The sequence below is a fragment of the Labrus bergylta genome, chromosome 14, assembly GCF_963930695.1.
Source record: "Labrus bergylta chromosome 14, fLabBer1.1, whole genome shotgun sequence".
Classification (NCBI taxonomy): domain Eukaryota; kingdom Metazoa; phylum Chordata; class Actinopteri; order Labriformes; family Labridae; genus Labrus; species Labrus bergylta.
Window position 1 is genome coordinate 17,243,096 of NC_089208.1, and position 70,965 is coordinate 17,314,060.

At 38.7% G+C, this 70,965-nt stretch overlaps 5 protein-coding genes and 1 non-coding gene across 10 annotated transcripts; 3 read left to right on the plus strand and 3 right to left on the minus strand.

Annotated features, from left to right (window-relative positions):
- Window positions 1–4,853: 4,853 nt before the first annotated feature.
- On the minus strand, window positions 4,854–8,896 carry hmgb1a (high mobility group box 1a). Its single transcript, XM_020644074.3, has 5 exons — window positions 8,748–8,896; window positions 6,370–6,530; window positions 6,009–6,157; window positions 5,686–5,860; window positions 4,854–5,541 (listed from the first exon to the last, which is right to left on the minus strand). The coding sequence occupies exons 2-5, from the start codon at window positions 6,514–6,516 to the stop codon at window positions 5,395–5,397; spliced, it is 618 nt and encodes a 205-aa protein (XP_020499730.1). The 5' UTR covers window positions 6,517–6,530; window positions 8,748–8,896; the 3' UTR covers window positions 4,854–5,394.
- Window positions 8,897–12,247: 3,351 nt separating this feature from the next.
- On the plus strand, window positions 12,248–27,697 carry uspl1 (ubiquitin specific peptidase like 1). 2 transcript variants are annotated; one of them, XM_029279390.2, is made up of 10 exons: window positions 12,250–12,405; window positions 12,757–12,900; window positions 13,768–13,930; window positions 14,477–14,599; window positions 14,695–15,526; window positions 19,217–19,327; window positions 20,833–20,962; window positions 23,297–23,422; window positions 24,485–24,645; window positions 25,558–27,697. In XM_029279390.2, exons 3-10 carry the CDS (start codon window positions 13,805–13,807, stop codon window positions 27,342–27,344), a joined length of 3,396 nt encoding a protein of 1,131 aa, XP_029135223.2. In that variant the 5' UTR covers window positions 12,250–12,405; window positions 12,757–12,900; window positions 13,768–13,804; the 3' UTR covers window positions 27,345–27,697. The 2 variants fall into 2 exon arrangements, with proteins under 2 accessions (XP_065819053.1, XP_029135223.2); XM_065962981.1 differs by lacking the exon at window positions 12,757–12,900 and having other exon boundaries at window positions 12,248–12,405.
- A 729-nt stretch (window positions 27,698–28,426) lies between these two features.
- trnae-uuc (transfer RNA glutamic acid (anticodon UUC)) lies at window positions 28,427–28,498 on the minus strand. Its single transcript has one exon. It is a non-coding gene; the product is annotated as a tRNA-Glu (tRNA).
- A 1,788-nt stretch (window positions 28,499–30,286) lies between these two features.
- On the plus strand, window positions 30,287–33,105 carry alox5ap (arachidonate 5-lipoxygenase-activating protein). Its single transcript, XM_020644075.3, has 5 exons — window positions 30,287–30,445; window positions 30,538–30,619; window positions 32,190–32,260; window positions 32,624–32,705; window positions 32,784–33,105. The coding sequence occupies exons 1-5, from the start codon at window positions 30,373–30,375 to the stop codon at window positions 32,944–32,946; spliced, it is 471 nt and encodes a 156-aa protein (XP_020499731.2). The 5' UTR covers window positions 30,287–30,372; the 3' UTR covers window positions 32,947–33,105.
- On the minus strand, window positions 33,033–34,850 carry LOC109991721 (mesenteric estrogen-dependent adipogenesis protein). Of its 2 annotated transcripts, XM_020644072.3 has the most exons (5): window positions 34,565–34,849; window positions 34,309–34,445; window positions 33,893–34,008; window positions 33,610–33,783; window positions 33,033–33,497 (listed from the first exon to the last, which is right to left on the minus strand). In XM_020644072.3, exons 1-5 carry the CDS (start codon window positions 34,765–34,767, stop codon window positions 33,483–33,485), a joined length of 645 nt encoding a protein of 214 aa, XP_020499728.1. In that variant the 5' UTR covers window positions 34,768–34,849; the 3' UTR covers window positions 33,033–33,482. The 2 variants fall into 2 exon arrangements, with proteins under 2 accessions (XP_020499728.1, XP_020499727.1); XM_020644071.3 differs by lacking the exon at window positions 33,033–33,497 and having other exon boundaries at window positions 33,504–33,783; window positions 34,565–34,850.
- A 1,265-nt stretch (window positions 34,851–36,115) lies between these two features.
- On the plus strand, window positions 36,116–59,753 carry b3glctb (beta 3-glucosyltransferase b). 3 transcript variants are annotated; one of them, XM_065962984.1, is made up of 15 exons: window positions 36,125–37,891; window positions 40,486–40,523; window positions 40,619–40,658; window positions 41,425–41,534; window positions 47,194–47,270; window positions 47,417–47,528; window positions 47,682–47,818; window positions 48,388–48,451; window positions 49,549–49,668; window positions 52,950–53,019; window positions 54,282–54,395; window positions 56,252–56,351; window positions 56,770–56,889; window positions 57,647–57,809; window positions 58,186–59,753. In XM_065962984.1, the coding sequence occupies exons 1-15, from the start codon at window positions 37,831–37,833 to the stop codon at window positions 58,318–58,320; spliced, it is 1,461 nt and encodes a 486-aa protein (XP_065819056.1). In that variant the 5' UTR covers window positions 36,125–37,830; the 3' UTR covers window positions 58,321–59,753. The 3 variants fall into 3 exon arrangements, with proteins under 3 accessions (XP_065819058.1, XP_065819056.1, XP_065819057.1); XM_065962985.1 differs by having other exon boundaries at window positions 36,132–37,891; window positions 57,665–57,809; XM_065962986.1 differs by lacking the exon at window positions 54,282–54,395 and having other exon boundaries at window positions 36,116–37,891.
- Window positions 59,754–70,965: the final 11,212 nt, after the last annotated feature.

A 70,965-nucleotide genomic window follows, 5' to 3' on the forward strand; every position in this document is an offset into this window, starting at 1 on the left:
GTCAAACAAAATAAATACAATGAACAAAGAATGAAGCTTTAGATGACTCATCATGAGACACAACTCTGTACGCAGGATGGCAAACGTGATTTCACAAGATCCCAACATTTGTTGATCCACCTACTCAGGCTTTTGCAACACTCAGAAACACATAGTGGCTTTCACATTAAGCAGGTGTGTAGGCACAAAATGTAACCTGGTGGTTCATGTTTTCTGAAAGTGGTTTTAGAAAAATAGTTTTTGTGTTTTATGTCTTTGAACTTGTGTATTTTTCTGTATATTCATTTATTAACCAGCAGCAATATTCTAGTTAATCTTTGTTTTGGATGGACTTGTTTCGTTACAGCTGTCAATGAGTGCTTGATTTCAGTTCGTTTCAACTGTTGTCAGATAAATGTGACACATTCACACAAGCTTAACTTACACGAATGAATTATTTCTGTTCGTTTCTGCTGGTTCTGTACGGAGAGAAAATGGGCATACAACTATGTGAACATTTCCCAAAGAGTTTGAGATAATCGTTCTTGTCTGATGAGTTTGTTTCAGACATCATGGAAGCTGTCGCTATGGCCGTTGAGGTGTGTTTTAGGAAGGGGGACTTGTTCTTTGCAACAGCACCATCCAGTGGAGAAAGAGAGGAATATCAGTGTACAGCAGGAGTGAAATGATGCTGCAAGAAACATCTTTTAAAAAAAAGATGAATCTTCCTTCAGATTAACTTGAGGTTTTTATCCAGCAAAATGACTTCTTAACGACTCTCTTCTTTACATAAAAACGGATCTTTGTCTGCACAGCCAGTCAGCTGATCGTCACGCTCCAGGTCTGATCAAAACTGCCCTCACATGATTGGTGCAGAGGTGGGCTGGGACTGAGAAGATGCATCTGATTGGTCGCTCACTTTGACTCACATTGACAATTAAGTGCATTAAGCTCTATTATTTTTTATAAGAGTTTTATTTTTTATTTATTTATTTTTTAATGAGAGATTCTGATGACACACTCAGACAAACACATAAAGGAGAAATACATTGAACACTGAAACAATGCAGTTTACATTTAGAGCATCTGCTGAGTCACAGCCTGAGCTCTGCAACATCATGAGCTCTCTATTTTTTTTTATTTGATATTGTACTAACACTTTTTTATGAAAGACTGCTCAGGATAAACTATCATCATCTTTTGGACATGGAAAACGGCATATCCTTGTGGCTGTGGCTCAATGGTAGAGTTTGTTAGTTCATAAATCAGAAGATTGGGGGTTTGGTGCTCAGCTCACGCTATCACATGTGTAAGCAGTGTAATAATGCCAGCAGTGTAATAATGCTTGTGACTGCAGTAGTACGGTTGGGCAGTTTGGCACCCTATGAAGCAGTCTCTAACACCAGGGTGTGAATGTGATAAGTTGCGTAAAAGTGCTTTGAGTAGTCAGAAGACTTGAAAAGCCTCTGAGCCTTTTTTGCAGTTAATATGGGAGATGGGCATTTCTGTTGCAGGGGGTCTTTACAGATGCATGCACATATAAAGAAACAGAACACACGTTTTATAACAACGACTGAAGGAACAAAAATCAAGAAACCAACTCACTGAATCACAATCCTGAAGGGTGTCTTTTGTCTTATTCAGAAAAAGCAATTAATCCTCCTATCCTGCCAGTCCTCTGCAGAGCCTTGATATGCTTACTTCAGTGAACACAAACCAGATAGTTACAGCTTCATGATGAGCTTCTCATGCTGCCTACAGCCTTGTGACTGTGCAAAAAAAAAAAAACCACGTAGAAATATCACTGTGGTTATCACATGCCCTCGAAAACAACAACTGACAATAAATCTGTTTTTGAAATGTATACAAGCACAATCTTTATTTATATAAAAAAAAAATGTTTACATTGAACAACAATTGAGAAAACATGCATATCCAAACCATATAGGGCAGGTGCTGAGTCATGCAAAAAAAAATATTTAAAAGAAATGTATTTCACCAGGGCACCATCTTTCTCTGGGCAATGTATAAAATGATGCAAAAGGGGCCCAGGTGGCTAAGTTGTTAGTGTGCGCGCCCCATGTACAGAGGCTGTAGTCCTTTCAGCGGGCGGACCAGGTTCAAATCCGACCTGTGGCTCCTTTCCCGCATGTCATTCCCCCCTCTCTCTGTCCCTGACTTGCGACACTATCCACGGTCCAGTCTCTAAATAAATGCATTTTAAATTATTGTTAAGAAAGGAAGTACTCAATCCTTAACATTATCCAAGAAAAGTTGTGCAAAAAATGACACCTAACTACACCTGAGAGAGATCTGTATGCTATCTGTAATGCTGTTCTGAGACAAAGAGGTACAACAGAAGGGTGAATAAAAATCAGTTGCCTTAGAATTCATTCTCAAATAATGTAAAATATATATAGTTGTCACATTATGGTTGAATACAAAGTGAGAGAACCCAGTTGCAGACAATGAGGTGAATGCAGTCAAAAATAAGACTAAAACAAAAGGCTTACTGTTTTGAGTCCACAGAGTTACATATTCACAGAAACAAAAACAAATGACAAGAGCAAAGAAAGGAACCGACACTGCGATCAGGGAGGAAATGAAACTTAAAACACTGGGGGTCATCACTTTCAGAGAGACAGGTGTCATTTAGGACAGACGACACAGAAAGGGCCTGCCACACAATCACACACAGGCATGCAGGAAAGCACAGCACGGTAGGAAGTCAACACACTATGCATTTGAGGGAATATTAAATGACGAAATAAATACAAAAAGATAACAGGAAGAGGTTTTTATACAGATAAACACAATGCAACACACAGAGGTGTAAGAATATAATGCTGAGAAAAGTGCATCAGTCAGTCTTCACAGTGGAGGAAATAATTCCACAAATGAATTACCAATCTCACAGTCCTTACCTTTAAAATAGTGGCGATGAAACATAAATTGCGATGCTGACCCGCAGTGTTTCAAGCATATTTGCTTAAAGTTTTTGTCTGTCAATCACTACGGCAAATGATGCATGTCATAAAGGTACAGCACGGACAGTGTTTATACATTGATGCATTATAGTTTTAATATAACATAGTAGAAGGAAAACAGTGTCAAAAAAGGGGACCTGATAGATGCTCAGCACCACCACAGCAGCTTCCCTTGAACTGTACATGTTTTGAATGGTGAGACTATTCACCTTGGAAGTACAGAAAGTTCAAATTCATGCTTTTATTCAATTTCGCCTCTTAATCAAGTATCTAAATGTTTTTTGGACACACCTCTGACGATGGATTTTCGTCACGTTTTTTGGATGCATTTGCCGTATTTGACCATTTGGTGTCGCACATGGACCACAGTTTGATAGCAGTGTGCCTAGTGGACACCAGGTGGCTGGGATTATCTGGTTTTGGAGCCGGCCGTAGAGCTCTGTAGCTAAACCTGCTATATACTGCATGCGCACAGTGGCCTACACAGGCCCATACACAGATCAACAGCTGAGAGACAGCCACGAGGCGCTACAACTGTTTCAGCACTGTTCAGCTCTTTACAGACTCCCTGCTGTGCAATAAGAATCTGTCGGCACATTCAGTGTGTGTGAGTGTAAACAGTCTCTAGTTTATCTGCCTGCCTAAATCTTCTGTAACTGTAAGCAGGCCATATAGCATGTTGTACACAGACGCAGGGTAGAAATAATAATGAGCAGTGACAGCAGCTTGCAGCTGTCACATGTTTGGTGAGAGCGCCTCAAGTCATGTTCCCAAACAGCTTTCCTATTGCACGGATGTAGACGACACATCCATGATATGACCCAAGGTTGGAGGGGGAATTTTCTAAACATGACTGTCACCCTTCACTAGATTCAAATAGAAAAGGAAGAGGAAGCATGATGTGTAAAAGGTGAGGAATGATCAGGGTTAGCAGGAGACTGCGTCACCTTCAGGGACTAGCTGGCTGGTGTTTCTCAGAGTATAGTGCGGAGGTCAGCTGCTGCTGCTGCCCTGTGTTTGACTGACTGTCCTCCATAGCGAGGCTCATCCAGTAGGCCAAGACTGCCTTAGATACAGGGGATAAAAGGCAGCACAGAAGACACATATTTGTTTATTTGCATTTCTGTGCTGCTCTGATCATTTCCACAAATACTTGTGCCTGACAGTCCGACCCCCCCCCCCCTCCCCCGCTGTCTCATGTGGGGGAAACTCTGCCATTCACACCGCATTGTACAGTTTGTGTGTCTTTTAGGATTTGATGGCAGTGGTTTGTACACACCAGCCATATTCTTATGTCACTGGGTCTGTCAAAGCACATAATCCTTCTTATATAATATATTTATTTTTTTTTACCCTGGATGGGACCTAGAGAGTACGTGCGAGATGAAGCAGCTGTATCTAAATAAAACAGGAACAGGCAGCGATGCATGTTTGCATCCAGAGCATACTATGATGCCACAACTTTCATTGCATCTACATCAAGGCAAGGACCTTCAGCTGGGCGAGCTTCTTTGCATTTAACCATGTTATGCTTTAGTAAACAATATACATCTACCAGTTTCGGTGATGAGTCATTCTTCATGCAAGCAGCTAATAAAAACCTGGCTAACCTTTTTTTTTTTTTTGTCTCCCAGCAGAATGAAGTCAGCTCCATTTGACTTGATGTAGTATATTCAAATGCAAGTTACTACACAAGATTACAGAGACATAAAAAATGTACCCATTTGTCTCTTTTCAACATATACCAGAGGATGGTTTGTCAAAGCTGCATCAGTTGTTTATTTAAATTCAAATTATAGAGCTGCCTTATATCCATTCTTCCAGACAGCTTTTTACACCATTAATTATGTACATTATATGTGCTCTCCCCGCAGACTCATAGACAAGTTATTAAAAAAAAATGTTTATTGACATCAGAAGCAATTTAAATTTCAACAATAAACCAGGCTTTTTTTCTTACTTTTGCTATTACAGTGGTACGTAAAGATCAGTAAAACAACCGTGATACGTCAAATTCGATAACATGTCATTTAAAATAATAACACACAGGAAAAGGTGGAAAAAAAAAAAAAGAAGAGAAACACTCAGATCAAACTCAGAACGTTTTTTATGCGCTGTGCACCTCTAACTAGGGTAATTACTGAAGGCCCACCCCTCTACACTGTACCAGGCCGGATAGTGGTCGAGGAACTATCACTGGAAATAATAAGACTGGCAGAAAGATACAGATACGACACTTTTGTAGTGTTAACTATACAAAAAAGGAGAAAAAAACTGTACAGCATAAAAACAACTGATATACACAGCCTTTTTTGATGTTTTTTTTTTACCCCTTGGATACTAACGTATTTTCTTTCAGTAAGTGAAGTGTGTACAAGGGGGTTAAATGCTTTATAAACAAGAAATTGACCACTATATATGTCACCATCTAATCATCATCATCATCGAAGTCGTCGTCGTCATCGTCTTCCTCATCATCATCGTCGTCGTCATCGTCTTTTTTTTCCACCTTGGCCGGGGCTTTTGCTGGTGCTGCACCGCCGGTTTTGGCCTTAGCACGATAGGCTGCAACATCCTGTAATGGAGTAACCAAAATGTGAATATACTATTGAGACTTGAGCTGTCATTGGGCTTTAAAGATTACAACAAAGCATGATTCATCATTCGTTTGATTTAAGTCCTCTGGTAGCATTGATGCAACAAATACCCATTTCCTTACCTTCTCATACTTCTCCTTCAGTTTAGCGGCCTTCTTCTCGTAGGGCTGCTTGTCCTCTGAAGAGGTGCCATTCCACATCTCGCCCAGCCTCTTGGCAACATCTCCAATGGTCAGACCAGGGCTCTCACCTTTCACCTTAGGGCGAAAATCTGCGCAGAAGATGAAGAAAGCGGATCTGGGGAGGAAAACCAGAAAAATATTCATTTTTTTATTTATTTATACATCATAAAAACATTGTTTTTTTAATTTGCCTTTGCATTATTGGTTTGTTTGACTCAAATTAAAGTCACTTTTAACATTAACACGAGGTGGGGATTACTTACGGGGGTCTCTTGGGGGCATTGGGGTCCTTGAACTTCTTCGTCTTGCCTGCTCCCCTGGCAGGCACGTAGTTCACCATCTCCCTCTCATAGCGGACTTTGTCCTGCCTTGCCAGGTCCTCAAACTTGCCCTTCTCCTTGGCAGACATTGTCTGTAACCAGAGGGAAAACTGGATTATTATACTATTCCTATCTTTTAATTTGACTGTTTTAAACAGATCCCTTATGTTAAGTTAGGGACTGAGTTACCACCAGCTAACTTAATCCAAATTATGTGAATGGGTTTTAAAGATGGGTTGGACCCCTGAACAATACTTTCAATTAAAAGTAAAAGAACCCGTTATAACAATCATCGGACTCTTACCTTCCAGCGCTCAGAACACTTCTTGGAGAACTCGGAAAAGTTCACAGAAGCCTCAGGGTGTTTCTTCTTGTGCTCCTCCCGACAGGTCTGGACAAAATACGCATAAGAGGACATCTTGCCCCTCGGCTTGGTCGGATCTTTCCCCATTATGACAGCAGTATCTACAAAGGAAATATATTAAAAAATAAAATAAAACCAGAGGGGGGGACAAAAATCTGAAATAAAAATATCTAAAACCCTAATGTATTTGTGGACGTGTTTAATTATCCATTTACACCGTATTATAAATTAACAATAATTAAGAAAGTATTATTCATGTAAAATCTGAATATTTCATTCCCACCTACCATGCATACCTGTACTCTACTAGAGACATCAATATGTCACACCCATAGTAAGTACTTATTGAGACCCGCCCTCTTTGCTGTCAAACTGCACTAAGTTAAGACTCATCAATTCAACCTGCCAACATGATGAGGCAAATGCTTATTAAAATAACTTAATTGATGACGACATCGTTACTGTGCCTCTTTAAATAAAGAGCAAGGGACTCCCAATTGTCGTGATTTTTAAACTGACCAGACCACATTACCACGGATTCATGATTTAAATCAAATAGACAGGTCTATTAATATATTTTCCTGCAGCGATTAACTCCCCAACCATCTTCCTATGATTCTGCAAAAGTTCCCCCCCCCCCCCCCCCCCCAAGTACAACTAACATAAGCTCAGCGCTGTGTGGGACCGCGAAAGCGTCAACACAATATGACTCGTTTTTTTTTTTTGTAAGAGGAAAAAAAAAAAAAACACTCTCAGACATGGTTTGCAATAAAAATAGACCTCCAGGAAACTCCCCCATTTCATTCGCGTTCATGTTTTAATCAAACAAATAACTTTGACACAAAAAGACACAAATAAGAGATAAAGTCGTTATTTATTGAAAAGGAAACACTTAAAACTGTGTTTAATGTGATTGAACACTTCAGCACTTTAAGTGTTAATTTTGTCTTATTCTGAAAATGATTCTTCATCTTCATCCAAAATCTTAAAAACTGATAAAAAAAAAAAAATGTGACGCCGTGTTTGCCTGTTAAACGCCACTGTAACTCCCTGTACAGCTCCGTCGACTGAAGTAGTAATGGCGCATAGGCTTTCGTTGAGGAAAAGGAGGTCAACAACGACGGCAATATTTCTTCTTCCATTTTGTGAGAATGCCTTCTTCATGAAAGAAAGTCCCTCTCAAATGTCTCCTCACGGCCCCCAGTTCGCTTTGCAACACGACAAATACGTCTGGAAATCCGGTGATCTTGGCAAAATATTTCCCCGATTGAAACCTATTGCACTAGCCGGTTTGTATGGTAATACATTGGGTCTGTGCTGTGTCTATGAGCGGGCTGTGCTACTGCCTTGGTTTCTATGAGCTCCTAATGGCCGCTCGTCTTCATCCACTAACATGGAGAATATGGCTCCTTCTCTTTGTGTCAGCGCACAGCCATTGCACTGCATGCAATAGAGGGCAGAGCGACCGCAGCGACCGCTTCATTTCAAGCCCCGAATTGAGACTGTTAACAACACGGGAAAAACCCAGAAAAGGCGTCGTTCGAAAGACGAAAGATTGAACTTTATTTTGTCGTCGTTACATTTAATAGTTACGCGGTAGTTTCTCGAGAAAACACCGTTAGAAAAAGTTGAGCTGAACTGCGCCTCTGTCGCTGGCTTCCCTTTGCCTTGCCTCCTATGCGAATACAGTCAGCCATTACAGTAAAGCGCAGATCGTGAGGTAATTTTTTCACCGTCTTGTTGGGTGAATTATTTGCAAACAAACACACGTATGTGTAGGTTTTCAGCCTGTCTTTCTTTTTCTTATGTTTTAACAATTTTTAATGTCTGTATGGAAAATCGCTATCTTCCGATGACAGGCATTCAGCTTCACTGCAATGCAATGCCTAGCTAACGGTGAGTCTCCTACCATTGTCGCTAACCGTGTTGTCCGCTAGACATTCCTGAATTTTAACGCGATAAATACCATTTGATTCGACTCCATTTTGCACAAATGACTCGACAGTAGTTTACAAAATTATTCCTATTTGACACAATCAAAAGTTTGCGTCGAATTTCGTCAAGGTTAATATTTTTTTCTTCCTTTTTTAAAGAGCGTCTGGTCCACACTCCCTGACAGGGCAATGTAACGCTGCCTGCCCAGAGCCGGCTATTTTTTGTTGTTTTTTTTTTTTCATGGTTCCTCGCAAGAAAAATCATTTCTATACAGTAAGATGTTCAACAATCAATCACAGCAATCACATAATTATAATGTTTAAAAATGTTATCGTCATTTTCATCATTATGAGCACTTATGAATTTGCGTGTGTGATACTTACCAAGGGACTATCGCTGGATCTCAATGCTCTGCAATGGCTGTATGTGAGGGAACAGTGGCGATACGCAGTGTCTTCAGTCTTCAGCTCTCTAACATTACTCTCGGCGGGGCTCAAACGCCATTGGCCAGCGCCCAGTCTGGCGCTCCTCTGGTTGGCCAGAGGCTTTTCATTGTCCTAATAGAAGACGAAGGCTCATTGGCTGCCTTTTGTGAAACGTCACTGAAGTTTTCTGAGGCGCGTGGATACAAAATATTTCTGTCAGAGCATGCTGTAGCTGGTAGTAGTGTAGTGTGTTTGCCATAGTATTGAATTCACTACGTTGAGCACAGTGTACAGTAGGCAAGTTAAATGAATGAGACAACGTGGAGCGCTTGTAGTCAGTGAACCGGGTGGCTGTAAACTGTTGTGCGACAGTGTTGGATGGGATTGTCCCCCTCTTCATCAACTAGCCCCATTGTCCATTCTCCTCAATACACGTGAGCTTATTTGCAAATTATGACTTTTAAAACGCATCAGAAGAACATCGCGTAATCGCATGTAAATGACAGAAGACGCACTTGCCCATCCCATACGGGATAATTAGGCACTGGATATGACATTTTAAAGAATTTGGCATGGAGTTTGAATGCAAGCACAATAGCATTTCAGTCTATGCAATGCCTTTTAATTGCCGTGTAAGTCTGAATTTACCGTTTTCGCCCTTTATGAGTAGGAGACTATCACTACATGGCATTATCACACCATTGTACTGCTAGTCTTCCCCACAAGCACACTTAATTATCACTATTAATGAGGAACTCATTTGATGCTTAGGCAATATTTACATAAAAGCCAGCATTTCTTCTGAAGACAGAGACGTCAAACGATAAGTGATATAGGTAGGTGTCATATAGGTAGAATATGCCTCATGATTGATGGTTTTACATTTTCTTGGCACAGTCAGTATTTTATGTCTCTGTTTTTTTGTTTCATATTCTAACTGAAATATGAAAATATTCTGTAACACAGTTTACATTCCGCTTTAGCTGAAGTTAGTAGATAAAGCATTCATACGACAGACGGATTTTGTAATATAGTGCCAAAAATAATTAATTTTTTATCAAGTAGAGAGAGGGAAGTATAGGCCTATTGATAGAAAGACTGCTTGTAGGCTACTTCACATACTGTATATCTGTACAGGTCTATATTGTAGCTTTTTTGTCAGCTGGCACACCTATAAATCTCAAAACGTTGTTTTGTGCACTAAAATAAAATAGAAAAAAAAAACACTAATGAGAAAACAATTAGTTTATTTTTAAGCTGTTCATTTTTTTTTTCCCAACCAAAATGTTGTATTGAGTTCTTTCGGTACTAACTCATATATTTCTCATCCGGACAATTATAACTAATTTGATTATTTCATAGAGATAACCAAATGTAATTTTGAATAAGTTTTATTGGCACATTTTCAGCATTTTTTTTTAATTCAAGATTCAATATTAACTTTATTGTTTCACAAAGGGATTTGTCTTGGGCTCTTCATCCATAGAAAGACAACAATCAACATCATTCACATTAAACATGAAACAATGAACATTATTTAATGTACAGAAAAAAATAAGAATAGCCTATAAATATAACATCAGATTGTTAAAATACCAAGGCATAAACGCAGAGACATATCATAGTCCAGGGCCTATCCTGTCTCATTGCCGCTATTTGTAAGCCTTATAGACACAGGGATAAATATTTTTTTCTTACCAGAGGGCAGAAGCTTGTATTCTGCATGTAGAACATGTTATGTGATGTGATTATTCACTACAGATCTCAATTATTATGGTTTGGCATAGCATTTCCTGTGCACAATGCTATTATACAGTCTATACTCCAATGAGTTTGATGACAGTCTGTAGTGATGTAACAACTGTATCGCTGTTAAACTGTGTCTATATGATCTCTTGAACTGTTAAACAGATACAGGTGCTCTGTAAGCTCACTTGTATGATTTAACACAGTATTGTTAAACCTGTAAAGATTACAGAAGTGCAGTTGCCTATTTTTTAACATACACAGTTTGAGAAGTTAAGAATGCTGACTTTTTTGACCCAGTGAATGTTAAGTTGTAAACAGAGGAATAAAGGCAAGACTTTTTCATTGCAAGGATTTCTTTTTTAAATCTGTGATAAGGCCTTCTTTGTCCAAATAAATTAAAGGTAATGTAATCTGAATTTAGAGCCTTGTATGTGTGTTTAAATATAGATGTGGGGGTTGGAGGACCAAATATGAGGGAAATGCAAATGTTTATTATGATTTTTCAAAATGTAGTACAGCCAACAGTCATATTCCCATTTAGGATACTCTTCTATACTCACGGAATGATCCATTATTTCAGCATACAGTTAATGATGAAATAGGTATCTAAGATGCTTCTGCTTAGCAGCTAATACAGAAACAAAGAAAAAATGGCTGACACATAGTTTATTCTTATCCATGAATTAAGGAAGGGAAGGGTGAACTGATTCCAAATGCCAATCACAACCCAGACTCAGGCCACATGTCTGCCTGTGATGCTGCCTGTCTGAGTCTCATTTTGCATCAGGAGATGCCACGGCAGAAAGCTATAGCCTGCTCATGAGGCTAGGAGGCGGCCGGTTTATGCATTCTAATGAGCACTCCCTGGGAAAAATATGCAAATTCATTTTGTCATCAAGAGGAAAATAGAGGACAGGAGAGCAGTAGATACAGGAGGGGCTTAATGGAGGAGGGCACATGCAAGAGGCGGGATTGGGTGGAGGGAGATCTGAGTGTGTGCGTCTGTTTATGTGTGTGTATGTGTGTGAGGGATGGGAGGCTAAAGGAGCAGAAGGTGTATTATGGAAGAAGAGTGAGGGACATGTGAAACCCCACCATCTAGTAAAATCCACTCTTTCTCTCAAAAAGACACACGTTTGGTTAAAAAAAAAATATATATATATATATCTAAAAAAAAGAAGCATAAAAACAGATTTGGTGAGGGGTAATGCCTTAATAAATGTGTGTTTTCATCATCTTTTATAAGTAGATGCTTCTACTCATACTATAACCACTACTACTTACAAGATAATTAATATTATTAACAATAATGACAATAATTATGATAATAAAATAATAATAATTATAAATATTTGTATTATTAGTAGTAGCCTATAAGTAAAGCTAACATTATTATCATGAATACATTGTTGAAAATAATAATCACTAATAGAACTATATATTCCATGATTCTTACTTGCTGCTAATCTGTATATTTCAAACTTCAGTAACAAGGCTGAAAAAATGTCATGTAGATATAAACAGGTTTAGGCCTATTCAAAAAATGAAGATTGCAATGACACTTATTTTCGGGTTTGAATGCAACTTAAAATGTATCAAGTTTGTGTGCTCTCGACTGGTGCTGATTCCATTGGTAGTGCAATATCAAACAAACGTCAGTAACGTTACAAGCGGAACCTATGTCCGCTAGAGGGGGACGACAAAAGGTGCTGCACCCCGGCCGGCACACAAACGTTTAAGACACGAACGGGCTGAAGGGTGCACATGGACTCTCCCCGCGCAGATATGATTTAAAGAATCTCGCACTGTTCCTATGGATTTAAGCTTCCAGCATCGCGCTGACAGATACACTTCTGGTTTTGTCACGGTATGTATAATTTTAATTAAAAAAAAAAACTTGAAATGAGTCTTTGAGAGCGACTGAAACGAATGCCCGGCTGTAGGCTAACTCGTTAGCATGCTAGCAGCCTGGTGTAATTAATGCATACACGCCTGTGAATGGAGTTTATATTAACAGTAACTTTAATTGTTTTCCAAACAAAGCAATATCATGACGAAATGTTGTCCATAAATAGTTTTTCTGTGTGTGTCAGGCGAACCTTTTTTATTCCAATGCTGGTTTGATAAAATCTATACACTGCTTTGTTTAAGCATAATGGTCAAAACATTTCATGATTAATGTGATGATCTGTTTTTTTGTCTATGTTTTCTCTTCCAGATCTGACACAAACGTAGAGCCTTACTGGATGTGTTTTTGGTCATGAGGCTAGTGGTGCATACAATGAAACAAACAATAATCCTTTCCTACTTTCATAATGATTATAAACATTTGGACCTTTAATTAGAGAAAGTTGGGCTTTTGGTAATTAATTCCATTACATGTATTATTACACATGAATTTATCACACCTGTTTTCAAATCTTTACACTGGCTGCCTGTTAGTTTTCCTGTTGATTTTAAAATTATTTTATTAGTTTAGTTTATTACATGGCCTTGCACCAGACTACCTATCAGATATGATTTTAGTTTATGAACCAGTAAGACCCCCTCAGATTCCTCCAGTTCCTCTCTCTTAGTTGTTCCACAGAGCAGGACAAAAACTTTTGGTGATGCTGCTTTCAGCTGTTACGCTCCGAGACTGTGGAACAACCTTCCTGAGGGTCTGAGAGGAGCCCAGAATATCGAGATTTTTAAACGCAGTCTTAAAACTTATTTATTCAGTCTGGCTTTTATATAGTATTGTATATCAATTCAAATCTTAACATTACTGTATTGTCTTTTTATCCTACGACAATTTTAAATATTTTCCTTCTATGTATTTATTTTAATATCTTGTTGCTTCTATGTGTCGTATTTTATTTTATTTTTATACATATTTTTGGTGTACATTAGTCTCTCAATGATTTTATAAACTACTTTTTGTCAACAACTTTTCTGCACTCTTGTTAAGCACTTTGAACTGCAATTTAATTTGTCTGGAAGGTGCTATATAGATAAAGTTTGATTGATATTACATCTTTTTAAATTCAAATGAGGAGCACTCATGCTGATTAATTGCAGATTTAGATGTGAAATGCAATAACACGTCTGTTAAAATTTCTATTCTCCTCCCTTTACATGTTGTTTATATCATCATATAGATCACCTTTAAAGAGGAATTCAGCTCTATCGCTGTAATAACATCATTAGTCGTAACATACCATGTGTTTTGCTATATTTTTCTCCTCAGCTTCTTCGGGAGGAGAGGTGAGCCAGGTTGCAGTGGCATGGTTGTGTATTCTGAATGGCACCGGACAGCAATGGACCCGAAGAGCAGCTGCAGTTTGCCAATGACTGATGAAGACACTGGTTTGGGGTCTTTGGCCTCACCACTGGTGGGGTATTTGGGAAAAGTCAGTAGAGCTCTTGTTTTCCTCTCGCAGTGTCACTTGCGCAAAGCTGAATTGAATTTGAAAACATACTGTGAATGGGCAGTACCAATCCAAATTAAACAAAAAATAAAAAAAAAACGGAAATCTTTGTTGGTAAAAGGCGAAAGTTTCTGGTAAAGTTGATGATGTGTGAACGAGAAGATCTTTTCTTGCATTGCTTTGAAAGTTGTGTACCACATGCAACATTTCTTATATTTTGAAGAAAGTGTTTCATTTTTAGTTTATTCTGAAGATGTGCCATTCAGCCTTTCCAAACTGTCACTTAAACTGACTGAGCAAAAATGTGAAGCCCAAAAAGTCTTCAAACCTGACGTCTCTGTCTGCAGAACCTGTGCATACTTTGACGTTAAATTTCAGCAGAATAATTTATTGTAACCAGCAAAATCTTGCATTTTTTACAAAACAGGAAATATCTTAGATTCAAAATTGAAATGGTGAATTACCTCATCTTTTTGTTTTTTTGAGGTCTGTGGTCTTTGCACTTACATTTCTACTATCTTTCTAAAGGTTCAGGAAAGAGCTGCTTCACTGGAGTGTTGTCCCTGGTGTACTTCGAAGGGCTTGAACTATGCTCTGCGCTCTTACCGCATCAACCTAAAGGAGTCCATAACACTCTGCACAAACCCACAGGTAAATCCCAGTACTGCTTTCACACAAACAAACACACTTCCAACAAAACAGCCTTCTCTTGCCATGTTAATCACTCTGTATCTATTCCCACACAGTGCCTTTTCCCTCTGGTCAGCCGGTCCTTGGAGGATGTCTTGGCCAACTTGGTTCCTGTGGAGCCCTCTGTTGGGAGCAAAAGAAAAAATGCCTTGGCACAGGAAGACGAAGAAGAGCCGATTAAACCCATGCAAAAACGCCGGCGATCAAGTCATCAGGACAGTCAAAGTCTAACAGACACACATGTCAGCCAAGCACAGCATGTTGCTCTAAACATTCTTAGTAATGGCCAACATGCAGAACCAAAGACAGACAGTGGGAAGTCAAATGGATGCCACTGGGATTCTCCAGTTGCAGAGGCAGGATGGGAATCACAACAAGAGAATGAACTAGACAAGAAGCCAGAGGATGTTACTTGTACGGATGGCATTGTTTCTACTTGCAAGACCGCAGTTGGACACCTGCCGAGCTTATTAGACAGCTTGTTGATCACTGATGAGGACAAGCGTGAGGCAGAGGAGAACAGACGCTGCAGTTTGGACTCCAATCCACCACTTTTCACAGATACGGATATTCATTCAACCCAAATCAATACTCTGAAGGTGCAGAAATCAGAGACTGCAGAAAACAACACTTGCAAGAACATAACAAGTGTTGAGTCTGAGACGGTGGCAGAGTCAGATGAGCTTGTAGCAGTTCCCAATCAGCTTTTCTGGAGGAACAGCAACAACCTGTGCTGGTTGGACTCACTGCTTGTTGCTTTGGTGAACTGTAAGAGCTTGAGAAAGTGTACCGCTAAAGATGAGCCTCAGCGTTCCTCTGTCCGCCAGCTGCTGCAAAGATATGAAGACATTTCCGCTGATATCCAAGTCCATCATCAGACCGGCAGAGGTGAGTCAAACAGATCATTTACACCATAGATAGGAGTGGTCCATTACATTTGGTTTTTTTTGTCCATTTGATGCCTTTTTGTTTTATAGAGGGGTCGACACAATAATAATTATTTTTTTACCCTTATCTTAGGGTATATTTTCTTTAACAACTTTAACCTGCTAATCATCATCATCCGCACACAGACCCAAACACCAGGGCCCATGTTCACAAACATTCTGAGAATCTTCTCAGAGAGCTCCTAACTTAGCTTAAAAATCCTTGCAAGGAGTCTTAACCCCAATTCACACATACTTTGTGCGCGCCGCGGTCCGTCAGCGCCGTGCACTTCGTTGTACTTAGCTTCCACTCTAGTCAATCACTGTGTTCACACAGGGCGCGCTGCGGTCCGTCTCTGGCGCGTGCCACCGACGGCACTACGCTCTGCTTCGTTTCAAATACGCAGCGAGTCTATTTTCGCTAGAGTATGCTGCAGGCACGCGTCAAGCTGGACAGAATATGACAGCCCGGACAGGAAGTCAGACAAGGAAACGCACAGAGCATCCGGTCAATTTCTAAATAAAACACACTATACGGACTCGCGATCGTATTTTTCATCACATTATCAACATTACGTCAAAACAGGAACCAAATTAACAACAATGCATCCTCAGAAAGACAAAGCAACATGTTGTTTGCATGTTTTTCTCTTTATTCCCGCGGGACCTTGTAGTCCTCCTGTGATGTGTCATGGATGCGCTCCGTTGCGCTGACGTCCCAGAAACGGATCCAGTGTGAATGGGCGCGAGCCGTCCGACGGAGCAAAACCGCGGCGCTGACGGACCGCGGCGCACACGGAGTATGTGTGAATCGTGGGTTAGCCTGGGAGTGATTTAGGAATATTCTTAGCCAGGGCAACTCTGAGCATCTTAGTGAGTTGTTGTTGCTAGGTATGACACATTTTTTCAGAAGCTGTGATTGGTTGATCCAACAAAATGGAGAGAAAAGAAGTAAATCATAGAAGCTAATCAGAAATTGTATAATGATGAACACTATGAAATTAGCACCTGTGTGATCATTTGTAAGATGTACTTACAAAGATTATGGCCTACACATAGTTTGAAACACACACAGACCCACTTGAGCAGCAGCAGCTCACTTCTTCACATGCCGAAAGTTGTATCACCATGGAAAGAGGCTTAATTATTGATTGGATACACCTGTGGAGGTAACCACATGTAGAGAAACTCAACGTGTCTGTCTCACTTTGGATTTAAATGTCTTCACCAATCATTTTTGTCTGTTGGGACGAACATTGAGTCAAAAATAATTATTCCTTATGTCCTGTTTGGAGAAAATTTCTCCATTTTCCCCTCACCCTAAGAAACACCTAAGCCTTAACAGTTTGACATCTTAGGAGCTCTCTTAAGGGTTAAGACAGTCCGCCCAGGTATTGTCCGTGTGCGAAACACTGAGCACAACAGACTGTCATAGAAAATCTGCATCATTTCAATAACAGCCCCAGCAAGATGAAAATTTCCACAAAAAAAATGTAAATCTGTGATAAGAGTACTGTACAAATTCAAAAATGAAAATATTCCTCTTATAAACTTTGACAAGTCAGACTGCTTGTGTTGCATGAGTCAAACAAAAAAACTAAGTGTGCATGTGTGTCTCAGGACTTAACTTTCAATTTTTGGACCAAACATAGCGCTCTGTAGTGGCTGTTTTCTGGCTAAGTTCACTGGTATAAAGTAGAACAGGTTTAATTGTTCCTAACGTTAAGTTTCTGATTGTTGTCACCCGTAACAACTTGCTGATACTGATAAATGCAGACACATTGAGATGAGACGGAGAAAAGTTGAAGCAGTGTTCAAAACAAAGGTGACTGTTCACTATGAAATATCAACGCAACGCAAAGTTCACGTTCAGGGTTACTAACTGTTGTGACCAATACAGTTTATTTTAAACCTCTGAGGTGGAAAAGATGGCATTCCCTAGATGAGAAGGTGTAAATTAGTATTCTTGTGTAAGTGTTATTTATGTATTAGTAATGTTATTTTCACACTAGAGATAAATAACATGATATAGTTCCCTTGAAACACATGGACCTTATCAAACCCTATCGTCCCTTTTGAATTGTTACATTATGTTTGACTTTTGTCATTTGCACCAACAAAAGGCTTAACACTTGTGGGAAAAAAAATAATGAAATGAATAATTTAAATGGGAAGAAATTCATATGTTACAGTTAAATCAATGAAGTACTTTCTTTGGACACTTTAAAAGCAGTGTGAAAAACAGAGGTGGCCTGCTTTGCTTAATTCCACAAGACAATGGGTGTGGCAAAAAGAAGCTTGTTATGTGATATAACAACATCTTGGTGCTATCTGACCGTAAATGTCGTGCTTACCAGTGGCCGGGCTCCCCCAAGCATATTACTTGACCACTTATCATAAAAAGCTGTGTGCACAAGAGAGAAAGAAAGACAGATGTCCCCTGTCCGTATGCCCTTCCCGTAAAGAGTACGGTCTTTAACCTGCTTTTTGTAAAGTGTCTCGAGATAACACTTAATATGAATACAAATATTGATTGACTGAAAGGCACCGATTGAGATGCAGTGCTCATGTCAAAATTGAATGCCTACGTTACAATGTTTTCTGCAGCTGCTTGTAGCCAAGCAGTCTTAAGCTGAGTACACACCTAACGCGAAAATAATATTCCTGTCGCGTGATTGCGCAAATGTCATCGAGTTGATCAAATTTGAAGCGAATTTTCGCCCGTCTGACCCTGAAGCGACAAGCCGAGGGGGAGAGGCTTGTCACCTAGATACCAATGTTTGTTTGCGCCTCCTTCTCCTATAATCAGCCACAGGGGTACTGTTATCACTGCCTTTTACCTGTTGACCGAAGTCAGACAAGTTGTAGATTCAAACACCGCCATCTCTGTGTTTACAACATACTTTGGAGCAGCTCTGTGAATATCACTGTTTTCTTCAGGAACTGCATTTACGGCCGCTCAGACTTGTGCAGGTCCAGTAGTTTCTCCTCCATTCCTGACGTCAGCCTTGTCGTCTTTTTCTGTCAATGATGATTGGCTGTCGCGTCAAGGCATCGAGCGAATGTGTCGCTGAAGTTGAATATTTTGAACTCGCGCGAAGCCGTGAATTTTGCGTCTATTTCGTTGCATGACGAGTCCATCGAACCCCACCGCGCGATTCACGTCTTTAAAAAAATTCATTTGCGTTTGGTGTGTACACAGCATGAGTTAAGGAAGATTGTTGTGAGTCGCGCCATCAACAATAAGCCTCCTCCTAGGCGGATCACCTGTGATGTCACATGTGATAACAGAATATCGAATAGAACATTTCAAGTCGTCCTATTTGTGTCTTTAGCGTACTGCTATTGGTATGTTTAAAAGAGCAGAAACACACAAACAACAAAGCTTCAAAATATGGCGGAGCTGGACAAGATGCTGAGTGTAAGAGAAATGCAGAATTAGGAGTAAAATGAGCAGTTTAAAGTTTTTTGTTACACATACTAAAATAAGTTGGAGAATATATAGCATCATACTGTGGGAAACACTGCTTACGTTATATAAAAAAAATTCAGATAAATGTATTTAACTTACCAACATGCATTTGTTCCATTGATTCAATTTAATGCATTGCCTCTACATGTACTTGATTTATCTGAATTTGATTCTGACTAGATGGCGTTGTGAGGGTTCCACATCACGTGCTGAAAGGAGCCAATGAAGAACTGCAGAGTCTGAGGACGTCGATCTTTAAACTTCTGCAGCCCAAGCTGCACGTCAAACTTGGTAATCTCAGTCTCTGAAGGCGTTCTCTGCACCTGTTTACTTAAATGAACTTAGTACCTGAAATGTGTCATTTTTGTGGACTATTCTTCTTCCTGTCCCTTGGACTCTTGACTTGAATATATGTTTTGAAACACTTCACAACTACTAGAAAATGTCACAATTCCTCAGAGGCAGTCGAAAAGTGTTTAGTTGTAGTATATGATACTGTTACGCCCTGCCATAAGGCGGCCCTATGGGGCTAACAACAAACCTCACATTGACCCATTAAAAGACACTAAACACCTTAACAAAAGTCAAAACAAAGGGATTTATTACAATTATTTAACCTTAATGATAACAAAGAGCAACTTGGAAACAAAACACAACAAACAATCCCCGACCGAGCAGCACAGTAGTCCCAACTCCAGATGCCTCCTCCAGAATGCCTCCTTTTCCTGCAGCCAGCACTGGGCTTTTAAACATTGAAGCCAGGTGTATCTCGTTCAATTAGTGGCTTCACCTGTGCTGGAGACAACAGGAAGTGGAGAAGGAACACACAGCATAGGGAAACATACAGCCGTAACAGATACTACCACCCAAAAACTCCTCATTTGACCCAATTTTTATGATATGTTATGAGAAAGGCAGCAGAGCAGTGCTTAATTGACAATGTGTGCTAAGTCATGGTTAACGTTCGGACTTGCTGCAGATCTATTTGTCCATGCACTTTCCCTTAGCGGCTTGGTAAGACGAAACCGTCCCACACGTCTGTGAAAAGCTAAAACTACAAACAAATGAACTCTTCTTTAAAACTGACCTATGAAGCCACTGCTGTGGCACTACTGATCACAAAAATGTGTTGGATCAGAAACTATGAGCAGATTGTGCTAAGCTGTGTGAGCAAGTTGTCTGGGCGAATGTTTTTCAAACTGCACAGCACAACGATCACAGGGCCCCTCAAGCCTTCTGTTCATTAATATTAGATTTCACATTTTTACATAGCCTAATGCCACTTTTCATTTCACACAGATTACTCCTACAAAACAAAGTCACAGAGGAGATTTGTTTTTGCAAATTGCAACTGCAAAAACAATCGCACTTTGATAAAACACAACATGACGGGCTCCATGTACAATTATCCAACAGCTAACGTGCATAATAAATGACTTTATATTATTTTTCTTCAACCACAGAGTTTGCTTCAGATATTGGTCTGACAAGGCTGATGTCTGACAAGGCTGATGCAAATGTGTGATATTTCAAAGTAAGAATTATCATCTGACAATAGCAGAAAGTGACATGTCTTGACATGCACTTGTTAAATAATCTTTACATTTTAATAAAGTGGGAAAACTTAGTTCTTAGTTCTTGTCACAATGTTTTTAAAAAAGAGAGGGAGGCAGGGAAAGATTAAAAAGAAAAGCAGAGGTGTTCATATTTTGGCTGTCTTTCATTCACAGATTTACCTCACAATAATGATGGGAGGATGACGTGGGCGGATTCTCTAACTAGTTGTTGTCCTTCAGGTCACAGGGAGAGCCCGGTTTTCGCCATGCCGCTTCTACTTACCATGGACACGTGGGCAGAGCCTCTCTTTCAGTCGACCTTTCTCTGGGAGTTCGAGTGCAGTGAATGCAAAGTTGCCATGAAAGAAAGGTAGGTGATGATCAATGCATGCCATTTTAGTGGACTCACCTGATTGTGTGGTCTTTTCGGAACTGGCTTAAGAAATTGAACGAGATTGTATAGTATGATATGAAAGGATGGTACCACAAGCCAATGTTGATACAACCTCAGAAACCTTCTGTTGTACCGCCCACATTGTTAAATGACTCTTGTATCCGTGCTCTTTAAAAAATGATGTGGCTGCCGACACACTCTGATTGCTGACCACGGCCCCTGATTGGCCAGTGTATGATCAAGTTTTACCACCAAGCCTGTCTAGAAGTTATGTGAGATCTTCTGTTTGTTAACAGTCATTGACCACACCACTTATTTAACACAGACCACTTTATACTGCTTGCTCTGTACAACTGTTTTGGTACTTGAAATACCTCGGCTAAGTCATGAGATGGTTCAACAGTTAACTAATCTTTGGTAATTTCACAGATACTACCCGTGATATTTAGTGTTGTAATAAGAACATCACCAAAGTACAGATAATCAACTGTTAATAATTGGAACAGCTAAAGATTTTAAATCAATATTAGCATTAACAACTTATTATAATGTTAAGATGGGAGGACTGATGATGTTAATTATAGCATTTTGAGACGAGGTTAACATTAACATGTATAGAGAGAGAGAGATAAAAGCCTTAAAAGTTTGGAAAAAAAATATTTATTTTACATTTTCACAGTGAAGAATCTGCTTGATTTAATCCACAGTCTTTTAAAATTTCAAACATAACTTGAGCATCACAATCCTGAATGTAAACTGAGAATTTGCACTATTAGAAATTAAACACAGCCATCTCGTGTTTGTTTTCTGCTGGCGTCTCACAGCAGGCACAGAGCAATAAACTAGACAATAGGTGGATTTAGTCCTTGCTTCAGCAACATGCCAGGTGTTGTTTAAATGCCAACTGTCTGGCTAACAAAAATATCAAAGATATCTGTCTGAGCACAGCCTTATAAAGGAAGGTATACAGCTGTAAGAAATCAAGAGACACTTAACATTTACGGCCGTGACGATTCTGCAAACCTTTATTTTTCTTTATTTAATTTATAGTGTAAAAAAATCAGGTGGCATTATGAAGTTTCCAAAGTCTGAACAGCTCTGGGTTAGGAAAGTGCTGGAATTTTACTCTTCCAAGCCTTATAACAACCAAAATGACATAAGTGTTTAGTGAGAAATCTGATCTGCCATGCTTATCAAGGCTGAGGCAGGCTATGCTACATTAGCTTTAGTATGACAAGGGGACACTGCAAGTTATTCAGGACCACTTAGCACCCGTCCACAAAACCTGCAGGGAAAAAGTTGCAGCCAAAGTGACGAAGACTCAGATTTAATGCAACATCTGTGTGATCAGATCACCACCCAGCACTACAAGCCAAGGTAGAGATGGGACAGATCCAATCTAAAATCGGTATCACATGTGGTCCGATAATGACATAATTTACATGTCAAATTTAATCGTGTCACTTACAATCATGGACGTAACAGTTTGGCTTCAGTCAACAAAGCAGTAACATCGCATGTCGTCTATGGAAGACAAAATAGTCCTCTGGAGGACTTCATTCAGTGACTGTTTAACATCTTATCCTCCCATCTGTGTGGAGTAAATATTATTGTTATGATGGGCGTCAAACAATATAACATCAGGAGCTTGAAGACTTTCAGCACTTCATAGATTAAAATATTTAGAATTAAGTTATTAATAACCCTGCATGAGAAAAGTTCTCAATTTTATTTTACTTCTACAACTGACTTAGCAGACGCTTTTATCCAAAGCGACGTACATCAGAGAGTAAGTACAACACTAATCCGTGCAATGCGGGGTTAAGTGTCTTGCCCAAGGACACAACGGTCATGTTGTTCAGCTGGGGATCGAACCCTTGACCTTCCGGTTGAGGCGACGACTCTACCAACTGAGCCACAGCCGCCGACTTCTGTCTTTTCTACTAAAATGTAAGATTAACAAAAGCCGTAAAGTACAGGGTTTTTCTCATGGTGCATTGTAAGAGAGGAGTGATATATTATTTGTAAATGACAAAAAAAAATAAGACATGTAGGGCAGTATATAACCTGATTTTTTTTTTTTTTTTTTTAAGAGCTTGGGTGGTGATTGAGTTAATGTGTTACATGTTTATTGGTGTTGGATCATTGGTTGGCATGTGATCTTGTAAATTTTGTCCACCATCTATAAAATAATTGTATTTAGTTATTTTTTAGCTCAGCATCTCTCTGTTGAGATTTCTTTGGCTAGTGGAAGGCATGGTTGTAGTTAAACTGTTTAAATCCTAAATGTCTGTCGTGTTATTTTTGCAGGGTTATGAAAACTCTCCCGACCTTCACTAACATATTACCTGACTGGCACCCTCTTCATGCAGTCCACGCCGCCCCATGTAATGTGTGCGGCAAGAAGGACCAGAGGAGGACGATGTTGCTGGAGAGGTGAGAACAAAAAAAACTTTTTTTATCTACCTTGAAAATAGGACAGAGGCTTATATGAAACCTAACATTTGTTCATTGGTGGAGATGCATTAACTTCAAGTAGGTGGAGTATATCGACCTGTTTACTTTCAAATTGTTATTGTTGATGAATTTTGGAGATGTGATTTTTAGAGTCTTTACTTACTCCTGATTGGACCAAAGCAAACTAATTGCACGTCCGCTTAAGACGGACAATACTTGAGTTGTTTAAGCACAGAAAGTAAATGAATGACTGTTTCAACATAGGACACATAAGTGCTACGTGTAGTTCAACTCAATCACAATTGAATGGAGGAGAACATACTGACGAACAGAAAACACAAAGAAGCTGTTAAATTATGTGCACGGAGATCGTAGCGGTCGCATGCATGCAGTCCATGCAACAACTGCGGAAAAAATACTAGGGGTCTGGCAGGAGAAACTCCGGGTGATTCAGAGGGGGAAAAAAAATGTGCCTGTTTGTGTTCACACATGCAGCTCTTTCTTGAAATATCAGGAGGTTTCTGCAGGTGTGAAAAGCCCTATCTGTCTCTGTAACTGATCGACAGGCTGAGTTAAATGACCAAATCTATACGACTTAAACCCTTTAAACACAATAATCTCACATTTCCACAAAAAAGTGAACATATTTCACAGTTTTAATGATGACTCGTTTGTAAGTTAACATCAGAGTCACAACAAAGGAAAAAAAAAATGTAGTTCGATGGTTGCCTCACATACTACGTTTCTTTTCTAAAACAGTTGAATTAGCTTTATATCCATTAAATTGTATATGATTTAGAGGAAACCATCAGAAATTAATCAGTAATTGTTTAGAATATCGTTTAAGCCAATTTCTTGGGAATGTCTCATTGAACTCATTGTTAATAGACCAAACAGTTAACCAATCAAACGAAGAATAACATGCTGATTATTTACTGATTAAAAATGGTCAACAGTTGATGAGATAAAGCAGACTGAAGAAGTCCTACACTTTCCCCTCTGCTTGTATCTAACAAGTCTTCTGCTTTGTGTTTTGTCTAGTTTGCCTCCGGTGTTCGCGCTGCACTTTGTAGAGGGGCTTCCTGACAATGACGTCAGAGTCTACACCTTCACCTTTAAGGATAAACGCTACTCAGTCTCAACTGTCATACAGTACAAGCAGACACTGAAGCACTTTGTCACCTGGATTCACAAGTCTAATGGTAAGTTATTGTTTTTTTTGTGGTGGGGGTTTGGGTTGTCAACATCTATCATTACCTCTTTTTTTTTTTTTTTTTTTTTTGATAAGTGTGGGAACACTTGCTTGAGTTTGCTTCTTAATATGAATCTGTGAGCTACTTTTGTACTTGGTGTGAAACCACAAATTCTGTAGCTCTTAGCTGAGTCACATGAAGAGAGATATCTGTACTGCTTTTCATTGAAGTTTGCCAACAGCACCTTCTGCTGGACAACTCCTGTAGTGTTAAACTGATGAGGACTGCAGACAGAGTTAGGGGCCATTTCATTATCATTGATTTGAAAGACTTCATTTTAAATTGAATATAATCTATATTGGATTATTCTTTTCTAATTTTAACCATTTAGCCATTTTTTAACCATTTTAACCTATTTGGCTTTGCAATGTTTTCAGGGCATCTTTTGGTTTAATTAGGTATTTTTATTATATGCTATATATATATATATATATATAATTATTGTTTGTCTATTAATATTGCAAACAGATAAAGCTTTACTGGCCAAGTATTAATTATCATACAATATGAACAAAGCAGTGCATCTTTATTTATGTCAACCAATGGAAAAACAACATGTACAAGTGTTTATATACAATAATATATACTCACTTTGTAAACATTAGTTTTTAAAGGAGCTATATAAATAAAGTTATTCATATTAAATAATTTGAACACATTTTGTACATGATTATGTTTCTTTACAGAATATATTGTGAGAACAGATCATTGTGATAAATACACATTAAGTAATAAGTAATTGGTAAAAGATGTTATATAAGCCTTGGTCTTGTAGTTGATCAGAATCTAATAACACATCTGTATGAAAATGAAAGCTGCTTTCTTGTAGTAACCGTGGATTGTATTGACTGTGTGCTGCAGGATCCTGGCTGGAGTACGACGACCTGAAACATCCAGACTGGGAATCTCATCTGACTCTCCCGGTCCCTGCTCACGAGATGCACATCGTCTTCTGGGAGGCGGAGGACGATAAGGAGCATCACGTCTGTTCTCCCTCCAGCACGTTTACTGAAACTCCCCTATCCAAACCCAAGATGAACTCCAGTCTGTGCGACAAAGACTTAATAGCAGATCAACTTTTGGCTCGCACTCCAGATCAGTCGATTTTTACATTGCACAATGACACGGACATCATGTGTGCGCTCTCAGCACCTGAAGACTCGACAATCACGGCTGGTCTGGATGCATCCATAGGTTCAACAACACTTCTTGACACCTTCCAAGGCCTCAGCCATAATGACATCATTACACTCACACTTGTGGAATTAAAACCTGACTCCGAAACACAGCCTCTAAATGACATCCAACAAAATCAGGATTTGGTTGTTTCCAGTAGGATTGAAAACCTTGACTCTACACCTGACAGCTCCTCAACTGTTACATGTAATAAAAACTCTCATGGCTCTGAAGCAGAGTTCCCCACCCTCTCCAGCTCTTCTGCATCTGAGGACAGCTCGTCGAGTGATCCCACATTTTTGCCACGTGGCAGGGGGGGACGGAGGAGAGGAAGAGGAGTTGGCAGAGGCCAAACTGTTGGCAGACAAAACACAAGAAAGTCAGCCTCATCCAAAGCTGCCCCACTTACTTCTGCATTTCCTGAGCCGCCCAAAGTGATCAGTCACAAACCTGTGGATGTTCCAGCTCAGGTTAACCCATCACCTGTGGAGGCTACACAGGAAGCTCCCCAAGTTGTTTCTTCTTCTGACACCTCACCCTTGTGCTCGAGTAAGGATAGTCCCGCAATGCCTCCAACGCTAGATCAGAATGCACGTTTGTCCTTCCTCCTCAGCAAAAACCCACTACACAAAGGTGTCAAGCCGATTTCTAAAGTCCCCCCCACCCCAGTTGTACAAGTAAAGAAACGCATTCCTCTTTCTCAATCTACACCAAACCCTGTAAGAAAACAGCAGATTTCTACAGCCGTCTACCCCAAACCACCGCTCAAGACAGAAAAAACTGATGGTCTCCCACTGAAAGCTGCAGAAATGTACGGAGCATTCGGTGCAAAGACCTCAAACACACAAAGTGTGCTTCCAACCCCTGCACTTATCAGTGCTAAATCAATCCCATTCAATCCCCCAAATTTACTGACGAACGCTACAAAGGTGTCTGGCACATCACTCGCTGTTCTTGGAGAAAAGGAAATCTACTCCTCAAAGAAACACAGCAGCTCCTCGAAGGTTCCTCCAGGTGTCAGCACGACTGAAGCCCTCCGGTACAAGCTAATCAAGAAACTGAAGGCGAAGAAGAAGAAGCTTGCTAAGCTAAATGAAATGTTGGGTCATCAAGGCAGAACTAGCCTCAGACCAGACAGCACCGACTTGGGCTCTCCCGGCACCGTCACCTCCAGCACATACGACAGCTCCATCTGCGACGACCCCCTCTCTGACCTGCTCTCGCCTGCAACCACAGCCAGCAACCTCTCGCCAGACAGCACTGGCTTACTTGAGATGCTGGCAAATGGGAAAGATGGTGTCTACCAGTTGGGAGGAGCTAGAGTTGCAACGTCACAGATAAACACTTGCGTAAATGAGCCAATTAGTGAAAACTTCATGGATGACTTCTTGTTGCAGGCAGAATCTCAGAGGCCGACTGACGAGGAGACAGAGGCACTGGAAGCCCTTTTTTTGTCTGAGCTTTGGGGATAGTAGTTGCCTCAAAAACTATGCCAAATTGACTGTGGTCCTAGACTGCCAACTAATATGAAAATAATGAAACATCAGGATGCATTTATGTTGATATAAATGTCAATAGATCCAATAAAAACTGTGTGCATGTTCAGTCTTGAATTTGTAAAACATATCACAGCTTTTTTTTCCACTCTTTTGGCACTTAGCTGTATACATACAGTACCTATATACATAATGTATGCATTTGGGTTGTATGAAGTTATTATGTTTACATCTGAAGCAGCTTGTTTGCTGTTTTTTTAAGTTATATGACAAATTACTTGAATTCACATGATACATGTTTTGTGTCATTTAATAAATTCTCTAGATGACTCCAGAATCACTCCTATCACTGTTTTGACAAAATCATGCTCACCTCAACCAGCTTCTGAGAGAGGATTAGCTATCAACACAGGTTTTTAATTTTAAATATTAATCCATGAAATACTTGTTAAAAAAAAAAAAACACCCAATAGTTACCTCCTCCTTTTAAATAAATATTGACCATTGGTTAATTTAGTTATGTGGAATAAATGGGTATAATTGGTTTCTAACTCTGGATTGTCTGTCTATAAAAGCTTAATTTAAATGGTCCCTATAAAGAAAGTTAGTGCAAATTGGAAATACAACAAAACACACTGTAGTCAGGGAAATGTGTTCTTAAATATTTAACAAAATCAGTTAAAGTAATGAAGCTATACCCGTCCAAATTGAATCACCACCCTCTTTTTTTTTTTTTTTTAAAGCTGTGTTAAGGCCAATACAATTACTTTTTCATGTCATCAAACAAAGCATCGAGTTACTATATTTTCCGTTATCCTAATTTATTCATAACTACCCCTAAATCAATCCACACTGCCTACTTAGATCAGCTCTTTCACAGTTGTTAAAGTGCCGTCTAGTTGTTCCTGTGTGGAGATAGTGTGCTGATAGTTACACCAATCTTAAGTATATAAGGACAGGTTATAGTGTCTCAACCACATAACGATGTGTTTCACCTGTCTTGGGTGTCATGTTAAAAGCGTATCATCGTTGTAGGAAGGTGAGGATCAAAAGAGTCGTTCCCATACCGGGAGTCGAACCCGGGCCGCCTGGGTGAAAACCAGGAATCCTAACCGCTAGACCATATGGGACGTGCTGATGGTGGCCATGTTTTGTGTTTACATACCGTAAGGGCTGCGACAGAGATTTCAAAATGTAAACAGGTATACACTGGCGGATCTTTGGGTTACATGTATCCTCAAGAATGAGAATGTGTTTTGTCTCTATTGATGGTTCAAGTGCTCAAGGCCATATTCCTCTTTGATCAGTCGATTAATTAATCATACTTTCTCGTTAGCCTGCTGTGCTAAAACATGCAACAACACTGTTTCTCTGGGTTTTTTTATATCTTACTCCAAAATACCTTCATCATATATATATATATATTTACTTTTGGTTAATAGACGAAGTAAAATGTTCAATTGCTATTCAATGCACAAAACGACAGATTAAGGAACTATTCATTCAGTGAATGTTTGCCCAAGGTTTTTATTCATCACACTGTCAGACATATTGGCACTCTGGCAGTCATTCTGGATGAGACAGAGACGGATGAAGTAGTCGCTGTCTCTGTTTTCCCTTTTTGTTTGTTACTGTCCTAGAATATCAACAACCTAGCTTTTTTTAAATTTATGACAATGTTAACAGAAAATGTCAAAGGAGGAAGCTGCATTACCAGTGAAAAGCACTTGAAGGTGCTGTTTGACTGTAGGGCAGCCAAGTCAGAAAAAGCTTGTCAAGTTAATTGAGTGTAATAACACACCATTTATTTTACAAAAAGACCAGCGGTGGGATCAACTATGTACCTATTGTTATCCACTTACTGAATATAGGATTGTCAAATACAATTTCATTTACTTGTGTTTTAATAGAGTATTTTAGAGCAATCTCAGTGAAAGCGTGTGCTACCAATACCTTTGTTATACAGCATTTGTACTCCTTAATAAGACAATCCTGCCTTTAGGATCAAAATGACATAGTTACCGTCACAGAGCATGACACTGATTTGCTGCACCGTGACTTACTTTTACATTATTTATTGTTGAGTGTTTAAACGTTAAATTAAGATACACAGTTTTTACTATCATGAATGCACTTAGCATACATTAAATTCTGCTCTAAAAATGCTCTTGGGCTTGACTAAAAAACAACAAGTGTAATATGGCAATACTACAGGAGGGGGAGTGCAGTTGTACTGAATATCAGCACAGCTGTGATCCAATCATAGGTACTCCACCTGCAGCCTCATACCAAAACAGATCCCTGCCCTGTTGATATTTGATACAACAGCTCAACCTCAATTGTGATGTCTCTTATACAACTTAGTTCTACAAGCAGAATAAGATATTAAAAGTAATGAACAGCAACTAATGATGTTCTTTTTTCAATCAGATGCCAAAAAAATGTTCTTTAAGTTGACTGGAACTGGATGTTAACAAATGACCACAGACCTGCATGATTCTGAGGTGCGATGCATCTCTACAGAAATATGTTTACTGTAACATTATTTTAAGTTATTCAGAACAGCTGAAGTTTAGTGATACATGTAGTTAAAAGTCCCAATGATATATTGTCCACTATCTCAGCACTTATGGAATACATCTTGTCAAGTTATATAGTGACCAACAACACTGAGTTTTTAAATGCTCTTTTCCCCCATGTGACTAGTAAAAAAAACAAAAACTCATCAAAGCCCCCTTAAAGAACCTTGATGAGAAGTAATACATGAAGAAATACATAATAACGGCCATGCAAATTTCCTGTATATGTACATGTGTGCAAAGTAACTATAGAGGAAGTAACAGGGAACTTGTTTGCACACCTATGTGTTAGGCCAGATCATCATTTACATAAAGAGGAAGCCACAAATGTGTGCGTATGAGGGATGGAGAGTGGGGCGAGGATGTAGAGTTTCAAATCAGGTTTATCTTCTACATCCAGCTGTAAAGAGACCTCACTCACTATCATGGACTCCAGCATCGTGGTGGAAAACATCTACCTCCTCGTCATCGTCACCCTCATCAGCGTTCTTCAGAATGGTGAGTTAAAGCAAAAAGCAATCTTTCATTTCTTTGCAAATTCTGTTAAGTTATGTTTTGATTTACGACATAAATGACCTTTGTGTTCAAAGCATTCTTTGCCCTGAAAGTGGAAAAGGAATGCATCAGACAAAATGTCCAAACATCTGCTTTTGAACGAGTTTCCTGCGCCAAGTAAGTGCCCCCCTTTTTTTGATACTCATTTCTTGTGTTAAAATAATCTTTGACAGTAGAACAACCAACAGATTTGTATTATTTCTGTTTCTGAAAAACATGCTCAGAAACTTTCTGTTGAAATTTCCATTTCTCCTCACTATCACATCCATTGAGAGGCAGTCCTCATTTGACTAAACACTTAGATAAGAGGGATCATTTGAATGTGTTCTAGGAAAACAACAACAGACTTCAGACATTTTCCCCTCAATCCTCTCAGTTAGGTGACTCACCAGGTCTCAAAAGTGGGACTATTTTGCTCGGTATAAAAACACATTTACCAGCTGACTCATGAGTAAATGTAACTGAATAGATTCCTCATCAAACAATCACCTATTTGTTTGGTTTTAAAAATTTTCAGTGCATTTTAACTGAAATACTCAAATTGCCAACTAGTCTCTCCAACAAATGTAAGCATTTGCTGATTTCCTGTTTTATTTTTCTTTCAATTCAGCATTAATTGAATGTGATTTGTTGTTTTGGACCAATAATCAGACAGTCTGAATACGTCACTTTGTGCATAAGGATTAGAATTTTGTACTATTTATAGATTAGCCAATTAGAAAATAATCAATGAATAAATATCAATACAAAGTGGTCATGAATTGCTGGACCCGGTTTATCATGTTTTTTTAAAGTAGTAACAGACATCAAAGTTCAGTCTACTCTTCGGTTGCTCTGGTAGAACAAAAGCAACATTATACTTCCTTCTTTTAAAGGAAATGTCTGACCCAAATCCTTTCTTGTATGCAACGGAAAGATTTCAAAGTTAAAGTACTAATGTGGGCCTCTAAAATGGGAAGCAAAGGATCTGTGACGGTTTAAAACGGATGCTTCTTTTGAATATATCCTGTTCGGGATTATTTCAACATTTATTATTCAGATTAAAGGGGTTAAAGGTGGGGTTCATATGGGGACTGATGAAAAGCTCAGGAGTTTTGGACATGGTTACAGAAATGTACTTAAGGAGTGGTTTTATGGTTAACATGTGGCACAGAGGTTTTGGCCTTTGTAAAGAAACTATCAATCATATACTGGTTTGATTTGTCAGATTGTTTGAAGGTCAAGGGTTTGACATAAAAGTTTCCAGTACTTCAAAACAAAAATCCAAACTCTTTTCTTTTTCTTTTTATAAAAGTGATAAAAACATGTGAAATAATTACTCCTCTTGTTGTTGTTTTAAAACCCTGCCTACTGTTCTGTAGCTGTAGATAACACGAGGTTTCAAGAACACCGTGTGCAACTCATTGCTCTGATTATTGCAACTCATTGCAACAGCCAGCTCAGGCTGACTAGGACTCAGTTTTTCCTGGACGCCAACACTCAAAGAGCCACATTGACCTTTTCTTAGCTCATGCATGTTTGAATAGTCCTTTTATGCTCTGCAGTACATTTCCTCAAACAGAGGTATAAAAAATGGCTTGGTATATCAGCCCACCTCTGTTTGACGCTAAATGACTATTGCTTCAGAGTTTCTTATTGCACTAGACGTCTCGGAAATGTCTTAATCACACTTGTTGGTTTCTTCCAGTCGTAATTGCATGGATGCTTATTCAACTTTCCTGGCAGTGATGTGGTGTGCCGGTGTGTGTCTCAATCAAGGTAATCATGAATCAGTAGCTGGAATATAGGCGATAATGTTAATTTTTGATCCACTTCAGTTTACTCTCATCAGCCCTGAAAACATTCCTTTGACACTTTGCCCTCTGCATATGTGGGCTACATGCCGTTTACTTCATTTATAACTATTTTCACATCAAGATATCAGCTATACACGAACTTAAAGCTGGCTACAGAGAAGCACACATTTCTCTTGAATATCTAAATTTATATGCACAGCATTTTAAGATTTTCTAAAATGGAAAGCTTGGGCCTGGAAACAGGTCTTTATTATTTTGAACCATTTTGTATTATTGAACCAAAAGTTAATTCAGGATAATTCTATTTTTGTGTCTTCGTTTTAAGCTCCTGCCGCCTTTGCTGGGATCATCTACCTGGTTGTCAGGCAGAAGTACTTTGTGGGATACATGGGACAAACCTCTCAAAGGTAAATCACTGCAACAATGCTACAGTAAATGTATGATTATTTGAGGCATTTTCTAACTAATGTGTTACATCTTTAAAGCACTCCTGGCTACCTGTTTGGGAAACGTGTCCTCTTCTTTCTGTTCCTGATGTGCATTGTGGGCATATTCAACTACCTTCTGGAGCATTATTATGGCAGCGACTACAAGGAGTACGTGGAGACCATCACCAGCGCTTCATCTGCTCTGCTCCTCATCCCTTAGTCCAGTATGTGTCACATAACAGAAATTTCTCAAAAAGCATCTTTAATGGGAGAGACTGTATCAGACAGAATTTGACCTGGGTAGTCTTTCATTTTGTAAAACAGCTTTTATTGTAATTGAGTTTGGTAAAAAAAAATAAACCTCAACAACAAAGTCTGATTATTTAGTACAAAACATCTGTATTTGAAGTAGCACAGAAGTAAACCCTTCAACTCTCATACATCATCTGTAAAAAAATAAAAATAAGTGCACTGCATATTTATGAACAGCTTTAAAAATACATTTTGGCACACAATAGGCCTTAAATGTTCAGGGCATTCGAGCTTCCCTCGTCGGTTCTTATCAGTGATCTTCATCCACTGAAGAAAAAGCAATCTGGACTAAATAAAGTAGTTCCTTCAGTCCAAAGCTGTTCTTGCCTGGCAGGCTGCCATCACAAACATCCCTCAACTTTCTTGAGGAAGCAGAGCCGGGCCCCGGTAAAGAAAACCACGGCAACTTCACTTTGACACCCTTTGTCTTCATCCATAGCTGGCTCATGTCTGTGTCAACTTTAAATGGAAACAAAAAAAAAAAAAAGAGTAGAAGTAGAAAGTTAGACATGCATGTAGACAAAACGTCTAAAAATTAACAGGCTATTCAATGAGCAGAATATAAACATACGCTAAATTTTATTTTGCTGAACCCGAACCAGTGCGAGAAGTCAAAGAGGGCATCAGAGTAGTACTTGAGGGTGAAACAGGCGTCTCTCCACACAGGTTTTACTTTAAGCGGCTTGTCAGGGATGATGTGGAGGTTTTTAGCTCCCCAGCTCTTGAGAACATCAGTGAAGTCAATCTGGATTTAGAAAAAGTCATATTGAGTGCCCAAATGTGGAAAAATCTGGAATAAATAAACCACAACAATAAAGGGGAATGTACAGAGGGAGAAAACGAGTCCTGCTTACATCCACCCTGTAGCTTTCCCCAGCCACGGAGGATATGGTCCAGTCCAGGCCTCGCTCCAACTGCCACCTGATGTAAGGATCATTGCCATTGATGGACACCACGTACTGTTGCAGCACTGATACAGGGAGAAAGATAACTCATGAGGAAAACAGGAAAGGAGAGAGAGTGCAGAAAAACATGTGCCGACATTAAAAATCCTGTGCTCCACCCATGGCAAATTAGTTTGGAAGCCAAAATGAGTCACACTTTGTGACACTTAGAAAGAATGACCTACTTAGAACAAACTGGGTCCAAATACAACATTTTCTCCGATTTTTCATAGCTTTTATATGCAATTACAATCAATGTGTTTTGAATCGAGTGTGTGTAAGTAATGCTGGGGTCTAATGGTAAAATAACAGAACTTTTGAATTACTTCTGGCTTCATTTTTTGGCTTTTTGTTGGTCTCTGATGAGTTTTCCTCGTAGGCTGACACGAGCAGATAGATCCTCTTAGACAGTAGACTCTTTCTCATGCTGGTGTACTGCCATAGATTCTGCATTTTAACTTTCCTGTTACATAAAGAACAAAAACATCATTTAATGGGACTTTTAAAAAAAAATCAAGAAGAAGCGCGAAATCATTGCAAACTAAAGTGCCCCATCCCATGCAGTCAACGTTTTTCCCTCACCTTCCCAGCGACTGCTGGAAAACTATTTTCCCTCTGCAGGAGTCGAAGTCATCGATGAGCACCATGCTCTCCTGCGGATCGCTGTGAACTCGGAAACCACCAGAGCCCAGAGCCTCTACGGAGAAACCGGCTGGAGGTTTTTTCAGGAACTCTTCAACCTCTGTCACAGTCGTCCTGCTGGGGACAAGTGTGTTTGTCGTCATAATGTCACACTTCTGTCTAGCGCCTCTTAGATGTAGATACTCCTTTTGCGACTGCCGCTGTTGTTTACTTTCCAAGGCTCGTCTGCGGTTTCATATAACGTCAAGCACGTCAAGTTAGAGATACCCACACAATACGACTTCCGGTCTGCTTTGCCAACAAAAAAATAAATCTACTCAATAAAAATAATAGTGACTTATTTATATAAACACCAATATTATCATATATATTCATAATATATAATAATACATAATATATATAATATAATATAATATAAATAAATATATAATATAATGTATATAATATAATGATATAATAATATAATATAATATATATATATATAATATATAATATATATATATATTTATATAAACACCAATAATTGGACCTAATTCCCCGAGAACTTGGCTGTTTCTTTGAAATAGTCTACTTAATTTATAAATTTATAAAGGATTTGCGAATATTAAGAACCAGTTCATTAACAGCTATTGATAGGTTATATCAGAATCAGAATCGGTTTTTATAGCCAAGTACATTTAAGAAATTTCACTTGGTGTTTGTTGCAAAACAATTAGCAAATGGCTTCAGACAAAATTATAAGACAATATAAAACAGCTGAACCGACTTGCTGACAGGAACTTAAAGATACAAATATAAAGAGCATTTAAGAATTTAAGAATGTAAAAACACAAAATATACAAACGGTGAAATGGAGGAGCTGTGCAGGTATGTAATGCATGCATAAAGGCTTAAATAGGCCTAGCTTTAATGTTGAAGTAATTTATTAAACACAAATAGGCTAGTTAGTCAAAATAAATAGGTCACGTATGTTTAACAGACAGAAAAAGACATTTCGAAGTCTTCTCCTTAAAATGTGGGAAGATGTTGAAATTGTTTAAAAGCAAAACCTTATAATGGAATACAAACATGAAAGTTAGTGTCTCAGATAAATGATTCCTAGCGTTTCTCAACTACTCAAGGGACGAATGTGCTTTTATTTTGAAGGCGAAGTGCTTTTCTATTCGAGTGGGCCTAGTTTATATTTCTGATTTAGATTTTACAGCAGCACATCTTTCAAGGCTGGCTGGCTCTTCCCTACACACATAATGTCATAATGTTATTGAACATTGATATGACACACATACTACGTAGGCCAAACGCAAAAAAATGAAATGAGTAAACAAATTCAGATACCATTTATGCTTTACGATTTTCTAAGCGCCATATGAAGGCAGCATTTGGCCCAATGCTTGGAAAAGCTGCAGATGGAAAAAAACAACATACCACCACACCTACAGTGGTTTGAGACTGAGTCACCTGAGAATGACAACACCAGAGATTAATGAGCTGCATGTGCTCCATATCAGAGGCTCTTCTGCTCACCTTGCACATGTTTTAATATTTGCTCAGACCTTTTTTCTTACAGATAAATGCATAGTTTAGGCTATAGCCTACTTACCTAGGTTTACTGCAGCCTATTAGTCATTATAACAGTTTGACACACAAAGTGACAATAAACCCAGTTGTGTGACACATTCATTACGGTCGTGGATACTTTAGGCTAAAATACCACAAAAAACATGAACAGTCAGGCTACACTGCCTGCCAATCTAAATGATGTCGCCAGACTGTCCATGTTTGGACTTTGTGGTCTGGAAACTGTTGACTCATTTGTTTTGTATGTATCCACTCCAGCAGTCTGCAGCAAACTACAAAAAAAAACTAACTTTCATCCTACTTTCTGAATATCTTTTTCTCTTCATCAAAACCCAGCCAATAAAGCAGTTTATGCTTTAATGTGCAATATGAATAGCCTAATTTGACCCATTATCTTATCAGCACGTGACATCGTCTAGATCAACAACACAACCTTCAAACACAGCCTTTGTAAATGTATAAAAACTACTTATCTTTTGGTTTAAGGGCTAATCTTTGACATACTAAGGGTGGGACAGTCAAGAGACTCTCAAGACTCGAATTCTTTTTTCTTTTTTCTTATTCTTTTTTAAGTCAGACACATAGACTGTAAATATTGTTCAGACACAACCCAAACAACAGTGCTAATGACCATATGTCTGTGAACAGTAGCCCACCCCTCCGTCAACAAAAAAAGACACAAACTAAATGTACTTTACGGGAGCCTTAAGAAAGGTTGTTTTTTTTTCCACAGCAGGCCTATTTTTTTATTTTTTTTTAAACAAAACACGAACGATTTATAAAGACAATAATCTAAAATTAGGAAATTAAATAGGCCTATGCCAATAATTTGCATTTATAACATTAAAAATAATCTGGTCAGAATCACAGTAGGATATATTTTTTTATTCTAAATCAGAAAATAAAATAAACTTTGTTGTAAAGACTTTAATTTAATATTCTCACATTTAAAAAAAAAAAGAAAAAAAAAAGGAAATTAAACCAGATAGGGCAGATTCAAGATAATAAGATAATCCTTTATCCCACAATGGGGAAATTTACATTGTTACAGCAGCAAAGAGCAAAAGGTTACAGACAAACAGTGAACACAGTATAATTTAAAGAAAAAAAGAAAAATTAAGAACGTACAAAAAAATAGATGCTAAAAAATACATTTAAAAAATAAAAAATAGATCAGCTATTTGACAAAAGTGTAGTCTGTAATATTCAGTGTAACACAGACATGCACACAGTGCGCATAAAGTGTAACATGTTATTGCACCAAGTGGATTGGTAAACATAATATAACATTAATATAACATTATTATTGCACAGAGTCAGAGCGAATTGTCCAGTTGTGTGTGTGCATTGGAAGTTGGCCTAAAGATACTGAATAATATCAAATAAAATACATATAAAATATATAGCCTACCAAAAGGGGGACGTTTTAAGAGAAGAATAAATAAGAAACAATAAACTTTCGTCTGTCATAGCAGCAGTGTCTCCACTAGAGGTCAGTAAAGCTTCGCACGAACAGCCACTACAGTAAAATGTAGAGTTCTGCCAGAACGAGAATGTAGCTGACCTCTTTCTCGGCTTCGCCATGAAAAGACGGTAATCCCAAAAGCCAGACAGAGGTTACGGGAGCCATGTCACCTCACAACATAGTTGACGGATGTAAACTGGTTGCCGTTCTCACACTTTGGCTTGGTAAGTGGGTTCATTCACGACGGAGACAGCTACCGTGTTAGCCACCGTTGCTAAGGCTAAACGTAACGACAGCCGCTTCAATTTGGCCTTCAAAATAAAGTTATGCATTCAAGTTAACAATAAAACAAATAGGCTACATCTGAGTGGTATTTACGTCAGATAACGCAGCTGAGTTATTCTTTGGTGTCGTTATGGTACGTGCTGTGCTACAAAATATGTAGAATTTATTACCACATGGTTGTAATTAGAGGAAATTACGGTTTTAGTCTGGGGAGCTTGACGCGTCACAAATAGACCCAACTACCACATAGAGCAGGGTTGGGCAACTGGCGGCCCGGGGGCCACATGCGGCCCCCCGGTCAACTCTCAACGTGGCCCTCAGGTTAATTTTTACAAATCAGTTAATTGGAAACATGAAGAAAAACATGACAAAATCAGCCATGAAATCATGAAAAACCAGAAATATGTCCATAATAATAATAATTGATCACTGGTATATGTTAAGTTAAATTTGAGACATAATCGACTGTAATCGGTTTTGTATCCTACAATGTGGCCCTCTGGCAGTGAGAATTAAATGAATGTGGCCCTTGCTGTGACCGAAGTTGCCCATCCCCTCCAAGTGATCCCGTTTGTAAACAAAAGACCGAGTGTATATATTTGATAGCCTACTTAATGTGAAGATCTTCACATTAAATAGGCTATCAAATATAAATCAAATGTGTCCTGCTGAAGAAGTCTTTGCAAATAGAATGACACTTTTTAAACAAAAAACTGCTGGCTAAATTGCAATAGCCAAGTAATTTTTTTTTTTGTGGCATTGAAACGAGCCCTCGTTATTTCTTAAATGTATTGTTGCACACGTGAATAATCATCAATCATCAACAAGATGGAAGTCCTCCACACCATTTAAGTCGGGGCAATTACACCTATTACACATACGAGGTCATTAAACTACGAAGAGAATATCAGTGAATGATTAAAAGGTCCTGGTACTTCTGGCAAAGATGGATTGTAAACGCAATCTCAAGGTCTCATCAAACACATCTCCCCTGTGTGGCAGAGTGGCACGGGTTGGCAGAGCCTTTCAGTTAGATACAGGAAATGATAAGTGTTAATCCAACTTTTGGATTCATAAAATGAGATAAAAAAAAATTCCAGAAATCACATGACATACCTAAGACAGTTATTGTTGTCTTTGGCGGTAATTCTTTCACATTATTGTCGTTGGAACATTTTGACTTCATGTTGCGTACAATTCATTTAGCAGCAAGATATTAAGTCACGAGCCCTCAGTAGGTGCACAACCTCCTCTCAGGGGTGCTCTATGTCTCGCCTTGACTTTATATTTAGATGCATTTCTTTTGGTTAAAAATTGGAGAAAATGTTAATCCTCAAATCAGCCTATTTGTTTTTACTGTGAGTAAAAACCCTTTCCAAATGACTTCTAAGACATATTGTGTTGATGTCTGAGTGAGAAGGATGATAGTCCATTTAAAGAATGATTCACTGCAGCAACGCAGACAGACCCACAATACAGACACAAAACAGTTGGATTGGAAGTAAAAAAAAGTGATTATTGTACGTCTTTTGGATACTGGCAGGAGGTCCGGGGGTATGGGAGCTTCTCTCTGGTGTCTTGCTGTTCAATATATCTGGTCTCAGGGTCAGTGTTGAAGCAGAGGTGAGGTCATCGAGCTGGCCGTTGAATGCTGAAGATTGAGCTATGGAAATCTGGACACAGGAGAAGACAATTTTAACAAAGCAAATCTTATCATTTAAAAAAAAAAAAAAAAAAAGATTATAAACAAGCCTGACTGAGAAATACCTCGGTGGGTAAACGGACAATCTGGCGTCAAGTGGAAGACTGAGCCGTCTTTTATACTATGTGTGTAGGTAGCCTGATTTCAGGTGAACAGCAGGTTTGCAGACTTTAATGGTGGCACCCAGCTCCAGGTGAACACACACACACACACACACAGGATTTACAGGATGTGTTTTCATATCTCAGTAATATATTGACATGTTGATATTGATATACAACATTGTACTCATAAGTAGGACATGTTAAACGTGTCCTGGTTTCAAAGTTTATTGGGAGTTCTTCTAGGTTCACAGGATTTTATCTTGTTAAGACGAAGATAGAGGTCTTGTTTGTGCAGAAATGTCTACTGCTAATGAGTCTACTTCGGTTCAGACTGTACTTGCAGCATGTTAACATACCGCACTGTAACAGATATGTCAAGATGTTAGACGCCTGTTTTATTTGCTGCTCTAATTTTTAAAGTAACAATAATGTTAATAAGAAGTATTTTTATATGAATGGGCTTCAACAGCCTCAGTGAAGTTCAGTATATTCAGTAAGTATATATATTCAGTTAGCTTGATTTGTCTGAAAGAGTTAAAATAAAAAGGCCTTCTTGCTTGATGTAGAATCTAAAATGATCCTCTTCTGTCATTTTCATTTATCGACTGATCATCAGCCTGACTGAAACATTACAAACTATACGCTTGCTGCTCATGTCAGTACAACTAATTATTTATTTTTGATGATGACATGATAGCACTGTCGCCTTTTCTCTCGCCCCCTCCAGGTCCCTGTGCTGGAGTCAAACACACAGGTGGTGCGAATGTAAGTGCCGCCCCCAAAAGATTCTCACTGTGATTATTCTTCATCATGAAGCAGCGTGCATCAGACTTAACAAGTCTCTTTCTGACTCCTCACAGGCAGCAGAGCGCCGAGAGCATACCACACACAGCTCTGTTGGTGAGTGAGGGACCAAAACAGCAGATGGCACTTTGTAAATCTCGTCTGAAATGCCATTAGTGCACACATGTAAGGTGCAAATGAAAGCCTCCACCAAAACCTTTGAGAGTTTTTGTTTCAATAAATAAATCTGGGGGAGCAGGACAAAAAGTGATCCGAATAGTTTGTAATTTGGGGATATAGGCTTGTTGCTTTTTTCGTAAGAATATTTGTGAAAGATTGAAGCAGTAAACACTATAATATTAAGCTACACCCAGCAGCCAGTTAGCTTAGCGTAGCAAAAAGACTGGAAACAGCTAACCTGGCTTTGTCCATAGGTGGCTCACCTGAAATAACTGTTTTATGTTTTGTGATATACATACAAGAACATATGTGTAAAAAGCATTTAGTTGAAATTGGCTTGTGTGGGGATATTTCATGACCGAGTGCAGAGACAGTGGTGAAACTTGAACTTTTCCCAGCAAGGAAAAAAAGAAGCATATTTCCCAAATTTTTCCAATTGTTATTTGCGTTTCTGCTTTGCCTATATACATATATATATACATATATATATATTATTTTTTAGATAATTTTTTATTGATTTCACATGTTTAGGCAGTATACATTTTAATATCACATGTTACATCATTAATAAGAAAAAACATTTCTGTCATGTGAGTACATTTGTGTATAGCTGCACATTGTCATCATAAAGTAAAGTTTTCTGGGTGGAAGGGTTCAGGTTCGCTTTGCCTATATATATATATATATTCTTTTTTTTTGGCAGGGTTGGGGGAGGTTGTCTTGGTGATTCAGAGTCAGAGGAACTCCTACCACGCCCGTCGAGCTGGTCAGAGGAAGGTGGAGATTCTGCAGCAGGCAGCTAAACTGGGACAGGTAACATTTGGCAGGAAGTAGAAGGCTTACTGATCAGTGCTGTTGTACTCAGTAGGATAACATAATCAGTTTAGATCTTGGTCTTAGTCGAACATTTTGTCATTTAAGAGAGAGAGAGAGAGAGAGAGAGAGAGAGAGACAGAGAGAGAGAGAGAGAGAGAGAGAGACAGAGGGTAATAATAAAAGACTAAGCTTTTGGAGAGATGTGGTATAAAACTTTTTTTTTGAGCATAAAGCCTAATTTTCTGTCAAAGTTTGGTGGTTAATCAGTAAAGTTTGAGAACTTCACTGCAGACTGGAGCTCATTAAGTCTCTGTGTGCTGCAGTATTCTAAACTATGATGAACAGGTCATGAGTCACATCTCCTGCAGTGTCTAGTGCTGTCCTGTTGTTCTCCCTCACCCCTTAATATAGTCATTCACTGTCCTTCAAGGAATCAATACAGGACACTTTTGTTCATGCATAACCAGCTCTAATTTCTAAAATACATTCTTATATGCTCAGAATGATGTGAGAAATCTTCACTACACGCTGCTAAAATACTGTGGTCAGATGCACCCCCGGTCGCTTCTCAATGTGCTCTGAGTATTCTGATCGAAGGGTCGTCAATGCGTCTTGGTTGTATTTACACCTGGGCTCATGTATTCCAAAGTAACCTGACCGGATTAAAGGTTTCAATTGTGTCAAGTGCTGAAATAGGGTTGTTGAAAAGAGAAAAAAAAAAAAGGGATTTGGAAATCAGATTTTTTATCTGGTTATAAAACTCAAACTTTTGAGTATGATAATCAGAACTTTGATCCAAAATGTCAGGATTATCGACATCCAATCAGACGGCTGGACTCAGGCTGGATTACAATTTTACTGGAACTGGATAAGGTTTGTCAAATCTTCTTTTTCTTTGAAAAAAACAGGACTCAGGTCAGGACACTCTACCGAGAATCAAAATGTAGCAATCTTAGTGTTCATTTAATCGTTGCTGTGGTATTTTACAGGCACCGGTAGGTGTCCTCCTCTCCACAGAGCTCCCCTACTACTGAACCAAACGAGACCCTGCAGAGTGGCTGTGAAAAGGAAATATCTGTAGACCTCAGAGAAATGAATCGACGGCCATATGGACATGACAGCCCGAGAGACACAGAATTGTTGATATTCCTTTGATGGGAATGTGTACTGTGAAAAGAAAGGAAGAATCATTTGGTCTTTGATTCTTGCTCCAGCCTCATTTATAATCCAGAAAACAATCCCTGATAGGAGAAATGACAGAAGGCAGTCAGCAGGGGCTCCAACGGAAGATTTTACAACATGTGAAAAATAAAAAGTGTCATGAAATCTTTATTTCCCCGACTATTGAAACGGTTTCAGATAAGATTTGTTTGTTTTTTTGGCTTTGTGAAAGGCAGAAATGATGTGGTTGTTTCAATGATCTCAATGACATTTATAATAATATTGTTTGCTGATGGATCGATACATTCTTTTAATTGTTTTTTTCCATTTGTCCCTCCCCCTCTCTCTGAGTCTGTGTTGTACACACATCAGAGGACGATTTACCAGCGACAGTGATCGGATTTGACACGCCTATGACTGTTCTGATCTGACACCAGGAGGTGGTGGTTTTTGGTTTGAGGTGTTTACGCACCAATTTCACGCTGACAGACAGAAAAAGAATTGAGTAGAAGAGAAACCCAGATGGTATGAAACATGACTCAATATGAGTGAGCCTCCCTTTAAATAAACAACATCTTATCATTCATAGCTTGTTAAATGACTGTTAGTGCGTCACAGTTGTGAAGAGTAATAATACAATCAACAGTTTGTGTTGTTGTCAGTTTAACAGAACAGAAGAAAACTAAAACACAAATACATGTTGCATGTCTTCTGGTGAGTCTGAAATTCACTGTTAAGAAAATAACAGCTGAATAATATAGATATTAAGCAATGGCACAACTTTTGTGTTTCCTGCTTTGAAAATAAAACTTTTGGGAAACATGATTTAGTGATCATAAAAAGATCTATAGATTTTTCTCCTATTTGCATACAGTATTGTATTGATAAAAAAACATTGTCTTGTATTGTCTTGGATACTCAGTGAATGATGGGTAGTCTTACTCTTGTCAACATGTTTTTTTTAATTTTATTTTACCTTTATTTAACCAGGTTGGTCCCATTGAGATTAAGAACCTCTTTTCCAAGGGAGACCTGATCAAGACAGGCAGCATAAAAAACACAAAGTTACAGACAAAGACATAAAGGGAGACAAAGTACAATTTACAAAACACTAAATTTTACATTGAAAGAGAACCATCTATGAGTCACATCTGGGGGTCAGTAGTTCAAGCAGTCAAGCTAAAAGCAATCTGCTTCCAAGTCTGTCATTTTAGATTTAAAAACATTTAAGGACACCATGCTCCTTGAGTTTGAAGTCATTCTGCATCAGATTCCAGGCTGAGGGTGCAGAATACCCAAAAGCCCTTTTCCCAATTTCTGTCCGAGCGTTTGGTACAGAGAGCATAAAGAGGTCCTGAGAACACAAAGATTACTGTCTGGTACTTTTCTGCATGATCAGAACACATACATAGTGTGGGAATAGAACAAGAATTGCCATATATATAAAGGTGTACCCGTGTAGGAGCCTATGATGGTTTATTTGATAGGGACAGACACAACATATGTAGAGAAAACTGAAAACCATATGGAGACACTGTATCATGAAGTTATGACATGGCTTTGATCAAGTTTCTTCATACATAGTTTCTTGTTGTGCGTCACGCGATTTGTAACTCACGTGTATTCGACGGTGTGCTCTGACTGAAGACAAGAGTCAAAGGTGGTTATAAAATCTGGCATGATGATAGTTTACAATCAAAAAACATGTTTCCTTATTGATGTTTTGCGCTGGTGACCTCATTTTGGTGCCAGAGTCTGAACAGCACTGATGTCTCAGCCTTTCTGCAAACCAAAAAGAGCAGACAGTGTGACCTGCACTGCAGCTCATCAGGGGTATATGTTTTTGCTTCACTTTTTGGGAGCTGACATGTTATCCTTCTCCTTTTTTTTTTTTTTTTTTTTTTTTTTTTACAGTCTATGTTGCCATCTTAAGGATTTACCTTAGAGTAAATTGTAGCTACACCTGAAGTTCTAAGCAGAAATACTTCATTATATTCTCAGTGTTTATTTTAACCCAGCTTCCTGTCTACATCAATATTTATATGAATAAACCTTTGGTTATGGCAGTGTCACATGGTTCTTTGTTGTTGGGTGTAAGTGAAAGCCTTCAATCCAAGATGTCACTGCCAGTGCAGCCTCATCATTCAGCCTCCATTCACAGCTGTCACATTTGGCTGTGCTCTCTTCTCTTTTTCACCCACACATTCAGCAGATTGTAGTACACACCCCCCCACACCCTCTGAATTGGATGTGAACATGGGCAGAGGTGTGTTAGGATATTACATTTTCGATGGTGGTTGTCTCAGGGGAAATGATGTAATACTCATAAAACTTTTGATGAATTTATACAGAAAAAAAAAAGACTTTCTTTTATTAGACACATGATGTTACTAAGTATTCTCATGTGATTTTGTCTCAGCTGTTGGTTTGGTTTGAATAAACAAAAAGTATAATTAAGCTATTAGTTGATTTAGAATTTCCAAGGCCCGGCCAGGTTCTAGGACAAAATGACTTCGGGTGCATCTGAGATTAAAGTGGGTGCAGCTATAGTGACCGTCAAAAGCGATAAAAAAAAATAGCCTAGGTGTTACGGGTCCTGCATTTGGTCCCCGGTGAATGTACAGGTCACGTGCACCTGTCATTACCATCAGATCATGAATGTAATAAACACGATCTTAGTCACTGTTGTCATTTAAAAGCCAATGATCTTTCTTTTTTTTTTTTTTTTTTTACAATCGTGTTGACTCAAATGAGAGTGCATACATTTAAAATGAGGGTACAATCAGCCTTTTGTACCCTCTGTCCAAGGGGCTTAATCTACAGGTACAAACAGAATCTCTCTGTCTACAAAAGATCAGATCAACACAACATGTGAGGTCGTAGGAGGCTGCTAGGCTAGGTAGCTAGTTCCATTTACTATGGCTTGTAATTCAGTGCTGTACATAGAGATTTGGCAAGGCATGATTTAGTAGCAAAAAAAACATTTTATTCTTAAAGGGAACTATTTATTTGTTGATTGTGCTGAAACTTCAGAATGACAGGCATTGTTTCAAACATCCCTCATATTAGGCAAACTGCTGCTTAAAATTGGCATAGCCTGAATCAGTTCAGGTGAAAGTGTGTCTGAATATGATGGGGTCCGGACGCATCTGCAAGAGCAAATAAAACATGACCTCACATATTATTTTTGTCGCCAAGGCTACTTAATCTCCTGGAAGACTTTTAAGCCAACAAATAATGGGTTTTGGATCGTGTGGAAATTTTGTCCGGACATTTATATGGCCTCAGAGGATAAATCACTATGACTTTTAGAATCCCCTTTTCATTATCTCACTCTCTCTCCATCATGACTCTGATGTTTATTTAAGTGATATGTCTCAACAACTCATGAGCTGGCATTTGGGACACACATTTTTTTTTTAATGCTGGATTATAATAGTTTTTGGGACACTTGTATTTTGAACCGTAGTGATCGGCTAGAATGTGTCGGTCTTTAGCCAAGTAAACTTGATGACTGTTTGTGTCATTGAGTTCATGCTTTGCACTAATAAGATGAAAAACGAGCATGCTAAGTTTGTGAACATAGCAACACTTTATCAGTTAATAATTAGCTTGTTACCATCATCACTGTGAGGACGATTTTAGCATTTCTTTAGCTGTGCCTGGAATTTTAACGTTTTCTCTTGGTCACTCTATAGTACTCGAGTTAAACAAAGATGTGACTCAGAGAGAGACTTGATCTCAGCCTACACAGCAAAGAATAAAAAAAACGCCGGAAGACACTGACTGTCATTTATACCTATTTTTGGACGTGCTTACATTAATCGTTAGCACCGTGTCTAAGCCTGTGCTATTTGTGGCTGCACTGAAGACATTTTGGAGTTCATATGCATGAGTCATTTAATGGGAAGGGAGGCGTAGAACCGCATCACACAGCAGGATGGTGTGCAGATGTTGTTACTCAACATTTTGCTGATGAAGGACACACAGTACTTTTGTCAGCGCCAAGGTTTCTCTTCCAATGTCAAACCTTACCGGGAAACATTTGTTTCTTGAAAGACAGTTGAGACCAATATATACAACTTATATTGCACACATTTTCAACATATGTCTCGTGATAAATGACCTTTTGTGTGGAGCTTTTTGTACAGTCACATTAGAGTGGGAAGGGACATACTCACCCTCACAGTGCCCTCTGGAGGTGAAAAATTAGAACCATTATTAAACTGAACCATATTTGTTTTTGATTGTCATTAGAGTATTTTGTTCTTCAACTCTCACAGTTCTTCAAGTGTTTTTTTTATGTTTGTGGGATTTTTCAAAAGTGTTTTTTTTTTCTCTCTTAAATCATTGTTATTTAAGTTTTTGGTCATAATAATTTAACCAAAACTCCACATAAAATCACCTTAAACATGTTGTGGGAATATATCTGTTTACTTGGCAAATGTACTGTATTAGTGTACATGAAGTGTTTGTACTCATTTGTTCCACATAGGGCGCTCCAGTTGTTCTTCTCCTCCATGAGCTTTCAGAGTTTGACGGGGACTGGAGCATCCTCCCGGCACTTCCTCAGTGAGTGTTAAACCAAAAATATGAGGATGATAAACGAATGAATTAAATGAGGTTAAATAACGTTTTCTTTGAATAAAGCTTTAAATCTTCCTATGGGGGTTGGAAATAAAGGCATACAGTTAATGTCTTCTTATGGATCTTTCCAGTCTCTCTGCCACGTATGGTCAATCAGCATCCTGGTTTTTCTTCATTGAGGAGGAGACCAGAGTCACGCTGTCTGCTCTGCTGCACGTCCTCAACAGATATCCAGTACAATACGTGAGATACAAATATTAAACCTTAAGAAATCCTTGATGGTGACTGAGTTGGCTGTTGTGTTGCACATATTAAACAAGCTTTGTGAAGAGAATTACAAAAAAAGATGTTCATTTCACATCAATCTTCCCCATTTCCCTTTTCAAAAACTCACAGGAATGGTTTTTGGGAAAGCGTCTTCATGACAAGGAGGCTTCAATCATTCACCACTATGCCTTCTCTGAAGACCCCTGCTCCTTCGGTTACCCCGACCCCGCAGCAGGCTGGGCTCTCAGCACGCCGCTGCTCCACAGGTGTGTGACGAGATGTTTGTTATATACAGTCTATGGTTAGAATAAAAAGGACTCCTTTTATTCAGACGTCAATTATATTTTTGACATTTTTTTAAAACACGGTCACACAAGGAAGTCCTATCTGCAGAAAGACCTTGTGATCTATTCTGCATGAATCTATCTGGCACTAATAGAGTGAATAATTCAAATTGTTTTTACCCAATAGTAGAAAAGAATAGAATTAGAAAAACAATAGAAGCCTTTATTGTAATTGTATGTCAAACAATAAATTAAGAGGTCAGGAGGAAAAGAACACAGCTAACAACACGATACAATCACTTAATTAGCCGTTTAAAAGAATAAATGGAATAAAAATGTGCTTTTGTTGAGGTGTAGTTATTCAGGATGCTGACATCAAACCCATTACCCATAGTGAAAGAAAAATCCCTTTCAGTACAGTGTTTTGAATTAACACAAAGGAGGACTCAGAGGTAACCAATCATTCAGGACCGCCATGACTAGTACATTCTCTAACAAAACGGAGAGTTATTCTCTCTTTTGTCAATACCTTTCACTTTCTTGTGTTTCAGACTTGCTGCAAGGGTCCAATACGAACCCCTGAAGTCGGATTTCTCCATCGATTTGAAACATGAGGTACACGAGACAGTTTCCAGGACAATTTGTAAAACCTGCGTCTAGTTTCTGGCCTTTTCACTGTGATTACTTATTACTTACTATTACTGCTCTCTGGTTCTATTCTACTTTTAACACTGTGAAAAGTGAAAACGGTGTAATCTTTCAGACTGCCTGTTGAGCAGCTCAGACATTTCACAGTGAAAGACGTTTTTTTCCTCGGGCACTGAGGCTCCTTTTGTTGAAAAGGCCCCTGCAGCTTTCTATACCTCAAGCTTATTATGTGTATTTGTACGTTTCCTGGTTTTGGGTAAATGCGCACAATACAGCTCATGACATGAATACTGCAGAAGCAGAAGAGATGGTCTTAGGAAACCTTTATTTTTCTGTTTAAAAGTTTAAAATTGGGTTGAAATTGCTACTGTGAGGAACTTTGATTTTGTGTCGATGTTAATCAACCATGTTTACAAAGCAGAACAGAACGAAGCAAAAAGAATCCATATTTATTTTAAATGTCAGATGCAGACAAAAGGCTGTTTCTGCAGCGTGCTGTAAATAACCAACCAACGCTGTGTTGAAAAAAAAACAGAGTCGGTCTTCTCGCTGGTGTTCCTGATTGCTTTTGTGGGTCATATAGAGGCATCTGTATAACTTTCAGTCTGTTTTGTAACCAGCTTAATCTTCTCACAGGAGCTTAAAAATTGTACTTCTTGTGTTCGATTGAATTCAAGATTAAGACAAAGTTATGTTTCAATTTATTTCTGATCTCCAGATTTAGAGCAGACATTATAATGTGATGTTAATCCTCCTGTCCTCCTCAAAATGCAAAGTAATGATGGTGGCTCCAGATATTGATTAAGCATGTGACACTTGATACACCTGTAATGCTCAACTAACCACTCGGCCACCGGCGCCCAATGACTTCAACTTTGTGTGCGTGTGTTTGTGTGAGAGTTATCAACATGTCCAGAGCTTGTCATGAAGTTAGAGATATTTACTTCTTTTAGACCCCTCGGCCGCTGTGGTACATTACTGGAAATGTATAGGCCACAAATCACTTTTAAGCTGTTTCCCCTCAAGAGCTTCATAAATCTGCATGTGTGCCTCTGTTGTTCTAGATCGCGTTGTTTATTTGGGAGGAAGGAAACGGTCCGAAGCTGACAGCAGTTCCAGAGTTTTGCACAGAGGCAAGAGACGACGACTGTGCCTCCACATTTACGACCTACCTGCCCAACTGTGTATGTACAAACCTTTATTTATTGACATTTAAGAGGCTATCATTGGAAGCTACACATGTTTTGTGGATATGGTTATGGGTGGTAATGACAGTGTCTGTTTTCCTATGCATGTGTTTGCGTAGCCACTTGGAAACTTTTGCTAAATCAGAATCATTACAATTAATTTAGAAGAGAAAATATGGACTCTTTCTAGCCGAAAGAAACATTAGTTATATAGCAGGTGATACAATTTGTGGTGACAGGTGTTACAGAATATTAAACTGATGTACTGTAGACATAGTTTAGGTTTCTGTACGGATAATCACCAAAAAGGAGGAAAAACATGAGAAATAAGCCGTCGTATTTGTAACTGAGTCCAGCTAAATGTGAGCACTTTACACATGTTTCCGTTGCCAAGAGTCGACCTATTGTGCTGCAATACAAATGCAGCGATGAGAGGGCTGAGTCAGTCTGAAGGCTAAAGGGAAATCAAGCAGACACCTGACAAGGCTGAGTGGGATGAAGGATCACTGCAACAGTTGTCTGTTGAGTTGGAACAAATCAAACACAAAAAAAGCATTAAAGCACATTTTGGAATAAACAAGACTGAAGAAGAAAGGAAGGACTGCGTATGTCAGAGAGGCAGGACTACAGTAGTTCTCTCAAAATCTTTATTTAGAGTACTATCTGAGATAGACAGACGTGATTTGCTTTGCACATGGTGGACCCTCCATATTAAACCACATTTTGTTGGAGGGATAACGTTGATTTTTCAAGGGTTTCACACTTCTTATGTTGTCAAAATGTTTAGCTTCAAAAATCGGGGTTGAAGAAAAGGAGAACTATTTGTCGGAGGTCTCTGTTTTCTTTTCCACCTTTATTAAGAGGATAGCTGAGGACATTTTATTAGATACAAAGGAATAGCAGTGCAGTCAGAGAGCATTAAGTGTCTGCAGCAAATTAACAGCACTTCTTTAAATCCTGTCCTTCTCAGTACCCCTCCGTTTTCAAGGAAAATGCTTTTTATTACAGTGTTGAATTATCATTTAGGCCCACACTCTGAAAAAAGCAACATACAGAAACAAAGATCATTATCAGCATGCAAGGTATTTATACTCTTTATTCTCCTTAAGTTCCTTTGTAGAATGTTCAACTGCACATCATTTATTCATGTACTTTCTTTTTAGCAATGGTGTGAAGAGAGTTTGCTTGTCACACATTTCTTTAAAACCTCAAACAAATGACATAATGCAGCAGAGTCCTGAATTACTGCAACCATTGCAACCACCAAGATAATCTTTTGAAGATTTTTTTTTTTTGGAACATTTGCTTCTATTTTTGACAGGACGAATGAAGATAGACAGGAAATGTAGTGGGGAGACAGGTGTTACAGAATATTAAACTGATGTACTGTAGACATAGTTTAGGTTTCTGTACGGATAATCACCAAAAAGGAGGAAAAACATCCAGCCGTCGTATTATAAATTGTATTTATAACTGAGTCCAGCTAAATGTGAGCACTTTACACATGTTTCCGTTGCCAAGAGTCGACCTATTGTGCTGCAATACAAATGCAGCGATGAGTGGGCTGAGTCAGGACAGGACGAATGAAGATAGACAGGAAATGTAGTGGGGAGATGACATGCACCAAATGGTGGTTGTTTGTAGATGTGTGATACTTTTTTGATGTAGTGAAATACTCGAAAACCAAGGCTCATTACTTAACTACAAGGTAAATAAAGCAGAAATGTCTCACATGTCTCATGTGCTGTGCTGCCATCGAAGAACAATATGTCTACCCAACAATGAATTCCCTCCGAGGAAAGCAGACACCAAAAACAGCCTTCATCCTTGAGATCCACAGCAGGTATCAACCATGACATTTGCTGTAGAAAAAAAACATCCTGATGTGCACCCTAAGGTGCAAGCTATAAACTATTGCCTCATTTTAGACTTGATTAGTATTAGCAGCTGAGAGTAAGGAAGCTTACATAGGAGGATGATGTCTCCTCGTGAAGGAGGCTTTTTTTTCCTCATTAAAACTAAAAGTAAAGAAACCAGTACAAAAACTAATGAACAATGAAGAGTCTGTTTTTGTGTGACAGTGATTAAAAAAAGATGTAAGTAGATCTCAGTAAATAAATATGTTCATCTAGTTTAGATGTATATATATATATATATATATATGTATATATATATATGCATGTTTAAATCAATAAACATCTGCTTATTTGGTAGCACTTTTAAGTTAAGGTCTCAATATTCATCATTAACCAGCTGCTTATTAGCATGCTAATTAGTAGCATAAGGGTGATCATTAGTCATTATTAAGGGTTTATTAGTACCTTATTCTACTTTGCCCTCAATACCATCCTAACTACTGCTTATTGATAGTAAGTTAGAAAGTTGTTGAACATGCATTTTGATCTTAATATACTTTTGCTTACTTCTACCTTATAAAGGGCCATGCTGAGCAAAGCATATTAAGATGATAATGAATGTACAACAACTTCCCTAGTATTAATAAGCGGTAATTAAGAGGATATTGAGGGTAAACTCTTAGTCAGATGTTTCTGCCTCTGTCCATCTTAAATAAGCCTGGACCCAGAGGAGGCAGCAGCAATTTTCTTTGCAATTTTATGTTAAAAAACCTTATTCTCAAAGAGTTGCATTACTTGCCAGCACTATCTTTTAAAGGCTGTTGAAGTCATCTTTACTGCGAGAGACTCTGCCCCTCTGGGAAGCTCTATTTATGCCGAGTCATGTTGCCATGGGTTGTAGATAAAAAAAAATGACAGTGTATAAATATGGACAAAAATGTAAATGCACACCATCCTCTACACATGACTCCTACTAAGTAGATGTGATTTGAAGACAAAGCTTACATAATATATTTAGCACTTGTCATACAGGATTACTATCCATCATGAGAAAGTTCCTGGTGTGTGTTATGGTCTATTTTGTATTCTGCAAGGCTAGCAGATCAATTTACACCTGCCAATAAGTCATAACATCAAGATTACTGTTGGTAATGTCATGGAATAAGAGGTCAAACGTGAAATGGGATTTCAGCCCTAAAGAGATGAAAGTGTTCATATCAGACACCAACACATGATACACTGCTAGGACCTCATGTTCCCTTATTTTCCTCCACTGATTCAGTTTTAGGCGGGTTATATTCTGTACATGTTGCACCTCACACAATGTTGGTGTTCACCTGTGAACTCACTAACGTTGAATAATTACAATGCATGTTTTAGGTGTAAAAAGAGATATTGTTTTTGTCTTCCTCTCTTCTGCAGGGAGATCCAGTTTCAGAGAAAGACGTTTTTGTTGCTGTGAAAACGTGCGCAAAGTTCCACTCAGAGAGAGGTGTGTTTGGTATTTATGCTCACTTTTTGATGGACCAAAGATGTTAAATAGAAAAATGAATAACAAGTTTTATCCTGCTGTGGTGGGACACGTTTTTTAAAAGAGTGAATGCAAATTGTATCCGTCAAACAATAGATGCAGGCTGTAATGACTTCATTAGAAAATGAACAGAAGAACACTTTTCACACCAGTAAATAAAAAAATTAAATAGGAATCTCAGTCTCAGATCAAAAGAAAATTGAGGGCCTGCAATGTTTTTTTTAATGATGTTTTTTAATGATTAAAAAGGGACACCAAACTAATATGTCTTATTTTGACATGCTGTTTTTTTTGTTTTTTTTACCATATTAGTAATTAAAACAGTTAAAATCATAAAAGATGAAGAAAAAACAGATAAAAACTACAAATGTACAAAATGACCTCACAAAATAACATCCAATTACAAGTGGTCAAAAAGCAATTTGGAAAGGTTTGCCTTAAGCTGCTTTTAAAAGCATCAGTAGAAAGTGCAGAGTGCATGTGCATAGGAAAGGAGTTCCACAGGGTTCGAGCCACAAATTCAAACACAAGTTCACTTTTGGTTTTCGATCGAACATGATGGATCAAGTAGACTGACCTAAAGGGATGTACTGGTGATGTAAAGATGGAGTAGGTCAGATATATAAACAGATGCCTGATCTTGCAGGGCTTCATTAACAAAAAAAAAACTAGGATCTTAAAAAGAATCCTGGATATCATGGGAGGCCAAGGAAGAGAAAATAAGATGGGTGTCATGTGAGTTGACCTGCTGGATTTAAATATGCAGCGAAAGTGCAAAGTATTGAGTTACACACTGAACACACAAATATTTGCAATCTGACTGCAGATGTGAAGTCATTTTCGGTGTAAAAGTCTCTTTCAGTTCATGAATTTCAGTTTGAAAATTCAAATGAAATGTAAATTACAGAACATTTAGATGCAAAAGTTTGACTGCAGTTATCACGCTTGCCACTCCATTTTATTTGACTGCACTTTCTTGCTAAATAGTCAGCAGGTCATTCAGCCCAAGTTAATCCGCGTGGCGAAAAACTACCTGCTTATAAATTCACAAGCTCATCTGGTTTGTGTAATTATCCAAAACATGGATGTTTTTTTTTATTTTTTTTAGGGTCAAAATGATCTAGAAGTAAATGACTGTTTCAAAGCTATTAACCAAAGTACACAAGCAGAAAGAATAGTGTGTGAAAATCTTTAGTTTTTTCGACCCCTTTTTCTTCTCACAGTCCCGGTGGTGAAAGCAACCTGGGAGAAAGACGCTGCATTTTTAGAATATTACAGCGATGTCACTGATGCATCCATACCCACAATCAACCTTGGAGTGCCCAATACTGAGAGAGGTGAGCCTATCAGCGACAGTTTAAAGTACTCCTGTCTCAGAATAAACTGAAGAAACTCACTACACAAAGTTGGGATCTGAAGCCGACATCCTCTAGGGATGGTTATGATGGTCGGTCAAACATTTGTTCTTGACTGAAATATCCTTACAAGCTGCTCTTTCATGGTTCAAAGAGGATAAAAAACAATGACTAAACTAATCCCCTACATTTATTTTTTTTCAAAATCTTTTTATTAGTTTGCACAGATGATAAGAAAACATACAGTTGGCATAAGAGTTGACATTGTACTGTGGTCATCTTTTATAAACCCCATTCCTGCCTTCTCTCGCCCCAACCCAGTTAACCCCATACCCACCCATCGAGTCAGGAATCCTATTCCCAATCTGGAGGTAGCCTCTTTCCATCGTAGCCTACCCAGGAGTCTCATTCACACTCATGCATACTAAGACAAGGAGCAAGAAGACAGAGGAAATAATAAATGACTAAAGTAAATTCATTTTGTACGATTCCACACTTCAAATACTAAGATAGTGAGCATGTTGAACATTACCGACATTCATGCTTATCATATGAAAAGGATGGTAGAGGTAGGTGTAAAATGGTAAATGGACTTGGACGGGCATAGCACTTTTCCGGTCCGCTTACTTATAATAACACTCTTTCTGGTTGAGAGAGACGACAGACTCTACCCCTGTGCTACAGAAGATGGTTGTTTGACTATAGAGTTGGTCATTTGAGTACAACATCATCATATAGGAAATGTTGAGCCATTTGAATTCCTGCAGTATGTGTGAGCCACTTCACATATTTTTGAAGCTCAATAATTGTCAACTTCAAGTGGTGGTTTAATCATCGTGCAGCCACATATCATCATCACCTTTTGTTTTCCTGTCTTTAACTATTCACTTCTTTTTCTCATACACTTTTAGTGTATCACAGCAAGCAGGGAAAATAAACATAAATCAAAGACTAGATACTCAAAGCTAATGACCATAGAGCCGTTAGTATTCATAGAGAAATGATGGGTGGGTTTGCCTTGAGAAAGGAGCCAGATACAATTACTGGTCCTGATAGCCTCAAGTGGACACTCGAGGAACAGCACTTCTGTACTGGCTTCATTTTTCAGCACCCAATGTTGCCGTTTGAATCAGAAGGATGTATCTTCAGGGCAGCATGGATGTCTGTACAGAATTTTATGCCAACCAATTTATTGGTTTTGGGAAAGATGTGACCAAAATTATAATGTGTATAGCAGGCCAATAGTGGTAAAAGTATGAACTCATTTGCATTACTTAGAGCAAATCAGCAACTGGGAAAAAAAATCACTTCAAGTAGATACAGATCAGGTTTGTTTGAAGTATGTGCCGCACCAGTGTGTGCTTCTTTTATCTTGGTACAGAGTTAGCAGATTCTGAAAAAAAAAAATGAAGCAATTACAATGCACATTAAAGAAAACCTGTATGAATCATTCTTTCAGCAAAGTGTGGCATTTTCTTTGCCACACATTATCACATGACAGATTTGAAGGAATCTATGCTAGCTCAAATTAAACAAGAATTACATGTTAAGAGAATTTAGACTGTTTTTCACACACATCAAACTGTTTTCCAGTGAACCTAAATCCACTTATTCTACATGAACTTAATGTTTGGCCCTCTATTATGAACCGAAACAAACACATGCAGACATTTTATTTTTTCTTCAGGGTCATAAGACATTGTTAAAATGATTATTTCATTTGATGAAAGAAATAAACTCTTTTCAGTTTGCATTTTATGAACTCTAAGCCTGAACTAATAACTCCAGCTTCATCATTCTTTCCAGTTTTTTTTTGTTTACATGTCTTCTCCTTGTAGGGCATTGTGGGAAGACATTTGCAATCTTGAGGCGGTTCCTGAGCCAAGCTGTGCCCAGAGCTGATTGGCTGCTCATTGTGGATGATGATACACTCGTCAGGTAACTAGGAGACACGTTTTTGAAGATAATAAAATCATTTGGAAGATTTCCTGTGTAACGTCTATTTGGATAATGTGATTAACTGAATTATCTTTCACAAAGCACTACAGACATTTTCACCCACTGACTATTTATAATTCAGGACAGGTTCAGGAAACTGTGCATGCCCACATAGCCGTGAGAAAAGCTCAATCAGGCAGAATCAGTGAGACAATCTACGGGATTATGTTTGTGTACATGTCAAACCTTGAAAAAAGCTAAAATGCAAGATTGCTAATGCAATACAGAGACACATGTAGTAATGTTTTTGATCCTCTTGCAATCCCATGGAGTCTTTAAGCATGTAGCTAGAAGTTTGTTTTGTGTCTTTATTGATCTATGAGTTGTCTTCTGTCTGTTGATTATTGCTCATCTATAGTTTACCCAGGTTGAGACGACTCCTGCGTTGCTACAACCCGAAGGAAGCAGTGAGCCTGGGGGAGAAATACGGCTATGGCTTGGTTCAGAATGGCTACAGCTACACGACAGGAGGAGGAGGGTGAGAAGGAGAGTGGCCGGCTAACTTTGTTTCATTCAGTTATTTGTTGCCTTTTGACTGCAACTGTATCCAATACGTTGGTTGTCAGTTAGCCAGTAACACAGTAAGTATTTTGATTAAGTTTGAACATTGGCAGCTTTGATTTTTTGTCTTCCATTTAACTGTACGCAACCATACATCATTTAAAATTTGTTTTATTTCCGAATACACAGTTTTTGTAAGAGAACAATGATGTATTATTTTGAGGTCTTTAAAATGTAGCAGAGATTTTTCCCATGGATCAGAGAGTCGTTCACATTCTTGTTCGTGTTTAGATACATATTCTTTCACCTTTATTTGTAAATACCACATTTTCTGAGACGATAAGTAATAGAATTAAAACATGTGAGGCCCAAAATAAAAATCTGTTTATAAAAAGAAGAGATTATTAAAAAATGTTGCCTAGTGATAAAAGCCTCTCAATAAGCAATATAGCTATCGATTTTGAATTAGAAACACTAACTGCCAGAGTTAGATGATGTACACAGAGAATTTGTTTACTTGATCAAATTCATCATTGCACCTGCTTCACAGGAAATGTTTAGACAGGTTATACATTTTAGCACCATATTTAATATTGCAACACATGAAATATGTATGATGTGTTGGATACTGATAAGTCCAATGTTTACTCTCTTTTTTTTAGCTCTGGTTGGGTTTCTACCAACTCCTGTTTATTATTTACTGTTGATTTCCTTTTTTTTTTTTTTTTCAAAAGTCTGTTGTGTTTGTGCAGGATGGTGCTCAGCAGGGTGGCGGTGTCCAGGTTAGTCTCCAGTGGTTGTGGCTGTTTCAGTGATGATGCTCCTGATGACATGGTGCTGGGCAGGTGCTTCACTTCGATGGGTGTTCCCATCACTCACAGCCCGCTTTTCCACCAGGTAGGAAACAATACACACACACACATGTGCGCAAACACCCACACAAACACACACATACACACACTAACTATGATAAACAAAAACAAGATAAAACAGTAAAAGACACAAGGAGCAGAGAGAAAATAACACACCACTTTCATTCAGAGTCAAAAGAGAAAATATTGTTGAGTCCATTATTTAGTATCAGACAATTCTCTGCATGACACCTAATTCTTATTTGGCAAAACTAACAGATTATACAATGACCCACCCCTGGAGCAATGGTGAAATTGTTTGCAGGGTTGGGAATCCCCTGAATAATCAAAAATGAGTCCTTAAGCAGACGTGAAATACCAACGCACAGACAAACCACCACTTCTTCTTCTTGATGTTTCAGGCCCGACCAGACGACTATTCAGAGACACTGATCTCCTCGCAGCAGGCCGTCTCCTTCCACAAGCACTGGAACATAGACCCTGTGGCCGTCTACAAACACTGGCTGCAGGACACACACCCTCGGGATGAGCTGTAAAAACACTGTGTAAACAACAGAGGAGACAAGATGTCTGTGAGACCACGCAGGATTGGAGTTAGTCTCTCTGTGCATCACATGGAAGGGACAGGACAGAAACAAGTCCAACAGAGTGGGCGGTGCAGAATACTGCAGAAAACAAGAAGTCAGTTTAATTCAACATTTTAAAAACAGTTCTTTATGTTACACAAAGACCAGTCATTTCTGTTTTCAATCATTTCTTTCTTCCTAATCTATGAGTGGTTGCAGGTGGGTTGCAGCCTGACTCGTGCATTAAGCATGGGGATTTAGGATTGTATGAGTTGGGTTTGCTACATATAGCTTGTTTTGAGGGCCAGCGTCTCCTTCCAGTTGTTGCAAATGGTACAAAAACATGTACTACAGCATAGGGCCGCCTAAGGAAAAAGCTTGGTACCCAGCGTCTATAGAAACACAAGTGTCTGAAGTGCAGGCTGGTGTTATCACTGTATCTACTATTACAGCAGCCAGTATGTAGTATTGCATAGGCTCTCTATCACGTATTAGATGGGGCAGGGTTCTTCTCCCTCTAAGCCAAGAAAATGAAGGAGAAGCAGTCAGAGCAAGCTCGTCAGACCTTTTGACTATGTCTTTATATTTTAAACTTAACGATATGTCCCACAGAAAATGTAATTTCAGGGGAAATAAAGCTTGTTTGTCGGGGCCAATTGGCTAGAGACTTACGCTTGTGGCTGTTTTTAGGGTTCGGACAGACTCGATTATTTTGCTCCGAAAAAGGCCTGGGATGGGACAGGTTTGTCGAGTAATAGTAATCTATTTCTCACTAGGAGTAATTCAGTGTTTTAGTGGCAGGTTAAATGGTTGTTTAATTACATTAATTATGTAGTGAGGTGAGTCCCATTGAGGTTGGAAAAGCAATGGAAGCAGCAGAAAAAAACAACAAACAAAATGAGACAACTGCCTAATAGCAAAGCCTTTAAAAACATTTCATTGTCTTGTGTCATGTGTATGGCATGTAAGAGTGTGTGTGTGTGTGTGTGTGTGTGTGTGTGTGTGTGTGTGTGTGTGTGTGTGTGTGTGTGTGTGTGTGTGTGTGTGTGTGTGTGTGTGTGTGTGTGTGTGTGTGTGTGTGTGTGTGTGTGTGTGTGTGTGTGTGTGTGTGTCTGCATTATGGTTTTTTTTTCAGTTACGCAAGCAAGCATGTATTTTTGATACATCCTGTTTGCATCTTCTCCACATTGCGTGAGTCTAACTGAGGAAGTTTCAGTATAGCTTTGTATAATTGCATTCCTGTTCTGTGTATGTGTATGTGTAAATTGTGTGTATGTGGGTAAGTCAGTGTGGATGTAAGAAGTAATTACGGAGACAGACAGAAGCCTTCATTAAAATTCATTTTTGCACCTGGCACTTTGCACTTTTGGAATACATTTCAAATAAAGTATTCATAGGGTTGAGCCAACTCTTTTTGTGTATCCCATTTTCAACAAGCGGACTGACAAGAGTTGAGGGCGACATGCTGTTTTAGGAAACACGCAAAAAGAAACACAAATCGATGTCTGCCTTCCTCCACTTTTCTTTTATCTGAGGAATAATTACGCACACAGTCAGAGTTTACTCCTCTTGAATGAACCATTGCCACATTTTTGACTTGAAGTTTTAATAAACAAGATCTGCTTCAACGTTAGAATAAGGGTTGCTACAAATGTATTAGAACAAGTTTTTCAAATGAGTTGTCATTTTAAGCCATTTCTCGTACAATGTTGGATGATGATGAGGCTTCTATGTCTCTGAATAATTGTACTGATCCGTCATTATATTTAAAGACATCCAGCTTCTCCTTTTGTGTTTCTTTCCTTTTTTCTGGACTTTTCACACTCATTGAGACCAGAATCACAAAAGCTGGGGCCTGAAGTGCCTACCTATTATGTCACTGTGACACTGTTACCATAGTAATAGGGGTACAGCCCACAGTGAGAGACTCATAAAGTTTCTCAAAGAAAGCTTTGTGTGATTCCAGGCACATCAGTTTTAATACCGTAATGCTTATGTTTTAAAGAAAGTCTCATTTTAATTATTCATAATCCCAGTGGTTAATATTTCCATTTCCACATGTGTATGTATGAGATAACAAGCCTCAAACCATATTGGAAGCATGACAAGCTGTGTGTTGATTTTGTGCTAATCAGTCTGCTCTGCTTCCTCTCAGAAGTATTTTTTTCTTTCAATTTTCAAAGTTCATATCAGGATTCAACAACAGCTCTTTATTTCGCAAACGAAGATTAAAAAAGTACAACAACAAAAAACACAATCGTCTTGCATTTTTATTGGCAGACACAAGAACACACATTGCCATCATTAAAGTGCTGAGATGATTTCATCCTCACTCCTGAAATGTTCTGTCTGAGGGTAATTATATGCTGTGAAGCTAATGTTAGCTAGCTAACGATAGCGCTGTGGGCAGAAGCCATACATGTTTCATAGTTTCTTAGTTGATCTAATAGAGCACCTGTGAAAACATTCACTAACTGTGTAACTTACCATGGTTGTTTGTGTTTATTAACCACTTTATTCACTTAAATCAGACTCATTAAGTAACTTAAATGAATGATTTTATTAGCCTGTCTAAAGCATGTAATAAATCAGTGCAGAATTTAGTCATGGTGTACAGTTTCTACATGATTTTTTAATATTGTCGGCCTCCTGTTCATGAGGTTTTTCAAAAGTAAACCCAAATCTTTGGTTGTTTGAATACCAGTGCATCTTTTATAATTTTAAGAATTTCAGTCACCTCTTTCTTTGCCTTTATTCATCCAATCATGACACAGCTTTCATTAGGCGTTACAAACATAATCTCTGTTCAAAACAAGACTGCTTTTCGCAATCACAAATATACAGACTTTGATCCAGACCAAAGTGATAATCAATGTAGAGCTATCTGGCTTATAGCCACATGTGTATTAAACTCATTGAGGTCTTCATGATGAATCTTTAATGTTTGGAGGAGTTTCTACACCAATGTAGAAACTTCAAATATATTAGAAATTCGAGTGTTCCCCCACTATCTAAATAAATTCAGGTTGTTACAAAATATATTGGGCACTTATGAAGATATCACAACATGAAGTTGCTGATTTTTATATGAAATCGTTAAATCACATACCGTCTTCACAACTTTTTGCCAACATGAGTGAATGTACTATTTGACATTTGCTCAATTTGTGTTTAATCCAGTCTAAATAGCCTTTATATATATATATATATATCAAGTTATACATTTTGCCTTTATTTGAAAGGACAGCTGAAGAGAGATAGGAAAAGGTGGGGGTAGAAATCGGGGGACGACCTGCAACAAAGGGACGAGGTCAAATTCGACCCCACGGCAGCTGCAACAAGGACCACGGCCTCTGGGGCATGTGAGATAACCGTAAGGCTATCCGACGCCCCTCATTTATACATTTAAACACCATAACTTGTCTTTTGCTGATTAAAGCACAATTTGTCTCACAAATGAACTCGTTTTTATGTGCAGATTTAGAGGCTCAGCGTCATCCTTGTTCTCTATTAAATTTGAGTATTTTTGGTTTTGCTTTGTTGTTTGTTTCGTCTTGTAGAATGGGTTACCTTGGTTGTACGTCTGTTCGTTTGATTTAGAAAGCAAGGAAATAGACCACCAATTCTAAATAGGCTCATATTACCAAACAGAACATCTTGTAAATGTCATATAAAATCTGTTGGTAGCTCTTTAAAAATAAAGGAGATAAAACCTCATGTTTCCCTTCTGAATCACTGGGCCTGATTCTTTAATCCACTTAAGCACCATACTAAAGTAGTTCAATGACCCTTGATGAGCACTTTGTAAAGGCTTTTTTATAAAGACTTTATTTGCTTCTATTCACCAGCCTGTCTGTGAGGTTGTTTGGTGTATAGTGGAGGGTGATGTATTTTTTTTACAGTGACATGTAAGATGTGCAGAAAACTTTGATTTCTGTGAAAAGATAGTGAATAAAACAATATACACAGTTAGTGCTCACTCTGGTTAAGACAAATGCTTCTTCTGGAATGTTATTCTTAGTTTCATACTACTGCAAAACGATTTTTCCTGCGGTAATTAAAGGTATATGAGGGAAAAGAGGGTTTGTGCTCCTCAAATCACATGTACCAAGAGGTACTCTTGAGGTTTTTGTAAGGGAATGGCCGCCCTGAAGGAAGAACGGTTGAAGTTATGTGTGTGTGCAGATATCAAATATAACTGAATAAGTACATGACAGCATTTATTCTGCTATTTCTGCTGACTGTGATATTGCTAGTTTTGGTTTGTTTGTTGTTGTTTTAATGTGTTTGTGTATGTTCTTGTTGTGGTTTTCTTTATGTCTTGTATTCATTTGTTGCTTCTTGTATCACATTAATCTGGGTTTTTTTTTAAATCACAACATTTACAGCATAGAAAAATGACTTGACGTAAACCTATACATTTATTATTTGATACAACGCTTTTAGCTTTGATCTATTCTAAAGGAGTAATTTATCGCTCTGAAAGCACTCACTGATCCCCTGACAATCCGACTGACTTAACCAGTGAATCATTCACTTCCCAGCTCACTCTAATGAGCGCTGCTATCAGGCTTATTAATTAATTTATCATATCTTTTATTAATTAACACTCTGTTTTTCTCTGTCATCAGGGGAGGCTTGTATCTTGAATTCATTCATGTAAATGAGTTCAGACCCCATTTCAGACAAACAATTTTGTTAAAAGTTTCCCCCCTTAATGCCCCTTTTATTTATAGTAACCTTAACAATGTTAATGTTCCCCTTATGCCGGGTGTTGAATTTACAGGCATTCATTGAACTCAATAAGAGTGTTTCCATGGGGCCAATTTCAAAGTAAACTGATATTGAATAATGGATCATGAGGATAACAATTGCTCTCCAGTTAGAAATGAGAGCCTTACAATAGTTTCATAATAAAGAGTTTTACACACTAAATTGATTCACTTGATCAGACTTGATCAAACAACAGATAATCCTACATTTTCTCAAGTCAGTCTCCTGATTGTCGTAGCCGATTGCTGCTTGCCTTTGATTTTTGGCTTTTGTTGTGTAAGAACAAAGACTTTGAAATGAACTTATTACCTACTGGCTGGCTTTGAATCCCCTCCTGACATCTGGGGATTTTCTGCCTGCTCCTTTGAATTTGTATGTCTGAATGTTCTGCCTTTCTGGTTCTGACTCTTGGTTGCCTATCTTTTCCTTATCTCCAGACTTTTTTTGTATTATTAATTCATGTTGTGTATCAGTCTGCGTGTATTTGGGTTGTCTGTATTTGGGTTCTTTCCTTAATGTTTCACTTGATTTGTAATCATTCCTTTCCTGTGTATCTATCTGCTTGCATTGTCTACATTTGAGACAGGACACATGGAAGTGAACCACAATCTGAAGTTTAGTATGTAAACAGAAGAGAACCACAATCTGAAGTTTAGTATGTAAACAGAAGAGAACCACAATCTTAAGTTTAGTATGTAAACAGTGCTCAGCAGTCAGTATTTGTGTCACGTATCTGTCTGCTGTCTTTTCTGAGACTCAAATGGCATCTGGACCAGGAAAGGACCGATATAAAGAGGCATATCTGTGCACCTGAATGTAGACAAACCCCCTTGAGAACACAGATTTTTACCTTAGTTTTTGTTGTGATAAAATCGGACTAAAATAGGCTTCACCTGAGGAAATAGAACTGCGAAACTGATGATACACAGGTGTTTTCTACACCATGTTTGTTGGTGAAAACAAAACCAATTTTCTTTTGTATCCTGGGGAAAAAACACAGAAATAAGTGGCATTAAACTTTTGTAACAAGGCCGTTTATTCTTATACATGATTTTGCTCGTTGATACTCTATTATAGTGTTACTTTTCTAAAATTAAACACTTGATGTGGATTCCTGCTTAGCGCCAACCTTAGCGGAGTTGAAAGATGAAGCCAATGTGGAAGTGCAAAAAAAAAAAACTGCAGTTCCTTGTGTGTCCACTTGAGGCTGGCTCCAGGAGTCTAAGAAGTAACATACACACCCTGTTCAAGAAATGCCAGTTTTTCCAGCAGAAATTAACATGTTTACAGCCAGGTACAGAAGTTATTTTGGTCTGATTAATTATTGTCTTCATCGGCACACACTTTAAAGGTTTATTCCATGTTTTACATTTTTTGATGTTTCTTTTTGGTCAGATTTTGTCAGATTGCTGCTAATTTGTCATCTATTCAAGGTTCTTCTGATAGTAGTTGGAGCTAAGCAAATGTATATTCCCTTGTTTGGTGTTCTGCTCCTGAATTAGAATTTTTCACATTACAGATTTCCAAATGGGGGAAAAATACCCTTGAGGGTTTATTTTTTCAGTTTGATAGGCGCTGCTGGTTTTCCCTCACTGGTTGTTGTCCTGTTTAGTGGAGTCTTACTTTCTCTTGAAATCCGATGTCAAGAAGCTGGCTGCTTTGTAGACAAGGTTAAAACTTGTTCTGAACAGCTCCTATCCTTTCTTCAGATGGAAAAGAGTCATCTAGAAAATTGGTTAATGCACAACCAATGCATCCACCCTGTGAGAATACATTCCTCAGGATTTGTGGACCATTTTGCTCCCGTTTGTTCACAAACATAGACTCTGAGATTGTGTGTTAAGACTCGCCACAGAGCAGCGGTCCAGTTCATCCCTGTGGTGTTGGATGGTGTTTAAGTCAGCACTACGTCCAGGCCTGTCATGGTCTCACACAGCAAACTTCAAAAGCAAGGTCTTTATGACGCTTGCTTTGTGTATGAGGATATATAGTATGTTGAAACGGTGGGTGTATGCTGTGGCATTAGATTTTCCTATAAATGTACTGGAAGAAATTAGAAACTGAAAGAACCCAGAACTAGCTGTATATGGACACATTTAGCTATTTCCTTTATACCTTCATTCATTTATTCATTGACTTCAACTGCCACAGACCCTTAAATTTGCCACAACAAACAAACAGTGTGCTTGTGTATTTAAATGAAATTTAAATGTTACATAAATATATGTAGGCTACAGAAAATAAATTGCAGGTAGCGCTCCTTTTTTTCTTCTTAAGTTATTTTTTAGGACTTTTTGCCTTTAGGACATATAGGACAGCTGAAGAAAGACAGGAAATGTTGGGAGAGGGTTTGGGATGGCATGCAGCAGGTCAGGGCCAAGGTCAGATTTGAACACAGCTGCTGCGACAAGGACTATAGCATCTGTACATGTGGAGTGTTCTGCATTAGTAAAACAGAAATGATGCATTTAAAAGCTAAGAAATGAGTGAATGTGTAGTGTATGATTTCCTTTTTTCTGCAGCCGGATATTTTACTTTGAGAAATAGTACAACAATGGTTCAAGGATATAATGTAAAAGTGGTAACCACATTGTGAAACCCAATTGTAAGAGATTCGATTTATTTTGTGGAAAAATCCTTTTAGAAAATTAACTTTCAAATCAGATGAACTGAACATTGAATCAAAATAATATTTATTTTCCATTATAACTTTTTCTATGATGTGTGATTCACAAAGCCTGCACCAGTCATATCAGTTAGGTTTGCCTCTACAGTATTTCTACACCTTTTGAAGACAAAACACACCATTGGGAGACAAACTAACTGATTTAAGGTACGCCTGTGTTTGTCTCTCCTTACAATAAGAACAGAAAAGCCTAATTATTCTCTTGCGCAGAAATTACAAAGAAACAAGAATACCATTTGGATCCCACAATAGCATAATGAAATATATGTTCATTTCCCAATCTTAAATCCACTATAATCCCTCAATTTAATTTTGTGTTGCAAAAGATAAACTTTTGTTTATTTTTATGTTTGGAGTGAGTGTTTGATGACACATTTTTCAAGGTGGAGAAAGAACATCAATAGGTATGAAAAAAGAATGTGAATACAAATTGTGCAAGGCAGACGAGACTGGACTGTCAGGCAAACGGCCTGAAGGCAGGGCACATGCCCGGAAAGTTCAGGTGGCCGACGGAACACAGAGAGCAGATCGGGGGGGCGGCTGGGAGGCCGATCAGATGACTGGAGCCCAGTGAGAGGCTGGGCCTCCCATGAAAACACAGTAGTGGGCCGAGTCGATAGAACCGCCAACGAGAGCTCAGGAGTCTGCGCAGTCACAGAAATGGGCTGACTCAGCAGGGCCTCTGACGAGGGCGCAGGAGTCAGCAGGGCCTCTGACGAGGGCGCAGGAGTCAGCAGGGCCTCTGATGAGAACACAGAAGTGGGCAGGACCTCCTACGAGGAAACAGGAGTGGGCAGGGCCTCCCACGGACACACGGGAGTGGGCGGGGCCTCCAACCAGGAAAGAGGAGTGGGCAGGACCTCCCACAGAGACACAGGAGTCATAGGCGTGGGCAGACAGTGCCTTGCCGTAACTGGTGGCAGACAGCACCCTGCTGGAACAGGAATAGGGAGCAGACAGCGCCCTGCCGGAACTGGTGGCAGACAACGCCCTGCTGGAACAGGAATAGGGAGCAGACAGCGCTCTGCTGGAACTGGTGGCAGACAACGCCCTGCTGGAACAGGAATAGGGAGCAGACAGTGCCCTGCCGGAACTGGTGGCAGACAGCGCTTTGCCTGAACAAGAACGGGGGCAGACGGTGCTTTGCAGGAACACAGGGAGGCTGAGGCTTGAGCTGGGTTGAGGCCTGGCATCGAAGGCCCTGACTGAGTCTCCTCCTACCTCGAGTGCCAGAGAAAAAGGCAAGACGAGTCCCTTCCCAGGGAGAAGGCTTGTTGAAACAATTATAAAAATCTGCTGGGTCCATTGCTGGTCAGTTCATTCTGTCACAGGTGTGGAAAATCAGGAACTGGACCCAAGTGCAGAATGAAACAATAAAAATATTTATTTAAACAAAAACTTACTTTCTTGAAAAGACGAAATGTAATAAAGTTAGCCACGAGGAATCACTGGGAGCACAAGGAAAACTAACATCTGACATAACTAGAAACAACACCGACAAATGAAAAGGAACTGACACAGAGGGGAAGAAACACAGAGACTAAATAAACATAGGTTAATCAGACACAGGTGAGACTAACAAGACACAGGTGAGAACAATCAGGGCAAACAACATGGAGGGAAACACACAGAGGCAGGAATACAAGAAACACTGAGGACAACTACAAAACTAAATCATGAAACACTAAAGACACCCAGAACTCAAGAATGAAACAAAACACACTAGAACATAAAGAAACACAAGGATACGAAGTTACAAAAGAACACATGAAACACTAACCTAGAAAACACACAAGGGAAACAACACCATCAGGGAAGAATGAAAACTAAAAACAACAAGAAAATTTAAACTCTGAAAATAAGAAACCAAATCATGACAAAGATGTTCTTATTTTTGAAGATTTGACCACTTACCTACAAAGCATCTGCAGCTCAGTGAATGTCCCATCTGGTCTCAAACAGCCTTCATATGTATTCCCTTTGGCCGAGTACAGTATGTCATTCAGAGATTTTTTAACAGAGGTTCTTCCACTTCCATCGCATTACGGTGTCATTTCTCATAAATGTATCTTAGTCTGTATTTCTTTGCACTCACATGGGTACAGCTAAAACTGCAAAACCTACAACTGCAAACAGAGAAGGATGCAGTCAACAACTTGTAACAAAGTCCATTTTTTTTACGTCTTGTGATATGATATACCAAATGAATTATACCGTGACACTGTCTTTATTTCTAAACCGATTGAACGTTTTCTGTTTCTATTAAACTGTCCCCTGTGACTGTAGCTGAATCAGTAATTTTGATACTTTAGAAATGTTTACTTTATCATATCGGTTGCAGAATTGTGTCCTAAGCACAACTATAATCATACCATCCAGATTTAGAGCGGACATTTTTCATCGATTATATATCATAATACCTCATTCAGTAGACGTTGTTGTCACTATTTCTAAGGGAAAGCTGGAATTAATGTCTTGACAGCTCTTTGGTCAATAACAAGATCTATAGTGAGAGTTGCAGACTGAAGAGCTGAAATGTAATGTGACTGCTTACTGTCAAGATTCATTTTACTTGAAAGAGAACTCTGCTGATTTAGCATTGCACTTCATTAACACTGTGAAACAACCTTGTCTTTATTTACCTGGTGGTGCATGTTGTTTAAAACAGTCTTAATGAACCAAGAAGCCAGAGCTCATTTGTATCACATACTTTCATTTAGCCACTCCGAGCTTTACTAGTAGAGTAGAACAAAACTTTTTCAACATAAAGTCTGACAAAATCATATTTTCTATTGGCACATTCATTCCTTGTGTTGGATCTTATGGACCTATATTTAAGCCAAACCTCGGCTGTGATTGCCCCCACGGCTAAATCCCTGCAGTCCAGGGGGCTATGATATTTTGCTTTTGACTCACAATGTCAGGACTGTAACTTGACTGGTGCAAAAGTGCATGTGGCAAGAATTGATTATTATATCACTAACTGTTCCAACAGCATCAGAGTTCACAAGTTTATAACCACTGCTAAATATTAGCAGTTATGCATTCACATGATTTGTTTTTCCTTGTCTCTTGGGACCCTTGGCAATGAACCTTGTGCGAATATTGTTTTGATTGATTGAAGATTGCTGCACATGACTCAGCTGCCTAGTGATAATGAAATTGATTTAGTCACTGTTAAGGTTTTTTTATGGCTTCCCCCAGATATCTCTAACTTTTATGGAGAAGGGATATTTTGAGATTTGGCTGCTCCAGAGTCCAGCTGGAGACTAAAGGACCAAGAGTTTATGCAGTCAGGCCCAGAGGCCCTGCCTGAGATTTTTCTTTTCCTGAACAGACTTTTATTTATTTACTCTAAACTGTATTAGTATTGGGTCCTCCATAGATAAAGATATTTTATTTTAATGATCAGTGGGGATGTTGGCGTGCTATGCTAACTAGCTTTCACATTGTTAGGTTCGAGTTGTGTCTGTTGTATAAATCCAATGAAGAAATCGTGAAACAGACTGGAGATTATAACACCATTTAATCGGCCGAGGTCAGACAACTTCATCAAACAAGCACGCTTCCAAATCACTTGACTGACAAAGTGCTGAGAAAGTAACAGTGTTCACAGTGTGGCTTATATTCTGTCAAAAAGGTGCAACCCACAAATTCCTTTCTATTTGGGTGCATCACCATAAAACAATAAAGATGACATGACACTGATTTGTATATGTATCAGATGTAGACTCTCTGTCTAGCAAACAGTTTGCTGACAACATATAGTTGGCTCCTCTCCATATATAGATCTGCTACTACTTAGGAGCTTCGCTCATATAAGGTTACAGCTTCAGACACCTAAAGGTAGGAGTGTTAACACGTGGTAGGTAGACTTGAATAATACATTTCACAAAGTTACCAAGATGAATGAATTTCATGAAAATTTGTACTAACACACATCCAGAGTGAAACACAATCTTAACAGTATGTTCTCTCCTCGTGATTTATGTTGGGTAGGTGCAGGATCCTCGAGTAACTGGTACATAATCAACACTGTGTGGGCTTGTTGAACAAAGGAACCAGCCTAAAAAATAAAAGTGATCGCTCTATGACCTGCAAAAGCAAACCTGACGATAATCAAAAAGAGTTAATTCATAATGTGTCATTTTTTCATGTCTGTTACTGCTGCCACCATGGTCTTTGTCAGATGAGGACATTAACATCACACTGCTAAACATCCTTTGTTTACATTTCTCATGGAAACGTTTCACGGTAAATTGCGCATAAGACATGTAGATTAAAGAAGGATAAGAATACACTACCTCAACATGTACAGGCCAGGATGGGCAAAGAGATAAGAAGTATGGCTTTGTCCACAGGCGGCAGCAAGATCAACACTTCTCCTTTTATATTTCAAAGTAAAGACAATTTTTGTATCTGAGGAGGCAACAATAAAGATGAATTATTCTGGCCTTTACTCATCTCTTTGAGCTTATATAGTACCTCCTGTTCCCCAGATGTAATGCAGAAGGTCGTCTAAAATTGGTCAGTGTTTTTTTCTTTGTCATGGCTGACTCGACTCAACTTGACTCTCTTGCAGTCTACCGTGAAGGCTCATTATCACGGCATTGGTGCAGCCTGTCCCACATTCCTTTTTCTGTGATTTTCCCTTGGTGATGTTAGCCACTGCCTCCACTATGCAGATACAAAGCTTTAATAATTTAGTTGATCATTAGCAAATGCTATTATGTACCTAGATCACAGAGAAATAAATCTTATAAAAGCTCACATGATATGTTCAGATACTATCGTGCACAAAATTGGACACGAAATTGAAGCATCTTGTGGACTAAGACCAAGAGTTGTAATATATTTTGCCACATGTAGTACGTACTCTGTGTTCCAGCATTGTCACAGGATTGACAGCAGTGGGGTGAATACTGATGAGCTAACCAAGAAATAACGTAAATGTATCTGTCAATGAAGACAACATTTAAACAATCTCAGTTAAAGGTTTCTGTGGATTGATTAGAGGTTGGTGCTCTCCTTTGCTACCAATAACAGAGTGTTTTTGTGAAACTCTTTTCCAAGTGGGAACCAGAGTTGGTCAGTTTTATCTCTAAAAAGACTTAAACAAATATCATGATAAGTGCTTCTCCTTTACCCACACCGGG

Coding starts and splice junctions, on each gene's coding strand:
- hmgb1a (XM_020644074.3), bottom strand. CDS start 6,516: ATGGGGAAAGATCCGACCAAGCCGAGGGGCAAGATGTCCTCTTATGCG. Junction 6,158..6,369: donor AGTGTTCTGAGCGCTGGAAG/GTAAGAGTCCGA, acceptor CTCTGGTTACAG/ACAATGTCTGCCAAGGAGAA. Junction 5,861..6,008: donor AATGCCCCCAAGAGACCCCC/GTAAGTAATCCC, acceptor TTTCCTCCCCAG/ATCCGCTTTCTTCATCTTCT.
- uspl1 (XM_065962981.1), top strand. CDS start 13,805: ATGGTTGTGTATTCTGAATGGCACCGGACAGCAATGGACCCGAAGAGC. Junction 19,328..20,832: donor CAAGCTGCACGTCAAACTTG/GTAATCTCAGTC, acceptor GTTGTCCTTCAG/GTCACAGGGAGAGCCCGGTT. Junction 20,963..23,296: donor AAAGTTGCCATGAAAGAAAG/GTAGGTGATGAT, acceptor TTATTTTTGCAG/GGTTATGAAAACTCTCCCGA.
- alox5ap (XM_020644075.3), top strand. CDS start 30,373: ATGGACTCCAGCATCGTGGTGGAAAACATCTACCTCCTCGTCATCGTC. Junction 32,261..32,623: donor CGGTGTGTGTCTCAATCAAG/GTAATCATGAAT, acceptor CTTCGTTTTAAG/CTCCTGCCGCCTTTGCTGGG. Junction 32,706..32,783: donor ATGGGACAAACCTCTCAAAG/GTAAATCACTGC, acceptor ACATCTTTAAAG/CACTCCTGGCTACCTGTTTG.
- LOC109991721 (XM_020644071.3), bottom strand. CDS start 34,767: ATGACGACAAACACACTTGTCCCCAGCAGGACGACTGTGACAGAGGTT. Junction 34,446..34,564: donor TTCCAGCAGTCGCTGGGAAG/GTGAGGGAAAAA, acceptor TTTATGTAACAG/GAAAGTTAAAATGCAGAATC. Junction 34,009..34,308: donor GCCAAAAAATGAAGCCAGAA/GTAATTCAAAAG, acceptor TCCCTGTATCAG/TGCTGCAACAGTACGTGGTG.
- b3glctb (XM_065962984.1), top strand. CDS start 37,831: ATGTCACCTCACAACATAGTTGACGGATGTAAACTGGTTGCCGTTCTC. Junction 40,524..40,618: donor AACACACAGGTGGTGCGAAT/GTAAGTGCCGCC, acceptor GACTCCTCACAG/GCAGCAGAGCGCCGAGAGCA. Junction 47,819..48,387: donor AGCACGCCGCTGCTCCACAG/GTGTGTGACGAG, acceptor CTTGTGTTTCAG/ACTTGCTGCAAGGGTCCAAT.